The sequence below is a fragment of the Schistocerca piceifrons genome, chromosome 2, assembly GCF_021461385.2.
Source record: "Schistocerca piceifrons isolate TAMUIC-IGC-003096 chromosome 2, iqSchPice1.1, whole genome shotgun sequence".
NCBI lineage: Eukaryota > Metazoa > Arthropoda > Insecta > Orthoptera > Acrididae > Schistocerca > Schistocerca piceifrons.
Genome location: NC_060139.1, coordinates 370,252,717 through 370,324,805, shown reverse-complemented (window position 1 = coordinate 370,324,805; position 72,089 = coordinate 370,252,717). Strand labels below are relative to the sequence as shown.

General features: G+C 43.4%; 1 protein-coding gene across 1 annotated transcript; it reads left to right on the top strand.

Moving 5' to 3' along the window:
- Window positions 1-44,087: 44,087 nt before the first annotated feature.
- LOC124777741 (cuticle protein 21-like) lies at window positions 44,088-52,818 on the top strand. The gene is made up of 2 exons (XM_047253241.1): window positions 44,088-44,099; window positions 52,276-52,818. The coding sequence occupies exons 1-2, from the start codon at window positions 44,088-44,090 to the stop codon at window positions 52,789-52,791; spliced, it is 528 nt and encodes a 175-aa protein (XP_047109197.1). The 3' UTR covers window positions 52,792-52,818.
- The last annotated feature ends 19,271 nt before the right edge of the window (window positions 52,819-72,089 follow it).

Here is a 72,089-nt window from a genome sequence, read left to right as displayed (position 1 = left end):
ATACATCGTGCTAATGTTTCACGAAAGGAATGCCGACAATAGATTTGAGTTTTCCGGTAACGTTGAAAATATGACTGCGCTTCCTTTAAAACTGATACGACTGACTTTTTCACATCTTTATCATGTATCAGAAGGATGTAGGCTGTAGTAGGTACTGGGAGATGAAGAGGCATGCACAGGATAGAGTAGCATGGAGAGCTGCATCAAACCAGTCTCAGGACTGAAGACCACAACGACAACAACATCATGTATCAGCTTCTTCTCTGCCCCTGATGCCGTTTTCGTTCACAGAATAGCAATAATTAATTTTCCTTCCTTGACAAACAAAAACGTCTCCCACTCTATGTCCTCGTTCACGAAAAGAACAGAGAGAATACAACTGGAGCTAACAGCAGACACTTAAACTGCACGCTCTTAATAGGCGTCGCAAATTATTAATGTTACAGTTAATGTGTGTGTTACAAAAATACAAAAAAGCGTGAAGGAACCGTTGGTTTCACGTCTCGTCGACAGCGAGGTGCTTAGGAGCAGACATTAGATGAGTTGGAGACGAGCAGGGAAAGAAACTGGATGGGGCTTACTATAGGAAACATCCCAGTATTCGTTATCAGTAGTTTAAAATGCTCTAAACCAACATGGTCAAACGAGTGCAGCACGGCCAGACAAGTTCAGTGCTTTAATCGTTGAAAATTATACACTCTGTCAGAATGTAAGCAGTTTAGTCCGATCTTGCACTAGTTGCGATACTTTTCAGGAGAATTTACAATCTATAGTCTCGAATTCCTTTATGAAACAGAATTTTCGCCTCCACAGGGTTTTGAAGTTAACAAATAAGTACGTTTAAACGTCTCTAGTTATTTACAAGCTTTTCATAATATTGCTGTCAGCAGCGGGGCTGGTTATGAGTACTGCTATAAAAATGTATGTTATAATTAAATAACACTTATCAGTCTTGCATGGGGGAGAACGTAGTTTAAGAGCTCTGAACACGGAATGACGAGGACACTATTTGGAGACTCACCATAGCACGCCACTATCCATGCATGGATTTGCTGCGCCAAGCCAGTAAATTCTACATATTCCTAGCGAATGCTAGTTTTTGCAATAGTGTAAAGATATTAAGAAGCTTCACAAGACATAGCTATTTGTGACAGTTTAAACGTAGTAGTTACCATTCGAAACCAAGACCATGGAAAAACGATCAAACACTTTAAGAGAGTAGTTGGGATGGTATTAGTCTATTTCTGATCCACCCGAGTAATATTACTTCACGTTAGATTAAGAGATATAAGTTCGGTAATGACGTCAGTCAAAAACCTTAAGATATTATGCAACGCCACAAAGAAATTGTAATAATTAATTTACGCTACCAAACACCCAGGCAGATAAACCAGCGGGAACATCGTCAGCTCATTCAACAGAGTCTAATTAGATCAGTAGCGAGTGGATAAGTATATCGAGTGGGGGAGAAGGAATTATTGTGATCCCTTTCCCCGCGATATTGTGCTACCAGAAGGGTTACAAAACGCCTGCGACGTGGTTCTTCACTAAGTAATTGAAAGGGGTCATTTGAGATTTTGGTGAATGATTATTTTCTGATCCACTTTGGCGCTTGCAACAAAGGCAAGTTTTAGCGGTATAAAATGTTATCAAACGCTGGCAGTTTGTAAAATGTCCTACTACTGAAGTGTCGTAAATGCTTACACTGTTATTCAAACGCTTTCGGGCGTGGAGATGAAACGAGAACACTTTTGTTAGTCGAAATATTATGACTTTGGGGGTTTGAGTGCTAATCAGATCTTTGAGCGAATTCATTTTGCATTTGGAGATTTCTCTGCTTTTGTATCTATCATTCTTCGCTGGTTTAACGAAATGACAACAATCAGAAATTTTCTTTAAAATTAATGTCGGTCTCAGAACTTGCCGAGTACAGAAGAAAACCTGATTACAGCACCCACTGCCATAGTTACGTTCCAAACCGCCATGTTTGTTTTTATTTAAAAGAGTTTCGGAGGCATTACTTTCAGCACGCCCTTGTAGTAATATACAAAATTAGAAAGCCACCATAAAAGCAAATCCTCATCATTTGGTTCTAACGATGTCGAAATCTTATTAAAAAAACAAAAACAAAATAAACGTTAGGACACTTACACGAGAAACGTTCATCAATGCGAACATAATGTTTATATAAATTTGTGGAACGAATCTAACATCAGTTTATTGCATGTCTCAGGAGTTACGGGAAGTCCAGTGTGGCTGAAAAAGTGCACAGGTTGTTCCAGTTTTCAACAAGAGTCAGATCCTAGAAGAAGAGAACTATAGACCAATAATATTATCAGACTGTTGTAATATTATGTAACATGTAATGGGATTATGTATGATGACATTTTGTCGACTATACAATATTTCTGTAAGAAACAACACAAATTCAACAAGCAGCTACTGTCTGAACCTCAGGTTTCATCCTTTATTTACCTATCCCAGAAGGTTGTTCGTAACAGGACCTAAATTTGTGTAGTTTCTCTTGACTTCTAGTAAACCTTTCAAGATGTATTTGTCGCCTAGTAGACAAAATACTTGTTTACGGCATGTTGCACAAAGAATGTGGCGGCTGAGACTGAAACGTGGACGTGCTGTATTATTTGGCTCTTCAAGCTCGATTCAGAAAGTACTTTTACATAACCTAGTTTCTAGAGGAAGACACTAATTTATGGTGAAACATATCCTAAATATAGTGTTTGTTTATTTTGCAGTTGTTGGTGCAGATCGCATCAATATCCGTGAAATGGATCATGAGTTTTTTGAATTTTAATTGATTATAGCATCGGGAACGCAAGTTAGGGCGGCATGGCCGCCGAAGACGTAAGACCTCCAGCTGGGGCGGAAGCGGGGGCGTCGGGAATGTTCTCGAAGCTTGGCACGGGAATGCTTCGGTCAGAAACTAAGAGTAACCTCACAGTAACAGTAGTTGGATTCGTCCCCTGTCCTGAAGGCTAAGAGAAGAAAAAGAAATCTGTCCAGAAAAATAGTTTTACCACAGAGCGACCGAAAAATTATTGTAAGAAGCTTTTGCAGTGAGTTTACACGGGAGGAACAAGTGTGGAGCATCATAATATCAAAATGGTGTACAGTCGGAAAATTGACATGTCTGACGTCACAGTTGGCTAAAAACTTATAAATAGGCATCAGACACTTTGTACGAGGAAGATCATGACAATTGACTGAGGATGAACCTGTAGCTAATGTTCACTTAAACCTCAGTGACGCAATAATCTTTTTCGTAGTTCACCTGATCTTTGCAGAGTTGAAATATGAACAGTCACTTGGGAAGTGACTTTAACTGGTGTTTTAATATTATAGTTTTTGACTGAGACAGTAACTGCAGATTTAGCAGTTATTAGATCAGGTGAATAAAGCTTGTGTCGCTATTCCATCATCTCTCACATTGACGCTGGTACGTAGGGCAATGCCTCCTATCTTTAACTTTTTCAGTGTTATGTTAAATAATCGCAGGTGACCTCCTGCTCACCATTATTGATGTCAGCTGTTGTCGTTTGTGAGAACAGTGCGTGATTTGGCACCAAGCAGTTTCAGACCTACCCTGGCATTTCATTTATAAGGTCCCGCGAGGCAGCGGTGTCACGTGTTTCATATCAGACTGTGGTTGCTGGATAGGCAAATTTGCTAGAGAATTGTACAGTATTACTGTGAAATAGCGGCTATAGGCAGCCTCCATGAATTCTAGCCGGCCAGAGTGGCCGAGCGGTTCTAGGCGCCACAGCCTGGAACCGCGCGACCGCTACTGTCGCAGGTTCGAATCCTGCCTCGGCCGTGGATGTGTGTGAGGTCCTTAGGTTCGTTAGGTTTAAGTAGTTCTAAGTTCTAGACGACTGATGATCTCAGAAGTTAAGTCCCATAGTGCTCAGAGCCGTTTGAACCATTTTTTTTAAATTCTGGCGCATGGCGCTTTTATCTGTGCGTTTGTATTGTTGTTAACGTACAGCAACCTAATAAGAGGGCATAGGGCTTCGACAATATCGTGTGTTACTTATTTTAATGCTGTACAAACCTCACAACGAGTGGTGTTTGGTAATTAAGAATAGGCATACCACCACATTTGGAAAGCATCGACGAAAGGAGATGAGGTAGATTTTAACAGGTGGAACCAATGCTGATAGTCAACGGGCGACGGGCGAGGAGTAGGTCTCCGACACCACAAGATATAGACCTATCTAACAGCTTTCAGGCGCAACAAAAAATTTTATTTTCAATATTTCTAGTGATTATTGACCGAAATTAAAAAGTTAAAATGATGTTACATTTTATTCATTAACAGATATACTCTTATGTTAGAAGTTTAACACAGTAAAAGGAAGAATTACATACTGTTTTGTACATAGATCAGTCACAGCTAAGAAAGTACATTGTTAATAGTTACGAATTTTCAAAACCGTTTTTACTAATAAAGATCTTATGAAGTGATGGGATTCGCAGTGAATGAATGCTCTTCAAGCCGCTTTGGCTCATTTGTAGTCATTAATTGGGAACACAGAGTTTTCACTCACTGTGAATCCCATTTTTTAAGTGAAAAACGGTTTTCAAGGTTCTTAAATACGAACAAGTATTACAGATAGAAACTGTGTATTTGTCTTGAGGGAGTATAATTGACGGTCTGCAAATATCCGGAGTTTATTCGTTCAGTATTTGAGAATGAGAGCACCTAGCGACTTCCAATAAACTTTACACATAGTTTCAAACCTTTATGAAACTTTTCCTTGCTGCCATCTTCCCTCCTAATCCTCCCCCCTCCCCCGCCACCTCCCATCCACTCTCGATCCGCCCCCCCCCCCCCCCCACCACCACCACACACACAAAATGATGAATGAAAAAAGTTCATTTACTGCGTTTTCACAGTTCTTGCAGCAAGACTTCAACATCAGGCACGACGTTTTTATTTATTATTTGGTACCTACAGACTTCACTCGCAACGCAGTTTTCGAACAGTATCTATATGTATCACTGGGTATACCTCCAAAATTACACCATTGCACAGGAGGTAGTTCAGAAGATATGACGTTATGAACATTGAGATTGTGCGTCACATAGTTAAGGAGACTATCTTTTGTTCAGAATCGGGTGCACATTACCTAGACTACATTCATGCAGTGTTTCATAACGACAACGCCAAGCGAACCCCACCAAACTTTAAGCATAATTTCAAACCATTTCGAAACTTTTTCTCTTTTACACGCTTAACTTCAAGTATTTACCGCATTACATTGTAAAGTAATCACACGTTTGAAGCCGTTTTATACATGGAAGTTCGATTCTTTGAAGAATCGGGAGTTTACTGGTCGTTCTAAATCGATGGCCTAATTATTAATGGATGTGAAGGATTGACGTTACAAGACGACGTATCGAACGCAGGTAGGACGTCGCTGGTAACAGAAGCAATAATAGATAATTAATTTACGCACTTATTTATTATTAAATAGAATATCGATTAATCCTATCTAAAAGGCATCTGTTTGAATCCATTTCAGTTAGCAAATGAGATTGTTATTTTAGATTTGACACGAATGCTTGACAATGTTTGAATGAAATAAGTCGCCTGCCTGAACTCCACATACGGTTCGGTTAACGGACTTACTCAACTTGTACTGTGCTGGCCCAAAAGCACTGTGCTCAAGAATCAACAGACTGTGCGCATTGGGTCTCGTGTGAGATGCTTCATTGTCTGCTGCAAAAGTCGCTCAAGAGGCTGGTGCTGAGCACAATAAACAATAACTATCGGTGACAGTCACTGCCAGTGGGGGCTTGACTCAATTTGACGCAGCTACAACAGTACTTGTGAGATGCCGCCTTAGGAGACACTTGACTCCGCACACTGCTCTCGTACCACCTGATAATGAAATGTGCTTCACTACACCTCCAGAAGTCCGCCTGTCAGTGTTCCGACAGTGTAAAAGTAATAATTAACAAGCAGAAAATGGCTCAGAGATAATTATTAATATTCAGATGTTGACGATTTTCTCGGGTTTCCTGCGGGATCCTAAAATCAACAAGACTCTGTATTTCGGCGATGCATCTGTCCATCATCTTCGTGAGGATTCCGCAGCTGCTGAGTCCCGCTGAAAATTGATGCCCAAGACTACTGATCGTAGTCGTATACAGGCCTCTGCACCATACGCGGCGCAAGCGCCTCCTTTCACAGCTGCTGCCCCCCAGTCTGGGCGGGTAGCGCCGCCCTTAGTAGGACACCAGGGCCAACGATTTCCAATTTGACGAAATTCCAATAGCTGTCAGTACGTCAGGTTTTTATTACAGTGTTTTCAAAGAGCCAATTGAAATTAGGTTGGCGGACTATGTGATCAGCAAAGACGAGGATCTTCCTCTTAACAGAACGTGGAGCCCTGTACTATCTGAAATCAGAACATAACGTTCTTTCGTGCGGCCTTGTCGATTGATTATAAACGGTCTCTGAATATGATATATCGGTGGCGCCACTTTTCTACGAGGGACGTTCAATAAGCAAAGCAACACATTTTTACAGGCCGATTTCGGTTGAAAAAAATGCATAATTTGTTGTGGAACACCATGGAGTATTCCTGCTTGTGCCCCTATAGTTCCAAGAAGTTCAGATAAGATGCAGCGCTATCCGTATATTTCAAAATGGCGTCTGTAACGAAGGTACGTTCCAAGCAGAGAGTTGTCATTGTGTTAGTGTTGACTGAAAATCAGAGCATCGCTGATATTCATATGCGCTTGCACAAAGTATACGGAGACCTGACAGTGAACGAAAGCACAATGAGTCGTTGGGAGAGGCGTCTGTCATCATCGCAACAAGGTCGCGCAAACCTGTCCGATCTACCGCGAGGCGGCCGACCGCGCATAGCTGTGACCCCTGCAATGTCGGAACGTGCGGACACTCTCATTCGAGATCATCAAAAGATCAAAATGTAACACCACGCTGCACAACTGTGCTTCTCTGTTAGTAGTGTTGACACGCTCATCCTCGAGCTGGGGTACTCGAAAATGTGTGCCTGATGGGTTCCTCTCCGGCTTTTGTGGCCGAGCGGTTCTAGGCGCTTAAGTCCGGAACTGTGCTGCTGCTACGGTCGTAAGTTCGAATCCTGCCTCGGGCATGGATGTGTGTGATGTCCTTGGGTTAGCTGGGTTTAAGTAGTTCTAAGTCTAGGGGTCTGATGACCTCAGATGTTAAATCCTATAGTGCTCAGAGCCATTTCAACCATATTGATGGTTTCCTCGCCCCCTAACAGAAGACCAATAACGGCAATGAAGGACTATCTGTGCATAATTGCTTGCTCTTTACGAGACTGGTCTTGACAGTTTTTAGTCGAATATCGTCACAGGCGATGAAACATAGGTTCATCACTTCGGACGTGAGACAAAACGGCAATCCACGGCGTGGCCGCGGCCTCACCCAGTAATGTCATGGTGACAGTCTTCCTGGACTCTGGAGGTGTTATTCTGTCTGATGACCTCATTCATAAAGCAACAATCAACTCTAAAGCGTACCGTGATACACTCAAGAAATTGAAGCAAGGACTTCAGCATATTCGTTGCCACAAAAATGTAAACGAATTTTCCTTGTCAATGACAATCCAAAGCCTCACACAAGTCTGCGCAGCTGAGAGGAGCTCAAAAACTTCATTGGACTGTTCCTCCTTATCCACCATACGGTTCGGACCTCGCACCTTCCGAAATCCGCCTTTTTGGCACAATGACGGACGCACTCAGCCGGAAGCAGAACCTGGATGATGGGAGATTGAAACTTCCTGGAAGATTAACACTGTGTGCCGGACCGAGACTCGAACTCGGGACCTTTTCCTTTCGCGAGCAAGTGCTCTACCATCTGTGCTACCCAAGCACGACTCACGGCCCGTCCTCACAGCTTTACTTCTGCCAGTACCTCGTCTCCTACGTTCCAAACTTTACAGGAGCTCTCCTGCGAACCTTGCAGAACTAGCACTGCTGAAAGAAAGGATATTGCGGAGACATGGCTTAGCCACAGCCTAGGGGATGTTTCCAGAATGAGATTTTCACTCTGCAGCGGAGTGTGCGCTGATATGAAACTTCCTGGCAGATTAAACCTGTGTGCCGGACCGAAACTCGAACTTGGGCCCTTGGCTTTTCTCGGGCAAGTGCTCTTCCCTTGGGAGAAGTAAAGCTGTGAGGACGGGTCGTGAGTCGTGCTTGGGTAGCTCAGATGGTAGAGCACTTGCCCGCGAATGGCAAAGGTCCCGAGTTCGAGTTTCGGTCCGGCACACAGTTTTAATCTGCCAGGAAGTTTCATATCAGCGCACACTCCGCTACAGAGTGAAAATCTCATTCTGGAGATGGGGAGATTGTTTATGCAGCAATATGTTGGCTCTGACATCGACCAGTAGAGTGGTATCATGCGGGCATACAGTGCCTCCCAGTAAGGTGGCGTAAGGCTGTCCCACTGAACGGAGATTATGTAAAAAAATAGGGTTTTGTAGCCAAAAGAATGCGGAGTAATACGGTGTATTGGAATTCTGGATAAAACCGACTGGCTTGCACAGTAATTTTTTGCATTACTTATTGATCGTCCCTCATACTACGGCGGCGCAATCAGTCCAGTCTTGCTGGCAGCAACCGTGATGACCGGCGTATGTGACGCGTTCGGTATGGAGGCCTTTATACGACGACGATGTGCAACCATAGCATCAGTTTCCAGAGAGACTCAGCAACAGCAGCAGCAGCAGCAGCATTCTCCTGAAGATCGCGGACAGATGTAACGCTGAAACACCTATCCATGTTGATTTTAGGATCCGGCAGCAAAACCATAGAAACTACCAAGAGTTATTATAACGGAAAAGCCTACGAAGTCACAATAGGCAGTTTTTTTGTTTTTAGAAACTTCAGTCCAAAGACTGTTTTGGTGCAGTGATCTCTAAATGGCTCCACAAGCTATAAAAGGAAGAAACACACCATAAAACACTTGATGTCGCGTTGTGCTGAAAATTATTTTGTGGCAGCATGTGTTATTACTCCCGTATCTCCCCCCTACAGCTCAAACACGCGAACACAGCAAAAGTGGATATATCGGGTTTTGTTCCGGCGCTTTTCTTGTCTTCACACTCCTCTTGATTAGCGATTCCTGTATGCCTCAGAGTATGCCCAATCAACCGACCCCTTCTTTTACACAAAGGTTGCCACAAATTTCTTTGTTTACCAATTCGATTAAGTACCTCCACCTTAGTTATTCAATTTACCCACCTAATCTTCAACATTCTTCTGCAGCACCAAATTTCAAAGCTTTTATTACCCTCTTGTCAGATATCGAACACCTTTCATTTCCGTACAAAGCTATATTGCAGGCAATTGCTTTCAGAAAAGAGTTCCTAGCACTTTATATTCGACTAGCGACTCGCTACAACTTCACACGTGTGTCACTAAACATCCATGGCCGGACGACTTGCCTGTCGTAGCGCTAATAGATTATATACATAAGCCTTCCTCGTGAATAAGTGTATTTATTACTGAAAATCTTATCAAAACCCCTGCAGCAGTTTCTGAGATTAACCTTCACGTAGAGACGAAAAACGCGGCAGGAGACTTTAATTTACGCTGAAGAGCCAAAGAAACTGGTACATGTGCCTAATATCGAGTAGGGCCCCCGTGCGCAAGCAGAAGTGCCACTAAACGACGTGGCATGGACTCAACTAATGTCTGAAGTGATGCTGGAGGGAACTGACACCATGAATCCTATGGGTCTGCCCGTAATTCCATAAGAGTACGAGGGGATGGAGATCTCTTCCGAACACCACGTTACAAGACATCACAGATATTTTCAATAATGTTCGTGTCTGGAGAGTTTTGTGGCCAGAGGATATGTTTAAACTCAGAAGAGTGTTCCTGGATGTGTGGGGTGTCGCATTGTCCTGCTGGAATTTCCCAAGTCCGTCGGAATGCACAATGAACATGAATGGATGCAGGTGATCAAACAGCATGATTACGTAAGTGTCACCTGTCAGAGTCATATCTAGACGTATCAGGAATTCCATATCACTCCAACTGCACACGCCCCACACCATTACAGGGCCTTGTTGTCTTAAATAGGCGTTGCCAGCCGCAGTGCCGTATTCTGCCTGTTTACATATTGTATCTCTGTATTTGAATACGCACGCCTACACCAGTGTACAGCAGATATGCCTACAGGGTGGTCCATTGATCGTGACAGGTCCAAATATCTCACGAAATAAGCATCAAACAAGAAAACTACGAAGAACGAAACTCATCTAGCTTGAAGGGGGGAACCAGATGGCTCAATGGCTGGCCCGCTAGATGGCGCTGCCATAGGTCAAACGGATATCAACTGCGTTTTTTTAAAATAGGAACCCCTATTTTTTATTACATATTCGTGTAGTACGTAAAGAAATATGAATATTTTAGTTGGACCACTTTTTTCGCTTTGTGATAGATGGCGCTGTAACAGTCACAAACGTAAAGTACGTGGTATCACGTAACATTCCGCCAGTGCAGGCGGTATTCACTTTGTGATACATTACCCGTGTTAAAATGGACCGTTTACCAATTGCGGAAAAGGTCGGTGTCGTGTTGATGTATGGCTATTGTGATCAAAATGCCCCACGGGCGTGTGCTATGTATGCTGCTCGGTATCCTGGACGACTTCATCCAAGTGTCCGAACCGTTCGCCGGACAGTTACGTTCTTTAAGGAAACAGGAAGTGTTCAGCCACATGTGAAACGTCAGCCACGACCTGCAACAAATTATGATTCCAAAGTAGGTGTTTTAGCTGCTGTCGCGGCCAATCCGCACATCAGTAGCAGACAAATTGCGCGAGAATCGGGAATCTCGAAAACGTCAGTGTTGAAAATGTTACGTGAACATCGATTGCACCCGTACCATATTTCAATGCGCCAGGAATTGTAAGGCGACGACTTTGAACTTCGTGTACAGTTCTGCCACTGGGTACAAGAGAAATTACGGGACGATGACAGATTTTTTGCACGCGTTCTGTTTAGTGACGAAGTGCCATTCACCAACAGCGGTAACGCAAACCGGCATAATATGCACTATTGGGCAACGGATCCTCGATGGCTGCGACAAGTGGAACATCAGCGACCTTGGCGGGTTAATGTATGGTGCGGCATTATAGTAGGAAGGATAATTGGCCGCCATTTTATTGATAGCAATCTAAATGGTGCAATGCATGCTTATCCTACGTAATATTCTACCGATGTTACTACGAGATGTTTCACTGCATGACAGAATGGCGTTGTACTTCCAACATGATGGATGTCCGGCACATAGCTCGCGTTCGGTTGAAGCGGTATTGAATAGCATATTCCATGACAGGTGGATTGGTCGTCGAAGCACCATACCATGGTCCGCACGTTCACCGGATCTGATGTCCCCGGATTTCTTTCTGTGGGGAAAGTTGAAGGATATTTGCTATCGTGAGCCACCGACAACACTTGACAACATGCGTCAGCGCTTTGTCATTGCATGTGCGAACATTACGGAAGGCGAACTACTCGCCGTTGAGAGGAATGTCGTTACACGTATTGCCAAATGCATTGAGGTTGACGGACATCATTTTGAGCATTTATTGCATTAATGTGGTATTTACAGGTAATCACGGAGTAACAGCATGCGTTCTCAGAAATGATAAGTTCACAAAGGTACATGTATCACATTGTTGGAACCGAAATAAAATGTTCAAACTTACCTACGTTCTGTATTTTAATTTTAAAAAACCTATCTGTTACCAAGTGTTCCCCCCCCCCATGAACCATGGACCTTGCCGTTGGTGGGGAGGCTTGCGTGCCTCAGCGATACAGATAGCCGTACCGTAGGTGCAACCACAACGGAGGGGTATCTGTTGAGAGGCCAGACAAACGTGTGGTTCCTGAAGAGGGGCAGCAGCCTTTTCAGTAGTTGCAAGGGCAACAGTCTGGATGATTGACTGATCTGGCCTTGTAACAATAACCAAAACGGCCTTGCTGTGCTGGTACTGCGAACGGCTGAAAGCAAGGGGAAACTACAGCCGTAATTTTTCCCGAGGGCATGCAGCTTTACTGTATGATTACATGATGATGGCGTCCTCTTGGGTAAAATATTCCGGAGGTAAAATAGTCCCCCATTCGGATCTCCGGGCGGGGACTACTCAAGAGGATGTCGTTATCAGGAGAAAGAAAACTGGCGTTCAACGGATCGGAGCGTGGAATGTCAGATCCCTTAATCGGGCAGGTAGGTTAGAAAATTTAAAAAGGGAAATGGATAGGTTGAAGTTAGATATAGTGGGAATTAGTGAAGTTCGGTGGCAGGAGGAACAAGACTTCTGGTCAGGTGACTACAGGGTTATAAACACAAAATCAAATAGGGGTAATGCAGGAGTAGGTTTAATAATGAATAGGAAAATAGGAATGCGGGTAAGCTTCTACAAACAGCATAGTGAACGCATTATTGTGGCCAAGATAGATACGAAGAATCATGAAAGAAGGTTGTATACATGGAAGAACCCTGGCGATACTAAAAGGTATCAGATAGATTATATAATGGTAAGACAGAGATTTAGGAACCAGGTTTTAAATTGTAAGACATTTCCAGGGGCAGATGTGGACTCTGACCACAATCTATTGGTTATGACCTGTAGATTAAAACTGAAGAAACTGCAAAAAGGTGGGAATTTAAGGAGATGGGACCTGGATAAACTAAAAGAACCAGAGGTTGTACAGAGATTCAGGGAGAGCATAAGGGAGCAATTGACAGGAATGGGGGAAATAAATACAGTAGAAGAAGAATGGGTAGCTTTGAGGGATGAAGTAGTGAAGGCAGCAGAGGATCAAGTAGGTAAAAAGACGAGGGCTAATAGGAATCCTTGGGTAACAGAAGAAATATTGAATTTAATTGATGAAAGGAGAAAATATAAAAATGCAGTAAGTGAAACAGGCAAAAAGGAATACAAACGTCTCAAAAATGAGATCGACAGGAAGTGCAAAATGGCTAAGCAGGGATGGCTAGAGGACAAATGTAAGGATGTAGAGGCCTATCTCACTAGGGGTAAGATAGATACCGCCTACAGGAAAATTAAAGAGACCTTTGGAGATAAGAGAACGACTTGTATGAATATCAAGAGCTCAGATGGAAACCCAGTTCTAAGCAAAGAAGGGAAAGCAGAAAGGTGGAAGGAGGATATAGAGGGTCTATACAAGGGCGATGTACTTGAGGACAATATTATGGAAATGGAAGAGGATGTAGATGAAGATGAAATGGGAGATATGATACTGCGTGAAGAGTTTGACAGAGCACTGAAAGACCTGAGTCGAAACAAGGCCCCCGGAGTAGACAATATTCCATTGGAACTACTGACGGCCGTGGGAGAGCCAGTCCTGACAAAACTCTACCATCTGGTGAGCAAGATGTATGAGACAGGCGAAATACCCTCAGACTTCAAGAAGAATATAATAATTCCAATCCCAAAGAAAGCAGGTGTTGACAGATGTGAAAATTACCGAACTATCAGCTTAATAAGTCACAGCTGCAAAATACTAACACGAATTCTTTACAGACGAATGGAAAAACTAGTAGAAGCCAACCTCGGGGAAGATCAGTTTGGATTCCGTAGAAACACTGGAACACGTGAGGCAATACTGACCTTACGACTTATCTTAGAAGAAAGATTAAGGAAAGGCAAACCTACGTTTCTAGCATTTGTAGACTTAGAGAAAGCTTTTGACAATGTTGACTGGAATACTCTCTTTCAAATTCTAAAGGTGGCAGGGGTAAAATACAGGGAGCGAAAGGCTATTTACAATTTGTACAGAAACCAGATGGCAGTTATAAGAGTCGAGGGACATGAAAGGGAAGCAGTGGTTGGGAAGGGAGTAAGACAGGGTTGTAGCCTCTCCCCGATGTTGTTCAATCTGTATATTGAGCAAGCAGTAAAGGAAACAAAAGAAAAATTCGGAGTAGGTATTAAAATTCATGGAGAAGAAATAAAAACTTTGAGGTTCGCCGATGACATTGTAATTCTGTCAGAGACAGCAAAGGACTTGGAAGAGCAGTTGAATGGAATGGACAGTGTCTTGAAAGGAGGATATAAGATGAACATCAACAAAAGCAAAACAAGGATAATGGAATGTAGTCTAATTAAGTCGGGTGATGCTGAGGGAATTAGATGAGGAAATGAGGCACTTAAAGTAGTAAAGGAGTTTTGCTATTTGGGGAGCAAAATAACTGATGATGGTCGAAGTAGAGAGGATATAAAATGTAGGCTGGCAATGGCAAGGAAAGCGTTTCTGAAGAAGAGAAATTTGTTAACATCCAGTATAGATTTAAGTGTCAGGAAGTCATTTCTTAAAGTATTCGTATGGAGTGTAGCCATGTATGGAAGTGAAACATGGACGATAAATAGTTTGGACAAGAAGAGAATAGAAGCTTTCGAAATGTGGTGCTACAGAAGAATGCTGAAGATTAGATGGGTAGATCACATAACTAATGAGGAAGTATTGAATAGGATTGGGGAGAAGAGAAGTTTGTGGCACAACTTGACCAGAAGAAGGGATCGGTTGGTAGGACACGTTCTGAGGCATCAAGGGATCACCAATTTAGTATTGGAGGGCAACGTGGAGGGTAAAAATCGTAGAGGGAGACCAAGAGATGAATACACTAAGCAGATTCAGAAGGATGTAGGTTGCAGTAGGTACTGGGAGATGAAAAAGCTTGCACAGGATAGAGTAGCATGGAAAGCTGCATCAAACCAGTCTCAGGACTGAAGACCACAACAACAACAACAACAACAACCAAGTGTTCGTCCAAAATTCTGAGCTATGTTTGTGACTATTACAGCGCCATCTATCACAAAGCGTAAAAAGTGGTCCAACTAAATCATTCATATTTCTTACGTACTATACGAATATGTAATAAAAAATGGGGGTTCCTATTTGAAAAAACGCAGTTATCCGTTTGACCTACGGCAGCGCCATCTAGCGGGCCAACCATAGCGCCATCTGGTTTCCCCCTTCAAGCTAGACAAGTTTCGTTCTTTGCAGTTTTTTCGTTTGACGCTTATTTCGTGAGATATTTGGCCCGGTCACGATCAATGGACCACTCTTTATGTGTATAGATGCCGGTGAAACTTCTGTACTCTCTGAGTGTCGGAGTCTGTTTACTGCTTTTCCCACGAGATACCGCCTTTTCTACAGCTGATCAACTCGTAGCTCCCATCGTTGCCACGAAATGTCACGCGAAATGCCAATTAAATATGAGGCAGATGACAACGCAAACCTGACACGCTTTCCATTACTATAATTATAAATTGTATATACAAACCTTCTTGGTTTTATTTGCGAAAATCGTATTAAAACAGCTATAGTTTTCCTGAGATTAGCCTACACATACTGACAGAAAAAGGCAGTGGGGAACTCTAAATCATAAATGTTAGCAAGCTTCTCCTCCTGAGAAATTCTTTTCTTGCTATTGCCAGTTTACATTTTTTATCATCTCTACTTCTGCCAACATTATTTATTTTGCTACCTAAATAGCATAACGCAGTGTCTTACTTCTTAATGTAGTTCTCTCGGCATCGGCTAATCTAATTTGACTACATTACACTGCCGTGGTTTTACTTTCGATGTTCATCTTATAACCTTTGTTTAGACACTGTATATTCCGTTCAGCTGCTCTTCCATGTCATTTTCCGTCTGTGACACAATTCCAATATCATTATGAAACCTTGAAGTTTTTACTTCTTCTCTCTTAAGTTTAATTCGCTTTCCGAGTTTCTCGGTATGTGGGTTATTGGATCAAAATAAGCTCACAGAAAAAATATTCCCCTACATATTATAAAAATGTATGTATTTATGTTCCATATATCCTTCGAAACCATTGGACCGATTCCAACCAAACTTGGTGTCTGGGAAGAATCGCAGTTGGGATAAGAACCATCTTCCTATAAAAGGTTTGTGGGTGAAAAATAAGTGTAGCCGACGACACGGGATGCCCAAATTTTATTCGTCCGGTATTTGAGAACGAGAGTACTTAGTGATTTGCAATAAACTTTATTCGTAATTTCAAATACCTACGAAGCTTTTCTCACTTACAACTCCCACAAAATGATGACAGGAAAAAAATTGTTGTTTTCGCTGTTGAAACAGTAAAACTGTTGCATCTGGCATGACGTCATGACGTTTAAATTCATTACTTCTTTGCCACTAACTCTATTCGCAACACATTTAGCACACAATATCCACATATACCGCTGAATATATTTACAAAATTATATCGTTGCACGATACAGAGAGAGGGTGAGCAGGACATGGACAGGAAAAGGGCAGAGGAAGAGATGGATAGGGAGAGGGGGAAGAGGAGATGGACATAGAAAGGAAAGAGGAGGAGATAGGTAGAGAGTGGAGAGGAGGAGGTGGATGAAGAGTGAGGAGAGTAGGAGTTAGGCAGAGAGAGGGGAGATGAACGGAGAGGGGGGGGGCGGAAGGCATGGTCAGAAAAAAGTGGGAGAAGATGAAAAGAGGGGGGCCAGATGAGATGGAGAGAGGGGGAGGGGGAAGGAGGAGATCGACTGATTGAATTGAAATATATATACATATACGGGAAATTCAGATGTTATAAAGAATTTTCCCAATGTGAGGATTAATAAATTGAACATTATACTCCACGCTCATACGGTGGTTAACTATAGAGGATGCTAATTGGCTTACACCAACAAATGCTGCTGTTCTGCCATCAAGTTTATCATTCTAAAAGTCACTGTAATTTTGGAACATCACAAATGGAAACATGAATCTACTCAGTGGTATAAAGACGGCAACATGTTAGCGTCTGAGTCAAGATCCAGTTAAATTTTACTACAATGGAAACAGAACACTAATTAGGTGATAGGTATTTGTCTTATTTAGGTATGTTATGTAGTGCCACACGAGTAGAATGGGAGACATGATAGTACACGGTGCAATGGATATAATCGTCGATCTTGGTTTATGTGAGTTACAGTTCTTCCCAAAATTATTATTACGTCTGCAGTGCTACAGAATTAAAAGGGAAAACCTTCTGTCAACTGATGAATCCCTATAACTTCGTGCACAGGTTACCGAAAACATCATTATGCAGGGTCGATACGCAAGTATCCTCGTTAGTCTCCACTCCTAACAACTTGTCGAGCGGAAATAAGTGACCTTTATCTTTTCCGATGTAAGAGAGGGCCTGAAGAACCTAGTACGTAAATAGATAAAAGAAAAGTGTCATGCACAGGGAGGAAAATGACGGAGTGCTGGAATTTAACTTTCCATCGACATCAAGAAACTCTGCTCAAGTTGCGTTGAAGATTGGCAATGGAGAAACTCGATTGTGGTCTTAGTAAAAGATCCATCAAGGTTATCGTTACAAATGGTTTACGAAAACCATGGAACAGCAAAATCACTTTGGTAGTCTCCCCATTAATACGGCTGGAGCCTCTTATTTACAGCCTCTCATCGCTTTTAGGCCTGATATACACTGAGGTTATTAAAGTCGCGGGACTGCGATATACACATTATAGATGGCGGTAGTATCGCGTACACGACATACAAAAGGGCATTGCTTTGGCGAACGTGTCATTTTCACTCAGGTGATTCATATGAAGTGATCATGGCTGCACGATGGGAACTAACAAATTTTGAATACGGTATTGTCGTCGAAGCTAGACGCATTGATATTCCATTTCGTAAATTGTTAGGAAATTCAATATTCCCAGATCCACAGTGTCAAAAGTGTGCTGAGAATACAAAATTTCAAGTACTACCCCTCACCACGGACAACGCAGTGGTAGGAGGCCTTCACTTAACGACCCAGAGCAGAACTGTTTGCATAGAGTTGTCAGTGCTAACAGACAAGCAAGACTGCGTGAAATAACTGCAGAAAACAATGTGGAACATGACGCGAACCTATCTTTTAGGACAATATGGCGAAATTTGGCTTTAATGGGCTGTGGCAGCAGACGACTGACAGGTATGCCTTTGCTAATAGCACAACATTCTGTGCAGCGCCTTTCTTGGGCTCGTGATCATATCGGTTGGAGCCTAGACAACTGAAAAATCGTTGCCTGGTCAGATGAGTCTCGATTTTAGTTGGTAACAGCTGACGGTCGGGTTCGAGTGAGTTGCAGACCCAATGAAGCCAGGACCCAACTTGCCGACAACGCACTGTGTAAGCCGGTGATTGCTTCATAACGGTAGTAGTAGAGCAAAGTATGTACCACCCCACTCTCCACTGTTGCCAGAGTTATTGAAGATGGCGAATCCAAGATGGTGGCCATAGATATGGCAACATTGCAATGATGTCATGGGGAGAAGTTCAAATTTTGGTGGGAAAATAGGTCAATCGGCCTACCTCCACTAAACAACCCCCCCCTCCACCTTCCCTCAGAAAATGGTGAGAAGTTCAAATTCCACCACATACCACCACCTCCACTAATCTAAGGAAATGGCGGAGAAAATAGGTCACTTGGGCTACCTCCACTAACCTAAGCCATCTGACCGCCACCTCTTCCTAGGAATAATACAGTTCACTGATGTGCAGACACTAAAACAACTAGTAAATTGTCTAAATAATGCATGTAAAACGCTCTGCAGACGAAATTGCTACTTATAAACTGTCAAAATAATGCATTGCACAGCATACAGACCTGCAAACTACTTGTTAATCACCGAAATAATGTAGTACACTGATGTACATGCACAAAAACAACTCGTAAACTGTCGAAATAATGCACTGCACAGCCTGCATACCTGCTCACAAAATAATGCAACAGATACGAAAACAACTTGTAAGTTGTCAAAAAATAATGTACATGTAACGCTATGCAAATGCTCACAATGCTCACAACACTTAAACAACCGAAAATAATGCAGTGCACAAACGCTCATTGCCCCTAAAATCAGTTTAGAACTTTTGTCAACTGGAACGTATCAGTGAACTGGCCCTGTACAGAAGTCTAAGGCACGCACGCCAAACAGCTCACTCACGCTGGTCCCATATGCGAGATGCATCTGGCCCGTGCATGCCTGTTTACTGTTGCTAGCACAATACCACTCTACCTGTGAGTACTGATGTCTCAGGTACCGATATAGAAATCTGTTCCATTGCTTCCTAGAGTAGCCCAGGATGCATTGTTCCTAGCGATCCAAAAAGGGTCATTCGATCTGCGTCTAGCTGTGCACACGTGCTTACCTGCACAGAATAACACTGATTGCATTCTTTCAAATGGTCCTAACTAGACATCACGAGTTCCCTTCCTGGAAATCGTATGTCCTGCTGTCAGTGCTAAAAGCCTTCATTATGTCTGTGCATGCTCGCGAAAATACCGTTAATCTTAACACCTTTATTGTTGTTTGGAAAGAGAGCACTGTCTAAGCACAGACAGGGACATGGGGGGTGGGGATCAGAACAATTTATGCAAACAGAATTCTAAGCTCTGTCCTACAGAAGAGAATCTTTTATGTTTGGTATCCTACAGCTACTGGTCTGGAGATGCCCTAATGCCACAATGGCAGATGGGTGATGGCATCCCTGCCAGAGATTGCTTTCTCAGAACTTCCATAGATACCTTGCCTCCATCTTGTTCGAATCAGTTTGTAGATGCTCCTATGCCCCAGCACGGAGGACGTCTTGTGAATGAATGGAGCATTCCATGACACATGCACATACACAGACACACAGAAAACAGAGCACACACACTGCAGATGTGGAATATGTGGGGTGGAGGCGACTGCATACAGTCGAGTACAGTGCTCTACTACGCCTCCTGATCAGTGCATTTGAGCTAGGTGTTGTCAGCTGTACTACATTTACAAGCAATTTTAGAACACGGAACGAGATGTTTTGTCATGATCGCATGAGTAGAACTGACACAAAATCGATAGAATTGCGGAAAATATGTATAAATTGAGGGAAAATACACCGAAATGTGGGGAAAACATTTGGAAATTTGTGGTATGTTCCCATGGGACCAAACTGCTGAGGTCATCGGTCCCTAGGCTTACACACTACTTAATCTAACTGAAACTAACTTACGCTAAGGACAACACACACACCCATGCCCGAGGGAGGATTCGAACCTGTGACGGGGGCAGCCATGCAGACCATGGCAAGGTGCCTTATACTGTGCGGCTACCAAGCGAGGCGAAATGTGGGGAAATGAGGAAGTACTTGCATATGTTCTGGCTGGTGCAGAACAAATTGTCCATGGGAATAAGTATGTGATAGCAAGAGGAATCTGTGAAAAAGTCGACATGGGAGCAAAGGGAACCAGGGAAACAGTCACTTTTTTTCAGTCGAGGCAGCACTCTACTGTACTCTATTGAGGTAACAGTGATATACGTGAGTTGATTACTGTATTTGACGCTTTTCAGGAAGACTGAGAACCATCTGCCTCTAAACTTACTTGCATCTGCATTAAAGGATGACATAGAGTGGATTGAGTGGTCGGTTGAGATGGAGTTGTAACGAAGTGCAATTTAATGGTAGACTGATGATTCATTCTAGAGAGAGAGAGAGGGAGAAGTTGCTGCAGGTCATTTGACCATTTTTTCCTGATGTTCTGTCATGATGCATCAGTTGCGTGACATAGCCTGCGTTTGACTCGTATACAACTGTGTGTTCTGTTTGGGTCTTGGAGCAGTGTCTATTTGCGATCGTTAACAGTAAACCTCTTGGTCATCAGAGGACTTCCATCTCATATTAGATGAAACGAGACACATTCTTCTAAATGAACGAAGATTTATGTGATGTACTTCATTCCCCTGTTGCATCTTGGGTGTAAAATCTATACTTCAGTTTCATAACTAAATTAGCGATAGGTGTTTGTGAGACACAGCAATCCCCGTGTATACATATGCTTGACAGATGTGCTGTTTACAGAGTTAGTGGCGGCATGACTTGTAATTTCACATGTCGGACGCTGCTGCTATGCATTTATCTGTTTCCTTGTAAGAGGTATTCTCTGTAACTAACAATAATTTTATATAGGACTGATGTGTTCATAGTGTAATTTCTGAATCGTAATCGGATGTGAACAGTGGCCAATACATCTCTGGAAAGTTATATTGCGCATGTAGCACACACAGCCGCTGTTTTAAGGAAGTAGTTTGTTCGATTTAGAGTTTCTTACATTGGAATATTAACAGTGCTGCATTCCACACTACTGATAAGTCAGAAACTCAAGGAATCTAACATTACAGCCTGTTTTAAGCGCAGAACTCTGAAGCCTTAGGAGTGTGTGTTTTTATGTTCTCTCTTACCAACACCCTCTTGGCACTGATCCCAGACACTAGAACAATACTTTAAAATTGATAGCGTAGTTGATTCACATAAAATGTGCGAACTCCATCCATCTGGAACTCCATCATGCATAAAAATCAACCATTTCTTGTTCTTCTTAACCGTCTGCTATTACAACACAACACTTTCAAATCTGTTACTATACATCGATAAGGAGTGCTAATCTCCGTCACATGGGCGCATCTGGCAAAATCATGTGCACTTGGATAGGTGAGGACTCAGCAAGCTATATTCATTCACAAAACGTAGAATGTAGCGGTCTACTTCTGGTCAGCTGCAGATTAAATTGGTAACAGTGCTGCAGGGCGGGTTGGTCAAAGACAGTGCAAGGGAGTCTTTCAGTCTCTAATTTTATCCTAAGACTGTGAGAATGCTCTGTGACTCCGTTACACATAGAGATAGATTGTAAATTAAACATTATGCTCGAGGTGCTAGAAATATGTAGAGCACTCTCTGGTACACTTTGTGGATGTAAGTGTTCGAGAATTAACAATGAATGGACGTACTACACAGTCACCTATCTACATTCGCAATGATACTCGCAAAGTAGAGAAGGGGCGGTTGAGCTATGATAATGAAATTGGAAAAAATGCTGTCACATCATTGGTCAGTGTTGAAATTACTGTAAAATTGCTCAAATTGTTCACACTATTAACTGTGATGCTTATTATTACAGTACATCGATGGTATCTTTTCCATCCTATCCGTCCACTGGTATGCTGTTGGTTATCACATAATGATTGACTGACATCGCTTGTGTGAATTTGAGAAAGAGTTTTGGTGGAGGGGCAAACCTTCTGGGGATGGCTAGCACCAAAACAGTGATTGTGTACATGATTGCAGTATGAGGAATCAGTCGAAATGGAATGCAGAGCCATCAGCTATTCTGTCACTGTGACGGATGAGTTTAAATGTAGAGGTCGTCAGTCACCTATGGACAGCAGTTTGGAAAATCTCCACAGCGCCGCCAAACCCTTCCAGTTTCCTTATGTTGTAACTGTCTTTTATTTAAAATCATCCAATGTGTGTGGTGTGTTATGGTATCAGCAGTAACAACATGACTTATACCATCTGACATATAGTTTTCTGTGAGAAGCAATGGATCAGAATGTGTTAATGTCAGTTTAGATCCTGACATGGATCTCGAAGTCGCGGTGGAAAAAACAAAATGTATGGCAGTCTACAAAGTGTCTCTTCGACTTATAGTATAGTTTGTGCGATACAGACATCCTCCTACAGTACAGGCGATGCAACTGTACAATGATCTGTGCAATGGATCAATAGTTGTATATTTAATAGGATCGTCAAATGTGCTCGGGTCCGGCATGCAGGCGGTATTTGTTTTTTATGTATGGGAGGAGAGAGATGCAGTAAAAATCTTATTGAGTTCTCTATTGGATGAAGTTAGTGTAACTTTTATAGTTCGTAAGTTTTCTCTGCTGGATGGTACAGAATAACGAAGATAGCTTGTTGGGCTGATAGACATGAATTGGCCCCGAGGGACGCGGATCTGCTTCATACAGCAGTAGTGGTATGTAGTTTGGGGGCATACCACAATGCAGTAGGAAAATCCTCGTCCTTCCTCCAATTCCCATAGTGTCTTTTATACTACCTCGTGCTGCAGGAGCAGACTTCGTTTGGCGCTGACCTTACACATTGAACACTGTTGGCAGAGCTATGACAACATGCTCCCATATCCACCGAATGGTGGAAACATGGCCCTGTCACACTAACTCAGGTCACTTTGTTTTTACACGGGTTGCAGAAAGTGGTGGATATAGCTCTCTCTGAGTTCTGCTCAGCAAAGCTGCAGAAACGGTAGCAATTGTAGGAGGCATAGGGACTATCTAAAATTTTACTGTAGCTGATAGGTTCGAAAAACGTTATTCGTTTCATGATACATGAGTGCCAGATTCGCTAGTGTCAGTAATCATTAAAGGACTTCTCCACTGGATCCAATGCAGGTATGTGGTTGAATGGAAAGACTTGATTCCTAATCCCAGACAGCATTTCTACCGGAGAGTGTAACACTAGAGATCTCAAAAGCCTGTGTACATTTCTTACGACCTCAATCAGCAGACCATCTACAGTTTGTGATTCTTTTCAAGCAGCCTTCGCCTGTAACCCACTGGATATATCGCAGAACCTCTGACATGGCATCGAGAGAGAATACAGTACAAATACTGGAGAAATATCTACTGGCTGCATGAGGGAGTTGCACTGGTTTCATACCACTTTCCTTAGTTGTATCACTTTCAAAATTTCCTGATTTGATCATGAGGTTGCATCGTGGGCTACGTGTAACTGCACTGTTGGTCTGGTAATATACACTCCAGCGATCATCGTCTATATTCAGTGTTGAGGTATTTGTTTGGAAAAACCAATTAATTTGGAGGTAATGCCATAAGTCGATTTATAAAGCTGGTACAGATTTTAACACGGATACTTGTATGTACCTGTAGAATCAAGACTGCTCGTGATAGTTATATGGTCGTTGGGATCTTTTTTTTTTTGTTTTTTTTTTTTTGAGGTTTGTCGGTTTGTAAGGCGGTTACGTCTCTCTTTCTAAGACACAGTGGTCACACTCGCAGAAAAAACTTACGAGAGATGTCCACCCATCGCTGATTTTCTCTCAGTATTATTTCGTATCGCCAGCAATCAGTTATTGGCAGTGTATTATATTTGATAGGTTCGCCTTGAGCATCAGGCTTATAAAGTATGTGTTTGTGTTCTGACAAGTGCAAAGGAAATGACTATGTCCAGTCGTAAGGAAGGTATGGATTTGACATGGAATACTGTGACATCAAAGGAAAGAGTATGTCAAGTTACAAGAATGGTAGTGATATTTCTGTTTCCAGAGGCATAGCCATCAGCAGGGTGTATTTCCAATACTTCGCTCATTGTCGAATGTCAGCCAATTGAGACCGCGATCGTAATATTTAATTGTAAGTACAGGGATAAAATATACAGGGTGTTACAAAAAGGTACGGCCAAACTTTCAGGAAACATTCCTCACACACAAATAAAGAAAAGATGTTATGTTGACGTATGTCCGGAAACACTTAATTTCCATGTTAGAGCTCATTTTAATTTCTTCCACCTACGCTCAATGGAGCACGTTATGATTTCATACGGGATACTCTACCTGTGGTGCTAGAACATGTGCCTTTACAAGTATGACACAACATGTGGTTCATGCACGATGGAGCTCCTGCACATTTCAGTCGAAGTGTTCGTACGCTTCTCAACAACAGATTCGGTGACCGATGGATTGGTAGAGGCGGACCAATTCCATGGCCTCCACGCTCTCCTGACCTCAACCCTCTTGACTTTCATTTATGGGGGCATTTGAAAGCTCTCGTCTACGCAACCCCGGTACCAAATGTAGAGACTCTTCGTGCTCGTATTGTGGACAGCTGTGATACAATACGCCATTCTCCAGGGCTTCATCAGCGCATCAGGGATTCCATGCGACGGAGGGTGGATGCATGTATCCTCGCTAACGGAGTACATTTTAAACATTTCCTGTAACAAAGTGTTTGAAGTCACGCTGGTACGTTCTGTTACTGTGTGTTTCCATTCCATGATTAATGTGATTTGAAGAGAAGTAATAAAATGAGCTCCAACATGCAAAGTAAGCGTTTCCAGACACATGTCCACGTAACATATTTTCTTTCTCTGTGTGTGAGGAATGTTTCCTGAAAGTTTGGCCGTACCTTTTTGTAACACCCTGTATATGTGGCCGGTTTTCCTACGACGAGACTGCTTATGCGTGCTTGGCGTGCAGCGCCGGTGACCTGTGGCCGGAATGATTCACGTTTCCGGCTAACGGTAGGAGCTGTCTGAATGGAGAGACCTGTTGGGGGTGTAGGAATGTAGCTGACTTAACCGTGTCATCCTCTAGACGGCCGAATAGCGAACTAATACTTAGTACGTGTTGGACAGCTTTTGTGATCGCGTGGAAATTTGAGAAGATTCAATATGGACGTGTGTTTGTGCTGGACCATTATTCTTTCCCACGTAAATTGTCCAGTTGACTGCTTCTGCACATTTCGCCCCTTTATTTAGTTGAGGAAACATCGATTGCGATGTGTGCATCTAGCAGGTGAAAGACAGGTGGAAGACATGTCTCCTGGTTCTCTAGACATGAAAAACACCTTAGTTGACTTTCTAAATTATTGGGATGATTTGGAATGTGTTGCATCGCCGACATCGGAATTCGCAAGTGGAAATATCAGTTACCTCTATATTTTTTTCGAGTTCTCACGTAAAGGTCTTTACAGACGGTATAAGTTTCTAGTTACTCAGTGGTTTATAGCACACTCCTCCTCGCTAAAGTTTTAGATTTCTGGAGAAATAATTTCCAGTCTATATCTTCGGAATAATGTTGCGCGAGTGGTACTGCTACGCAAGCGATATTGTTATATGCTTGATATCGAGAAGTACCGCGTAAATGGTATAATGTTCAGGCAAACCATGTGAAAATACTTGTGTTCTTGTAATCCTAAGGTCTGGAGATTGGTGTAGAAAGTAAGCAAGCAAGCAGGTTGGGACTAAAAACGGTGATGTCTTTGTGCCGAGAGGAACCGATCCAGCACAGTTCTGAGGGTGACTTCCGTCTGCTAGTGTAGTGAGGAGTGTGCCTACAGTGAATGTGCTTATGCTGTCTGTCTTTGTGGTGTATGTACGTGTGTCTGGCAGTCGATAGCTTTATGCATGATGAAAAAGGGGCGATATTGTATGGCGTAGGATACCAATTGTGTGTTTACAACATCAACACGGTACATGGTGATATATTGTTGGGTTAGAGATCGGTTTCACACTCTGAGGTTCAGGTTTCCGTCCTCAGTGGCAGAGCGGTGTAACTGAGTAAGGGTCTTCCTGTATTTCACAATCTTTAGGCCACTTTTCAGTGTTTAATTGTCAGTACAATATGGTGATCTGTACAAAATAGTTATGCTACTGAAAGTCTCATCAGAAGAAAGAAAAAAAAAAGGCAGACAGTGCTTCCACACCGACAGCATCTGTAATTTGGAGGGTAAATTCAGTAACATAAAATCAGAATACTCCATTCATTCACAAGACACCCTTCGTGCTGGGGCATAGGAGCGTCTACAAACTGATTTGAGCAAGATGGAGGTAAGGTATCTATGGAAAGTTCTGAGAGAGCAAGTGTTCAAAGAAAGTTGAAGCAGACCATCCATCTGTTTCGGGGATCCCTCCACTCATCTGCCACAGTGCATTAGGACATCTCTAGACCTGTAGCTATAGGATACCGAACATTCACGCAATTTTTCTCTTCTGTAGGACAGTGCTTCGAATTATGTTTGTGTAATTGTTCTGATTCCCCTCGCTCCCACCCCTTTCTGTGCTTAGACTTTGTCGTCTTTCCAGACAGCAAGAATGCTTTTATGATTAACGGTGTTTTCGTGAGAGTGCACCGACATAATGAAGGCTTTTGGCAGTGAGAACATTTAAAGCTTCTGAGATGTATGTGAGAGCAGGACATCACTATTTCCAGTAAGGGAACATGTGATGTTCCATCGGGAAGAATGCAGTCAGTGTTATTCAGGGCTATATTCATAAACAGGTCCTGGTGGCAGCGCGAATATTTCGTGGTGGTGCATCAACCATGCAGGGCAGGTAAACAAGCATGCACGGCTAGATGCAGCATACATGCCCTGTTCGGATCTCTAGGAACAATGCACCCTGTGCTATTCTAGGAAGCAATGGAAGAGATTTTTATAGCAGCACCTGTGATGTCAATATCCACAGGTAGAGAGGTATCGCAGTGGTAGTGGTAAATATGTGCACACGGGCCAGAGGCGTATCGCGTTTGGGACAGGCGTGAGCGCGCCGTTTGGCGTGCGCGCCTTTTAAGTTCTGTACGGGGGTAGTTTGCTGATACATAGCAGCTGACTATAGCTCTAAAGTGATGTTACGTGCAATGAGTGTTTGTGCACTGCGTCATTTTCGGCTGTTTAAGCGTTGTGAGCGTTTGCATAGCGTTACATATGCATTATTTTTTGACTATTTACGAGTTGTTTTCGTATCTGTTGCATTATTTTGTGAGCTGGTGTGCAGGCTGTGCAATGCATTATTTCGACAGTTTACGAGTTGTTATTGTGTCTGTACATCAGTGTACTGCATTATTTCGGTGATTTATGGGTAGTTTGCAGGTCTGTAGGCTATGCGGTGCATTATTTCGACAGTTTACAATTAACAAGCGTGTCTGCAAAGTGTTTTACATGGAATATTTCGGCGATCTACGAGTAGTTTGCAGGTCTGTAGGGTGTTCTGTACATTATTTCGATAATTTATACCAGCTGTTTCCGTGTCTGTACATCACTGTACTTCATTATTTTGGTGATTTACGAGTAGTTTTCAGGTCTTCGGACTATTTCTACATCTACATCTACGTTGATTACTCTGCCATTCACAATAAAGTGCCTGGCAGAGGGTTCAATGAACCACCTTCAAGCTGTCTCTCTTCCATTCCGCTCTCGAATGGCACACGGGAAAAACGAGCACTTAAATTTTTCTGTAATAGCCCTGATTCCTCTTATTTTATCGCGATGATCATTTCTCCCTATGTAGGTGGGTGCCAACAAAATGTTTTCGCAATTAGAGGAGAAAACTGGTGATTGAAATTTCATAAGTATATCCCGTCACAGCGAGAAACGCCTTTGTTTTAATGATTGCCACTCCAATTCACGTATCATGTCTGTGACACTATCTCCCCCATTTTGCGATAATACAAAACGAGATCCCAAGTACACCAGGGTGTTTTGTATCAGTGTAAAAAATAAACTACGTAAAATCCATCCCTAAATAAATTGTTCCTAAATAAATAAAGTACAATCCTTTTTCTCTCCAGCTGCCCAGAACAGGCTGAGACCCTCTCCCACCACTTTTCCCACAGACCACCATCCTGGATTACGTCACAGAAGGGACAACAGTACCCTCTGGTGGTGGTACTGTGTACTAGATAAGTTGGACTCCAGACCTCACGGTGAAGACACTGACAAGACAAATTGATTAATAAACACTTCATGCAAAATAAAGACTTATGTCCATCCTATCCAGCAGCCCACCACAGGCTGAGTCATTTACTAGTCAGTTCCTAGTAAGAGGTGGCAGCCAGATGACGGGTTAGGGGAGGTAGCCCAAGTGACCTATTTTCCCGCCATTTACTTAGGTTAGTGGAGGTAACCATGGTGTGTTGCATTATCCTGCTCGAATCTGAACTTCCCACCATTTTCTGGGGGAGGGTGGAGGGGGCGGTTTGTTTAGTGGAGGTAGCCCAGTTGACCTATTTTCCCGCCAAAATTTGAACTTCCCGCTATGACGTCATTGCAATGTTGCCATATCTATCGCCGCCATCTTGGATCCGCTATCTTGCATAAATTTGGCAACAATGGAGAGTGGAATAGTACATACTTTGTTCTATTACTGGTGTGGGGTGTGTTTACACGGAATGGACTGGGTCATCTGGTCCAACTGAACCGATCATTGACTGGAAATGGCTAGATTCGGCTACATGGAGACTACTTGCAGCCAAAGATACATTTCATGTTCCCGACCAAAATGAAATTTTTATGGATGATAATTCGCCATGTCACCTGGCCCCAGTTGTTTGATTTGAAGAACATTCTGGACAATTCGAGCGAATGATTTGACCACCCAGATCGCCCAACATGAGTGCCATCTAACATTTATTGAACGTACTCGAGAGATCAGTTCGCGCGCAAAATTCTGCGCCTGCAACACTTTCGCTATTATGGACGGCTGTAGAGGCAACATGGCTATATATTTCTGCAGGGACCTCCAACGATTTTTTGAGTCCGTTCCACGTCGAGTTGCTGAACTATGGCGGGCAAAAGGAGGTCAGTCACGGTATTAGGAGTATCCCATGACTTTTGGTACCTCAACGTAACCAAATCCCATTTCTTCCCAGCGCACATACTAGGTCTTTAAAAACAATATAGTCCTTTTTCCGAAGCATTAATCACTTGGGTTCTTTTATACAAACAATGTATGACGTCAGTTTAATGCTGTCCCAACATTTCGTTCATGGTAGGCAATCACCTCTTTTTCCCATTTTGGACTGTATATGGAAGCGTAATTAATGTGTGAAGGTGAATTCTTCATAGAAACTTATACGTAATACAAAAGCTACTTGACATTTGTAGCCTGGAATATGTGGAACGTTGCGTGCTAAGGCAGCAAGATAGAGACGTACAAATGAAGTAATATTACTTACTCCTGGAGTAGTAGCGATCTGAGCTTAATAGGGTTGGTGTCGCCGTGTGCGAGCAAAGAGTATTAAGTTGCTTAGGTGACTGTGCTGCATGCATATTAATTCGCGATATTCATGAAGAGTAGATAACGTGGCACCTAGCGCTGAACGCGTGGGTAATACGAGGCCAAGACAGCGCAAAGTTAATATGTCTTAAGGTATGTACATATTCCTAGTTCTTGGGGAAACTTTCCTAACATTTTTTTCCTAATTCGCGCAGTACTTGAAGTTAAGTTGATGGTCCGCAACAACCTGACGGATTTTTATGCTACGTAACTTATCATGATCACTTCAGTAATGGTCTTTGAATACCGCTATAAGACCACTTTTACTCGTATTTGTCTACCACTAGAAGCTGCAAAATCCTAGACACATTGCAGTAGCATTAATGAATGATAGGGCGAGACAGAACGTGATCGCCCGTATGACGAATAGCGATAATAGGAAATTATTGAAATTTTGCAACAAGAGGAAATTATCATTAACTAAAAGTCACTTCCACTTAATCCATGACGGATACGAGGTCGCGGTTGTTAAAATCAGTGTTAAAATAGAGGCCCAGTCACCTTTCATTATTCAAAGTTACTAAAACTGACGCTTTTAGAAGGATGAAACTTTCATCATCAGATCTGTTTTACAAGAATCTTATAATAGTAATAAAAATATAAACTGTGACTGTTCATCTCCATCACGAATGAGAACAGATTTGAACGCCCACCCAACCGCATCGATGGAAGTGTTTACGTCGGCCACGCCTTTCAAGAGGGCTCTCCGTGGATGCTTCGGCACTGCTGCCTCCTCGTATGGACTCATTTCCTATGTGGCGGCCAGCAAGTGAACACGGCAGAAACAACTTGGACTGCACGGACACGTCTTGCTGGGTGTGTCAACCTGACGCGAGCTGGATATCGTTTAAGGATCCTTCATCCAGGGTATGATGTCGGAACTATAGCCTGCTCTGTTTCTCTCGTCGATGTGCAAGGTTTGGCTTGTTGGGAAGTTGTATAATGCCAAGCTAAGCTGTACTGGATTACTGACCCCGGAGTTTAATTACACAAAGTGAATGTGCAAATGACGAAATGTGGTCATCTATCATTAGTTGATGTTAAGAGAATTGTGTTACCTTGTGTTGCCTGTTGGATAGTCAGCACTGTGCGTTAATTTAAGAATAGTCAGCACTGTCATTTGCTTCTAAGATTCTCTGTCCTAACGGTATACTACGCCTTCCACATCGCTGGCAACGGGTTCTGCACAACGCTGGTGACTACTTTGAAGGATTGTAACAGGTGCAAACATGTAACTCTTTTGTATCAGTTGTGAATAAATAGTTGCCACTATTTAAGTTCCAATCCAGTGTCTAAGGGATGCTACTTGCATTCTTTTAAACGGTTACAGATTTTTAGGGTAATTGAATATGCTTATTGTAAAATTGAAATTCTTTGGCTCGTATCTTGTTTTTATATTCAGTTTTTGCGCCTTTAATAAAAAATAGGTTCATTGTGGAATGTTGTTATGCACACCTCTCGAACCCATCACCGTCATATAAACATAACTAGAAATAATATATTTTCATAGACACGTCCCTTGTAACCTTGTCTTCCTAAAATGTACTTCAACACCATTTGTTGAGTGGGTAAAATAAACTAAAATTAATTGGGGTATGCAGTCCTTGAATATAGGCAGTGTCACGGGAACAGCTATTCGCTTGCACGGGCCGTATACTTCCAGGAAAGAAGCACGCGGGCACAAACACATACGTAGCGCGACTTGGCCTTTGTGTCCACAATCGAGATATCAAAGATTGTTTCATTAATGACAGAAGACAGATCACACAACTATGGGAATGGTCAGGAATTCGAATCTCGACAGGTACAGAAGGTTAATAGTATTGCTGTAATTACGAGGGCAATCCCAAAAGTAAGGTCTCCTATTTTTTTTGTAGGTACATATACCTGCTTATTTGTACAATGGTTTACTTCAGTTTACAGCTTGAACATTTAGCTATTTTTCGACATAATCAACATTTCTGTCGATGCATTTTTGTAGACGCTGTGTCAGTTTTTGTATGCCCATGTCATACCAGCTCGCCGCCACGCTGTTCAGAAAGTTATGAACCTCTTCTTTCACCTCGTCGTCGGAGCTGAATCGCTTTCCGGCCACATGTTCTGTTAATCTAGGGAACTGGGTGCCGCAAAGTCAGGACAATAGGGTGGGTGGGTGATTATGTTCCACTGAAACTGTTGCAGGAGAGCAACGGTTTGCCAAGTGATGTGTGGCCGAGCGTTGTCATGGAGAATGTGTACGCCCTTGCTCAAATTCCTCTTCTCCGGTTCTGAATTGCCCGTTTGAGTATTTTCAGAGTCTCACAGTACCTGTCAGCGTTAATTTTGGTCAATCACATTAATATAGGTGTTCCTCAGAGTAGCATATTGGAACCAATACTGTTCCTATATACGTCAATGATTTTCCCAGCAGCGTTAGTCGTGGGGAAAAATTCTTTTTGCTGATGACAGCTGTGTTATATAGTCACTGAGGAAACAGGAGAACTACTTGCAAGCGTAGCAAATGAAACCCCCAAAAAAGGTGTCAGTTGGCCAATAAGCAATAAAGCGTCACTGAACATAAAGGAAAATAATTCCACGCATTTAAGTTTGAAGAGGGAACATAACGCTGTTAAATTAAATGTAGTGCGAACACACAGAGATACTTGCAAACAAAATGTCATCAGTAAATTATGCCCTTAGATCCTTGTCATACCCGTCCGGGTAGCCGTGCACGTTAATTCCACCCCTCCCAGGATGGGGTGATCCGATGGCCCCGGAGCGAATATCGGATTAATGAGGCGGATTAACGACGAGCAGTCGATGTATTTGTCAGCCTGGATGAGGATTTTAGGTAGTTTCCTACCGCCCACTGGGCGAATGCCCGGCTGGTTCACATGTTCCGTCTCAGATCTCAGATACGTGCTACACCAACATTTAGAACACTTTCTCAAACTTCAAACAGAACTTACTCTATGCACAGACAGATTGGGTACACTGCTTCCGTCGTTGAGGAGGGGGGGGGGGGGGGTGAACAGAAGACTGATGACCTTAGTTGTCTGGTCTCTCTAACCAACACGGCACAGCAGTCTCGTCATCGGTGTGTCTTTGGGGATCAAATTCCCGAAATATGAAGACAGTTTTCAGAGTACAGAAATGGGCGTTAAGTATAATAACAAAAATTGCAGTCGAGCTCATTGAGAATTGTTCAAAAAAATTGGGGATTTTAATTGTAGCGTGTGAGTGCATTTACCAATCAGAAGTACACATCAAAAATAAGTTGATAATTAATGCTCAAACAGCTCTGCCCATGACCATGGAACAAAATCTAGACTGAACTTATATTTACCAAGAGAGAATAAACATAAAACTGAAACACCATTTTCGACGAAGATATAAAACTATAGTAAACTGTCAAAGGAGCTCAAACAAATTACTAAAATAAAATTTGTTTAAAAAGACACTTAGAAAATACCTGTTGAGCAATACATCCTATACACTGAAGAACAACTTAGATAATACAAAATAGAGGTTTGTTGAAAATGTAACCCAAATATATATTAATAACAACAATAAAACATATATAATTGCACATAGCACTTTCACACTATATTTTTTCCTTCTTTTTCTAACCGAAAAAACTTACTACATATATTACATGATGTATAATACTAACACCGTACCTTCTTTCTCAGCTCAACATTTAATTCGTTATGGAAGGATAATGACTCAATGGCTAGGAAATGGGAAGTCGCGTTACAAAAAATGGTACAATGCGTGTACAGTTTGTGCAATTTATACAGTGACTGGGCGTGAGAAACGAACGAACCATTAGCATTAGCCTTTTACATTATGAAATAACTTATTTCTGTATAATTATTATATTCATACGTATGATATTCTTATGTATTAATTTATTCACTTTGTTTCCATGATTACCGTTAGCTCTGGCTAGCTGTCTTATAATATTCAGCTCAGTAATTAAACCCAGCTGACTCATAAGTCATTAAACGCTCTATATACACTCATGCTCATAAAGTAAGGATAATGCTGATACATGTTGAAACAATGCTCCGGTGGGCGGTTTGCGGGTTTAAATCACCTCGGGGTATGACCATGCGGTGGCACTGGCAGCAGTCCACATACGCAGAGGTGTGTTGGTTCATGTCAGAGTACGGTGCAGCGAGTTATTGTGCAGAAGTTTTCAGACATGCTAGTGGTGACTGTGTATTGAAAAGGGCTCAAAGAACGTATATTGATGACGTTATGAGGGTAGAAAACTAGAGCGACTGGAGGCTCGTCAAACACAGCAGGTCGTAGCATGGGCCCTCCATGTGCCACAAAGTGTGGTCACAAGATTATGGCAACGATTCCAGCAGACAGGAAACGTGTCCAGGCGCTACAGTACGGGACGTCCACAGTGTACAACACCACAAGAAGGCCGATATCTCACCATCAGTGTCCGCAGACGGCCACGGAGTACTGCAGGTAGCCTTGCTCGGGACCTTACCGCAGCCACTGGAACAGTTGTCTCCAGACACACGGTCTACAGACGACATAGTATATTCTCCCGGAGACCTGCAAGGTGCATTCCACTGACCCCTGGTCACAGGAGAGCCCGTAAAGCCTGGTGTCAAGAACACAGTACATGGTCATTGGAACAGTGGTCCCAGGTTATGTTCACGGACGAGTCCAGGTATTGTCCGAACAGTGATTCTCGCCGGGTTTTCATCTGGCGTGAACCAGGAACCGGATACCAAACCGTTAATGTCCTTGAAAGGGACCTGCACGGAGGTCGTGGTTTGATGGTGTGGGTTGGGGCTATGATTGGTGCACGTACACCCCTCTATGTCTTTGAGAGAGGAGCAGTAACAGGTCAGGTATACCGGGACGTCATTTTGCACCAGTATGTCCGCCTTTTCAGGAGTGCAGTGGGCTCCACCTTCCTCCTGATGGATGATAACGCACGGTCCCATCGAGCTGCCATCGTGGAGGAGTACATTGAAACAGAAGATACCAGGTGAATGGAGTGGCCTGCCTGTTTTCCAGACGTAAGTGCCATCGAACATGTATGGGATGCTCTCGGTCGACGTATCGCTGCACGTCTTCAAATCCCTACGACACTTCAGGAGCTCCGACAGGCTCTGGTGCAAGAATGGGAGGCTATATCCCAGCAGCTGCTCGACCACCTGATCCAGAGTAGGCTAACCCGTTATGCGGCCTGTGTACGTGTGCATGGTTATCATATCCCATACTGATGTCGGGGTACATGCGCAGGAAACAGTGGCGTTTTGTAGCACATGTGTTTCGGGACGGTTTTCTCAATTTATCACCAATGCCGTGGACTTACAGATCTGTGTCGTGTGTGTTCCCTATGTGCCTATGCTACTGGCGCCAGTTTTGTGTAGTGCCACGTTGTGTGGCACCACATTCTGCAATTATCCTTAATTTATGAGCATGAGTGTATGAATGTCAAGAGTTATTAAGTATCATCCGTTGCTGTTGGTTTCCTCTTCACTTTGAAGGCATGCCTATCATCATGTTTATGATGTTTATTGCAGTTTACCATTATTTTATTGTTTAGTTTTCTCGTGTACTAGTGTATTGATCTCGCCTCCCCTCCTCTCCCTCTTGTTCTATTTACGGACGGTACATGAGAAGAGGTACTGTTGGTAGCTTTCCACACGAGACCCTTGTTCTCTGCTTTTAGCGTCATGAAAGCTAGCGTCGGGTACGTTGCAGGACGTAGTACTTTCCTTGACTCCTTTGAAACGTGGGGTCTTGGATGTTTGAGAGTAAGGGTCTGACATTCTACGGGTCTGAGCGTGGAATGTTAGATTCCTTAATCGGGTAGGCACTTAAGAGAATTTAAAAGGAGACTGAACAGATGGAAGTGCCGTAGGAATAGGACTACTAGTCAGCTGAGTACAGGCTTATGAATACTAAAAAAATAGGGGTAATGCAGTATTAGGTCTAATAGTGAATAAAGAAATGGGAACGCGAGTAAACTACTGTGAACAACAAAGTGAACACGTTATCGGAGCGAAGGTAGATACGAAACCAACACTCACCGCGGTATATGCCAATGATAGTGGACTGAAATTCGATAGTGGGAAAAGGGAGAGAAGGGAGAATAGCAGTAGAACATGGACTGCGGGAATGGAATAAAGAAGGAAGCTGAGTGGTAGGATTTTGCACAGAACGTTGTTTTAGCTCGCTAATAAAGGGTTAAAAAATAATGAAAAAAGACTGTGTACGTGGAAGAGACCTGGGGGGATACTGGAACGTTTCAGACTGATTATTCGAGGGGCGTTCAAAAAGTAATGCAACACTTTCTTTTCTGAAAGTAGATTGGTTTTTTCCACCATATTATTCCTCAACCTATATATATATAATGCAGCAATTGCAGAGGCGAAAGAGAATACAGCAGGCGAAAGAGAATACAGACGTACAAAAATGAGGTATGTAAAAAGGGCAAAATGGTTATGTACGAAGGACCAGAGGAGAAGTGCAAGGTGGTAGAAGCTTATGTGGCTCGGAGAAACGTAGATGGGACGAGAAACAAAGAAGGGAAAGCTGAAAGTTGAAAGTAATATATAAACTGGAGTCCAAAATTATAGCAATAAACGGAAATTTTGCAAGGTTGCGTTTATTTTGCCACAAAACTGTATAAACAGGGGATAGTAAAGTAGAAACAATGTAAGGAATACAGAACGTAAACAAGTGGATTTGCACACACGGTCCGACCATTGGTTAATGTGTTCGGTGTGGGATATGACCTTCTCTGGCTGCAATGCAGGCCTTACAAGAATGGGTTCTTCCTGCAGAGCTGCTCACAAGTCTTTAAGCGTGATTGGTGGACGCTGAGGTGATGCAACCCGCCTCCCTAGTGCATCCCAGATATGCTCTACGGTATTCAAATCGGGAGAGTGAAGAAGCCACGGCATGCTTGCAATATCTTCCGTTTCCAAGAAAACATCAACCACCCGTTCTCTGTGAGGTCGAGCATTATCGTCCAATCGTCCATCAGTAAGGAGTCCGGGCCCACAGCACCTCACAACAGCCACACATTAGTTCTCAAGATCTCGTCATGATACCCAACAGCAGTTAAACTTTGCCGATTTACCAACACAATTTCATGAAGTGGTCAACATAATCCCTGCCCAACCATGAGGGATCCTCCACAATACTGGTCTCTTTCCACAGCGCTTGGGTCCCGAAATCGTGTTCCACGTTCCCTCCAGATGCGAATCCGTCAATAACCACTCTCCAAACCGAATCGGGACTCATCTGTGAAAAGAACGTTATCCCACCGTTCGACCGTCCAGGTGGCATGTTGACGACTCCTCTCTAGACGTTCCTTTCTGTGAAGACGTGTTAGAGATAAACATACAGCAGGTCTCCGTCAATAAATGCCACTCTGCTGAAGCCTTCTGTGCACCGTTTGCTTCGAAACGACACCTCCTGTGGAAGCTGCGAGGTCAGATGCCAGTTGGCGTGCAGTACTAAGGCGGTACCGTCATATCCTTACAGCAAATAACGGTCCTTTCTTTCTGACGTCACACGTGATCGGCCCTGCCCTGGTCTTCAGGATACAGTTTCGGTCTCTATCAACTATCACATCATCAGAGAAACAACAGAACGATTCACATTAAGCCATCGGGTCACATCAGTTTGCAACTGTCCTGTTTCCTTTCTTCGTATGGACCGCAGAGAGCCGTCTTTTCTGTGCCACACTGCACCGCCTATGACACAGCGACTGTGGATGTGAGACTACCCAGTTTGATGCGTGCCCTGAAGTCGCTGGCGTGGTTGTCCGTTGACCTGAATGCCATCTGGCTTGCAGAACACGACCTTGCGGACACCTAACAGTCAGTATGATTGTTGTTGTTGTTGTGGTCTTCCGTCGAGAGAACGGTTTGATGCAGCTCTCCATGCTACTCTATCCTGTGCAAGCTTCTTCATCTCCCAGTACCTACTGCAACCTACATCCTTCTGAATCTGTTTAGTGTATTCATCTCTTGGTCTCCCTCTACGATTTTTACACTCCACGATGCCCTCCAATACTAAATCGGTGATCCCTTAATGCCTCAGAATATGCCCTACCAGCCGATCCCTTCTTCTAGTCAAGTTGTGCCACTAATTTCTCTTCTCTCTGATTCTATTCAATACCTCCTCATTAGTTATGTGATTTACTCATCTAATTTCTGTGGTACCACATTTCGAGAGCTTCTATTCTCTTATTGTCCAAATTATTTATCGTCCATGTTTCACTTCCATACATGGCTACACTCCATACAAATACTTTCAGAAACGACTTCCTGGCACCTAAATCTATACTAGATGTTAACAAATTTCTCTTCTTCAGATACGCTTTCCTTGCCATTGTCAGTCTACACTTTATATCCTCTCTACTACGACCATCAACAGTTATTTTGCTCCCCAAATAGCAACACTCCTTTACTGATTTAAGTGTCTCATTTCCTAATCTAATTCCGATTTAATTCGACTACATTCCATTATCCTCGTTTTGCTTTTGTTGATGCTCATCTTATATCCTCCTTTCAAGACACTGTCCATTCTGTTCAACTGCTCTTCCAGGTCCTTTGCTGTCTCTTACAGAATTACAAAGTCATCGGCGAATCTCAAAGTTTTTATTTCTTTTCCATGGATTTTAATACCTATTCCGAATTGTTCTTTTGTTTCCTTCACTGCTGGCTCAATATACAGATTGAATAACATCGGGGAGAGGCTACAACCCTGTCTCACTCCCTTCCCAACCACTGCTTCCCGTTCATGCCCCTCGATTCTTATAACTGCCATTTGGTTTCTGTACAAATTATAAATAGCCTTTCGCTCCCTGTGTTTTACCCCTGGAAGCTTCCGGATTTGAAAGAGAGTATTCCAGTCAACATTGTTAAACGCTTCCCCAAGTCTACAAATGCTAGAAACGTAGGTTTGCCTTTCCTTAATCTAGCTTCTAAGATAAGTCGTAGGGTCAGTATTGCCTCACGTGTTCCAATATTTCTACGGAATCCAAACTGATCTTCCTCGAGGTCGGCTTCTACTAGAGTTTCCATTCGTCTCTAAAGAATTCGCGTTAGTATTTTGCAGTTGTGGTTTATTAAACTGATTGTTCGGTAATTTTCACATCTGTGAAACTAAGATAATTGTCAGTATGATTATATCGTGAATTAGACAAAGGACGAGGAAATAGTGGTTTGGAGCTTTAATTTTGGACACCGGTGTAATAGGTTGTACAAGAGAAACGAAATCGAAGACAATGTTTTACGACGGTAAGATGAATTAGATGATGAGATGGGAGATATGATACTACACCAAGAATTTGAGAGACCACTGAATGAGCTAAGTCGAAACAGAGATCTTGAAGTAGCAAACATTTCCTCAAACTTGCTGAGATCTCTTCCAGTTTCAAAGAGGGCAGATGATGACAGATGTGAATATGAGTGAACTATCAGTGTAATAAGTCATGGTTGGGAAATACTGATAAAAATGGGAAGACAGAAACTTAACTTGGGGATGATATACGGATTGCAAAGAAATGTAGGAGCACGCGATGCAGTACTGATCCTGCGCCGTATCTTAGAAGATAGCTTTTATAGATACAGGGAAAGCTCCTCACGCCGGCCGCTGTCGCGGAGCGGTTCTAGGCGTTTCCGTCCGGAACCGCACTGCTGCTACGGTCGCAGGTTCGAATCTTGCCTGGGGCATGGATGTGAGTGATGTCCTTAGGTTAGTTAGGTTTAAGTAGTCCTAAGTCTAGGGGAAAAAATGTGCGTGAAATCTTATGGGACTTAATTGCTAAGGTCATCAGTCCCTAAGCTTACATACTACTTAACCTAAATTATCCTAAGGACAAACACACACACACCCATGCCCGAGGGAGGACTCGAAACTCCGCCAGGATTAGCTGCACAGTCCATGACTGCAGCGCCTAAGACCGCTCGGCTAATCCCGCGCGGTCGTAAGTCTAGGGGACTGATGACCTCAGATGTTAAGTCCCATAGTACTTATAGCCATTTGAAAGCTCCTGACACTGCTGATTGATGTACACTATTTTAAATTCTGAAGGTAGCAAGAATAAAACACAGCGAGAAAAAGGTTATTTACAACTTGGACTGAAATCACATTGGAATTATAAGAACCGAAGGACATGGAAGGTGTGCAGTGCTGTATCCGACGTTATTCAATCCGTACATTGAGCAATTAATAACGGAAACGAAGGAATAATTTGCAATAGAATTAAAGTTCAGGAAGAAGGAATAAAAACGTTTAGGTTTTCTGATGATATAGTAATCCTGCCAGAGACAGCAAAGCACATAGAAGATCAGCTGAACGGAAGGGATGGTGTCTTGAAAAGAATTTATGAAATGAACATCACAAAAATAAAACAGTGGTAATAGAATGTAGTCGAATTAAACGAGGCGCTGCTGAAAGAATTTAGACTGTGAAATGAGACTTTAAAAGTAGTAGATGAGGTTTGCTATTTGGGGTGCAAAATGTCCCATGATGGCCGAAGCAGAGAAGATATAAAATTTAACTGGCTACAGCAAGAAAACATTCTGGAAAAGAGGAATTTGTTAACGTGTAATATAGATTTAAGCGCTAGGAAGCCTTTCCTGAAGGTACTGTCTGGAGTATATTCTTACACGGAAGTGAAACTTAGACGATAAATAGGTCAAACGGAAGGATACTAAAAACTTTCGAAATGTGGTGCTGCTGAAGCACGGTGAGTAGTAGAGAGAAAAACTAAATTTATTGCACAACTTCACTAAAAGAAGGTATCGGGTTGTAAGCGGTCCTGGGGCGGGGGGGGGGGGGGGGAGGGGAGGGGTTAATCTATGTTACAATGTCACATACAACTGTTGCACACAATGCACGATGTTATGCAACACAGTCAGGTGGACTCAAATATTTTAGGACCGTGTGGTTAGACTGACAGTACGTCTCCCCTCGGCACGTAATCTTTTGATTCTCCAAGAAGAATTGATTCTGAAGTTGTTTATTATTAGCTGTTCGCTGAGGGACTATGTGCACCACCAGGACCACAAATACCTGGTAAAGAACCAAATATACTCTGTCAGCAAAACATCGTAGTGTTGGTTGCACTGTTTTCAACTGGTTTGATCACACAACAGACATATATTATAATTAGTAAGCACCGTACTTCAGCCGCGTGGTCTACCTACAGTACACTGAAACCTGTTTTCGTGCTGGTTAGCTGCTCTGTTCGATCACTAGCACCGAGTCACACAAGATCACTATTTAGACAGTTTTGACAGTCGACACAGTTCCCTCAATTAAAATTAGTTCTTCCTAACGGTGCTTCCAGTTTTTTTTACCACTGCACGCCTAACCGTTTCGCGGAACGTCCGGCTGTTGTCATCTCAACACGATGTTCAAACGATAATCCCCACTCGCAAAGTTTAGTTACACAGATTGTAAGGCTCTCTCTATTGGCATGATCGTGGAATCACGTCCACGTTTGTTGGTTCCATAATTGTCACGAAATACATGATTCTTACCTCGACGACACGACACACGAATGAGAATGTTACACTTTACGCAATAAATCAGTGATACTGATACTTTTAAACTGATGTAAAATAAAAAAAATTACGGTTGCCTAGTAAGCGCAGGTCTTCCATGGGCCCTGATAATTTGTTCCATGCGTGAGGCCATCGACTGGTATAAGGCGCGAATTGCGTCCTGTGGCATAGCCATCCATGCTGCACTGACCTGGTTGCAAACTTCATCTGTGGTGGTTGGAATTGCGTCACAGCGCTGTGCCCGTCGTTTCACCACATCCCACACATTTTCGGTTGGTGACAAGTCTGGTGATCTGGCGCGCCAGGGCAAAAGGCTGACACCCTGTGACAACAAGAAGGCACGTGTTCGCGCAGCAAAATGTGGTCGAGCATTGTCTTTTTGAAAACTGGTGTCTGGGGTGGTGTGCAGGAAAGGTATGGCTACAGGTTGCAGGATGTCATTCAGGTAGGTCACACTGGTCACAGTATCCTGGACACGTACCATCTGTGATTTACGGTTGTACCCGATAGCACCCCACACCATGAGACCCCGAGTTAGCGCTGTATGCATCGTGCGAGAGCAGACACTGTGATGTCGCTCCCTCTGTCTCGGCTATCCAAAATGCGGCCATCATTTCAAACGGACAGCACCTGGATTCGTCCGGAAACATTGGATGATGCCATTCCTGTCCCATTTACGTCGTTCCATACACTATTGCCATCTATCATGTTCCTACACATTCTTCAACGGTGGGTGGGGAAGTGTGGACGACGCGCACGTAACCCATGCCATAATAAAACGGCGATGGACTGTCACTCCTGCTAATGTACAGTCTCCTACACTGTTTCACTGTTGCGCCAGAGCCGAAGAGGACGCAAATCTGTCCTGTAGCCAACCGGTGTGGCTGAGCGGTTCTAGGCGCTTCAGTCTGGAACCTCGCGACCGCTACGGTCGCAGGTTCGAATCCTGCCTCGGCCATGGATGTGTGTGATGTCCTTAGGTTAGTTAGGTTTAAGTAGTTCTAAGTTCAAGGGGACTAATGACCTCAGGTGTTAAGTCCCATAGTGCTCAGAGCCATTTGAACCATCTGTCCTGTAATACCATTCAGATGAGATGTCGATCTTATTGGGGGCTGATCTCGGTGGTGCGACCTGACCCATCTCGTCGTCGTGTACTACGGCCTTCCGTTAACCTTTCTGCACACACCCGTTACATTGCCGAAACACTTCGTCCCACATGAGCAGCAATTTTTCGGATGGAGGTATCGTATTCTCTCATGCCAATAATGCACCCTCTTTCAGACTCATTGATTTGACGGTACGGTTCACGCATACGTGTGCGAGGCATCTTGCACGTCTGCTCAAGTCGCACCGATCCATTACCTTCGGTTTACAGTGACAAAGAGAGAAGCAGGCACAAAAAAAATGGTTCAAATGGCTCTGAGCACTATGGGACTCAACTTCTGAGGTCATCAGTCCCCTAGAACTTAGAACTACTTAAACCTAACTAACCTAAGGACATCACACACATCCATGCCCGAGGCAGGATTCGAACCTGCGACCGTAGCGGTCACGCGGTTCCAGACTGAAGCTCCTAGAACAGCCACATTTTACCAGTAGGTGGTGTACCGTAATATCGATGTTGACTTTGAACCCGCGGGCCGACATGCTTGAAAATTGCTACAAAACATATTCATGTGCGTTTCCCGTGAATATGAATTTCCTACCTCTACTTGTTCAAGGTGTTCTGTTTTTTATAGACATAAGCGAACATTATACATTCTGAGGCAACAAGGAATCGTGAATTTGGTAATGGAGGGATGTGAAGCTTCTAAAAAATGCAGAGGGAGACCAAGAGATGGAATACAGTAACCAGGTTCAAATGGATTTAGATTGTAACAGTTAAGCAGAGATGAAGAGGCTTGCACAGGATAGAATAGCGTGATGAAATGCATCAAACCAGACTTCGGACTGAAGACCACAACAACAACAACAACAACAACGGTAAGTCTGGGCTAGAGCTGCGATAAGCGCCAAGATCTGAGGGGGAAACGTGTGAACAGCATTCCCACAAAAGAGTTTCTATTGGAGCACCACTATAATCCCTTGTTGAGTTCCTCATGCTCGTAGTAACCTAAGTGTATTATTAATCAGAATGTAACTCATGCCCTCCGTCAAGTTCTAACGAACTGTTTGAAGATGGATAAGTTTCATAGCCTAGAATAACAAAGGATTTAATTACATAACAGTTTTACGCGATAAATTTAGGACTACATTGGCTTCCAAATGGTTCAAATCGTAGCGGTCGCGAGGTTCCACACTGTAGCGCCTAGAACCACTCGGTCACCCCGGCCGGCCATTGACTTCCATTCCATAGCCAGAACAAGTACGATATACAGCTTGGCACACAGTTCTTCGTTATTATCGAAATCGCTTCAATAGCGTCTCATAAAAGCTTTGCTTTGGAATTGCTCTCTTCCACGTTCTTTACTTTTATAAGAAATTCGTTGGAAGAGTTTTAAGGACGTTTCCTTTATCCACGAAAGTCATTCACAAAATTCTTATTAGTCTTGGATTACAATGGACTGTGATGCAGCTTTTGTTTTTTCGACAGAAACTCGTCAGTGCACGTACTGACCCCGATATGTAGGTGGCGGATAAAAATACCGCTGTGCCCCGAAATCTGAGGCGGCACCACGCCCAATTAGGCGCTACTGTGCTCAGCCCGGTCCGGTCCTGTGGCAGGGCTGCAGACGGCGGACCAGCTGGCTACTAGACGCCGGCGGCCGCTATATAAGACACGCCGGCGCGCTCAGCTGCCAGAGCACTCCACGAGCCGCCTCCTCCGACGTCATGGCCTGCAAGGTGAGGAACGGGAAACACACACACAGTAGCAGCGCCTAGAGTTTCATACGGTTATTTGTAAACTCTAGAGACAATCTTTGCATCTTTTAGAGCATTATTCCTCATTAGAGCAGAAGACCGAGTTTACGAGTACCGTATGTGGCGATACAATGCTCGTTGGTAGATAGACTGGCTTGTCTTGCGTTTATACTTTTCTTGAAAATTCTTGTGTAGTTATATTTACCATAGCGACTTGGAAATACCGTGGCTGTTTCTGAAAATGAATGAAGCTGCGAGGGGCCATACTACGGTATAAGGGGGGGGGGGGGGAAGGGACCATAATCGATAGGAATGATGTACATGTACAGACAAACAAATGATTACAATTTCAGAAAAATCGGATGATTTATTCAAGAGAAAGAGCTTCATAAATTGAGCAAGTCAGTAACGTGTTGGTCCACTTCTGGCCTTTACGCAAGTAGTTATTCCGCTTGGTATTGATTGGCAGAGTTGTTGGGTGTCCTCCTACGGGATATCTTGCCACATTCTGTGTACTTGGCGCGTTATATCGTCAAAATCCCGAGCTGGTTGGAGAGCCCTGTCCAAAATGTTCCAAACGTTCTGAATTGGGGAGAGATCCGGAGACCTTGAAGGCCAAGGTAGCGTTTGGCAAGCGCGAAGACAAGCAGCAGAAACTCTCGTCGTGTGCGGGAGAGCACTATCTTGCTGAAATGTAAGCCCAGGATGGTTTGCCATGAAGGGCAACAAAAGGGGGTGTAGAATACCGTCGACTACCGCTGTGCTTTCTCCAGTCACATATTCGGCCTAGAATCTCAGTAGAACTGTCTTTTGTGGTGAGTCCAGCTTCAAAATGAGGCACAATGGCCAGTGGTGACATGCCTGGAGGTGCCCCAGACAGAATTGGATATGAATCCAACTGTCGCCCGCCATACGCCCTAACAGCCACGAGTGATGGTCTGGGATACGATTTCTTTTCAGAGCAGGACCCGTTTGGTTGTCATCCTCGGCACCCTTACAGCACAGCGGTACGTCGACGATGTTACACGCCCAGTTTTATTGCCCTTCGAGGCAAACCATATTGAGCTTATATTTCAGCAAGATAATGCCAGCTCGCACACTGCTTGACTACGTGCTTGCCAAACCCTATCTTGGTCAGCAAAGTGCGCTGGATATTCTGCCAACTGAGAGAGTTATGGATAGGGCCTTGCAACCGGCTCGGGATTTTGAAGATCTAACGCGCCAGTTGGACAGAATTTGGCACTATATCCCCAGGAGACCTACAACAACTCTATTAGTCAATGTCAAGCCGAATAACCGCAAACTTAAGGGCCGCCAGATGTGGACCAAAGCGTTGTTTATCTGCTCAGTTAGTGGAGCACTCTAACTTGGATAAATCATCCAGTGTTTACGAAACTGTAATCATTTGCTTGTCTGTACACGCACTCACATCTACTTATATCCATCCCGTTCTGATAGTTGTTTCGTGGTCCGTGTTTTTTCCTTACAGTGTATTTCTGGAGTAGTAAGTCAATTCTAAGTAACTACACTGCTCCGCATTAAAATTCCAATACCAAGGACAACAAATAACGAACTTTTACTTTATACAATACAGCAGGAAGAATACATGATTAAATCTGTAGGTGATTTGGGGGCATACTGGGCGGGAAATCCAGTATACAGGTTGTCACCTCTGTCTGCAGCAACGACTCTTAACAGGCTGGGCATCGAAATGAATTGGGCTCACCATTCCATGCTGTTCCAACTGCACGCCAGAGTTCATCAGATATAGAGGCTAGCGGATGGTGGCGTGCTAATCTCCCAGCAACGTGTGACCAGATGTTCACAGTGGGTGAGAGATCTGGAAAACGTGCAGACCACAGCAATAGTCGTCGAACACTCTCTGAATCGAGATACATCAGGGCCGCACGGACAGCATGCGGAGTTCGATTATTTTTTGAAAGGTAATGTCATGGAGACCTCCAAGAAGGGCACAGCCACCGGCTGTAACACACTAGAAATGTCAAAAATCACTAGCTATTCGGTTCGGAATGATCGTCTTGCACACCCAGCGGCACTCCGTACTGTCACGCCTCGTGCTGGGGCAGTATGACGATGAATAATGCGATCTGGCTAAGTTCGTTTTCATTCGGTCCTCTGCACAGGTATATCTCCTTTGGGACTCGTCTGAAGGCACGACGTGATGGCACTCCTGTGTCCGGTGTTGGGCGCACCACTGTGTGTGCCACCTCAATGGAAGGCGCAACAATGGTCGCTATGCTGACGGATGTTGTCCTCCAGCCGTCATCGCGTTGTCGGTAATGATACTTGTCTTGCTGCAAACAAGCACATTTATCTCCTAACTCGTTGCCTACATCAAGCGCGACCTAGAGAACAATGTGTCTGTTCTCTCAGGCGCAAGTCGTGTGGGGCCACTGAGATTCAGTACGAAGCTGAGCACGGCGCTGCTGAATCCATCAATTCCATAGTCACATGACACTCATGGTACTCGGACCAAAGTGGACAGGACGCCTATTTTGCCTTCGCAGCTTGCTGTCTTCCTGGTGTTGCAGGTGTTGCAAATTTTATGGCTAGCAGTGTAGTTTCGGAAAGAGAACCTATCATCAGACGGCAGTTGGGTTCATCCTAAAAATTCTAGATTTCGATCGCAAAGAAATAAATTTCCTTGAATAAATAATGTAAAATACGTACCATAATTTGTCACTGTCGTGTCAAATAAATTATTCATTCACTTATAATGTATGTGGTTGCAGTTTCCTCCCTCACAAACAGTTTTTGTGTAGGTTTCGCGTCATTTGTTCATCTTTTTGTGCCGCGCGGGGTAGCGGCGCGGTCTTAGACGTCTTGTCACGGTTCACGCTGCTCTCCCCGTCAGAGGTCGGAGGTTCGAGTCCTCCCTCGGGCATGGGTGTGTGTGTGTTGTCCTTATTGTATGATAGTTTAAGTTAGGTTAAATAGTGTGTAAGCTTAGGGACCGATGGCCTCAGCAGTTTGATCCCAGAAGATCTTACCACAAATTTCCATATTTTTGTTTTTAGCAATGCGTTGTTCCGTCCTATCGAAAATCATTCGTGGTGCTTGAGCAGTACAGGCAGTCGAGTGTGGTCCTTTCGGGAACGGCCACGTACCAACTAAGCGGGCGCTAGCAAACGCGTATGGCGCCGGTTTGCGAAGTATCCTTTCAACTGACGTTTTAAAATCAAGAGGCCGGTCGTAGTGGCCGTGCGGTTCTAGGCGCTTCAGTCTGGAGCCGAGTGACCGCTGCGGTCGCAGGTTCGAATCCTGCCTCGGGCATGGATGTGTGTGCTGTCCTTAGGTTAGTTAGGTTTAATTAGTTCTAAGTTCTAGGCGACTGATGACCTCAGAAGTTAAATCGCATAGTGCTCAGAGCCATTTGAACCATGTTAAAATCAAAAGTAATGCTTGCGGAGATGTAAGTGAACTGCGATTCAACTAAGAAAGAAACGTAAGCGAGCATAAACAGCTAAAATTAGGCAGTAAAGTATTATACACTGATTCTGTCAAGAGAGGGGGGACTAGAACCTCGGCTATTATTTTGTAAATTACTGCTGAATGAGGTGACTTATCCCCGAGTGTAAGGACCAATGTGGTAAAGATTAAATGGTGTGAGTGCATATCAAAATGGTTCAAATGGCTCTGAGCACTATGGGACCCAACATCTAAGGTCATCAGTCCCTTAGAACTTAGAACTACATAAACCTAACTAAGGACATCACACACACATCCATGCCCGAGGCAGGATTCGAACCTGCGACCGTAGCAGTCGCGCGGTTCCAGACTGAAGCGCCTAGAGCCGCTCGGCCACAGCGGCCGGCTGAGTGCATATCAACAACTAGGATTAACTTCGAATGTGAAGCCAGTAAGAGATAATGTCCTCTGGTCGCACCCTATTGAGTAGGCTGACTCCTAGCATCTGCAGTTACGTGGTTCTTAGTGTGTGCTGTAGTTTACGAGCACTACCCTTATTCAGGGACACAGTTTCTAGATCGTAAATCGTAACTGGTAATATGGACACTCACTTGCGTGCAGAAATTAAGGACGGAAGTAACATCCGCGTGATGCGTCACTGCAAAGAAACATAGCTCGATACATAGAATGAAATGCTACGGTACAGTATGGTGTAGTATAGTACAGAAGATGGAAATAAATATGTAATGAGAGGGAAAGAAATGACAATTATATTCAAAGATAATAATTACATTGAAATGAGTGCGTTTTATGATGGTACCCTTGACATTACCAAAGGTGGGACACGATTCTTACTAGGGTGGGTGATCACCCCGGACGCAACTGCATGCACTGCAACGTGCTCTCATGCTGGCAACAAGGCTGGTCTGGAGTTCTCTTGGTGGGGCGTTCCATTTCTCCAGCAGCGCCGTTGACAACTTCTGGATGTTCGTTGGTGCATGTGGACGTTCTGCAATATGTTCCCTATACGTCCCAGACGTGATCCATGGGATGTAAGTCGGGGAACGGACAGGCCAGTCCATTCGCGGAATATCCTCCAGTGCCACGAGCTGCTCCACCTGTGCGGTCGTGCATTGTAATCCATAAAAATTAAGCCAGGGGCGAATCCACCTTTGGAAAGACGCACTCTTGGGAGCCTTGTCACGGTCCGCGCGGCTCCCCCGTCGGAGGTTCGAGTCCTAACTCCGGCATGAGTGTGTGTGTCGTCCTTAGCGTAAGTTAGTTTAAGTTAAATTAAATAGTGTGTAAGCTTAGGAACTGATGACCTCAGCTGTTTGGTCCCATAAGACTTTACCAAAAACAAAAGACGCACGTGCGATAGAAGTACAGTGTCGCAAAAAGCTTGTCCGGTGAGTGTACCGTCTTCAAAGATTTGGCACTCAATACGCCCACGCAGGATCATACCTCGCCACTCCATAACACCTGGACCACCAAAACGAACCTCTTAGACACGGTTCTTGGGCACATTAAGTGTGGTCATACATCACTTCTTTCTGTGTATGGTCCAAGTTCCATAGAGTTACGTTATTTCGCAGCGACACATCATCGAAAAATTACATTCGTGCTAAATTTTGAAAACAAGTGTATTACTGACATTGGTTTTTAGGGTTACTATGACAGCTTAAATCAGGATTTCAACTTCTCTCCTCCAAAATGCGAGTGCGGGTCTTATACATCGCACCAGCGTAGCTTTTGTGGTGGCTGTAGGTGTTGTAGCCATGGAAATAAGTACAGAGGAAAACAGTGAATTTCTATGGAGGTAAAAGTGAGCGTACAGATGAATGACAGTAGATGTAACTGTTCTGAACTGGCAGACGTAGGACAGTAATGGTAATGTGGATGAAGCGACATTGTTCTGCATGTGACAGAACACGAAACTCGCTGGTGCTAGTGCCCTGCCAACCGGCCACTGTTTCAGGCGCTACCTCGTCGATGACAAGGATATTAGGTATGGAGCTCAGACTTAGATAGCACAACCATTGGGAAGTAATCGACGGTGTCCTTTTCAAGGAAACTATTCCAGTCGCTTTAGTGGAATCACGGGGAGACAAAATCTGAATCGCTGTAAGGGGATTTGAAAGGCTAGAGCGTGATTTCTGTGTCTTATCTACGGTGTCACTCCGCTACCTTCTCTCATTAGATAGTAGTAGTGGACGGACACGTGACCATCTCACCGCTCTCTCGATCATTACTGTCGACTTTCCAGAAGAGAACCGTTATTTCTCTATCAAGTAGCTCCTCAGTTATTCAGACCAGTCACCGTGACAATTTTTTTCCCCGATATTGGGATTTTAGCTAGCGTTCTCGATGCAACAGTGTTGTCTATTTGGTCTAACAGGAAAAGGGAAGGGAGTCCATGAGAGGTGGCCATAAACGATTCAACTGTCGTATCGAAAAAATAAATCCATGTTCTTATTTTTGTTTGTTTATTTACACGTGTATGCCTGCAGCTTTGGTACACATCGAAATCCGCACGTCAGGGTATCGTAGAATGCCGCAAGAAGGTTCAAGGCAATGACGCAGACCACTCGTAAGTGTAGGTGGGCTGTGTCATTTTGTCTTCTGTCTTCTATGGTGCTCTGGTAAAGCACTCTGGCATGCGGATTTCAATATGTACCAAGGCTGCAGGCATATATCTACAAACAAACAAACAAACGAAAAATACGAAATAACAGTGCCTGTCTTACTAAGAGATACGATGTGATGTTCCTTCGGACATGCATGGAATATACGCAGGTAAGAGTGTACGTTGTGACACATGGACGACGACATATGGAAGTTTGGGTCTAGCGGTAATTCGCGCTGGGATGGCCGAAGCTGTTAAGGCGACAGCACGCGTTAAGCAGGAAATCCGGGATCGAGTCACGGTCCGCCATAAATCTGCTTCGTTCCAATATACAGTCGGAAAAGGTTAATATTCTCAACTGCGAATGTATTTCCTCTATAAACAAGTAATTACGTAACTTTATTTTCTCAAGGGGGTTACCAGGCCTCTGTGATTACCCTTTGTACGTTATCAGAAGTAGGTCGCTCTTACTCCTACTGATCAAGTGCCTGGCGATTAACAGTGCAGCAACTATTGTAGAATATGTTAACAAGGAAAACTGAAGAAACATTAAAATTGGTTGCCTAATAGACAGACCCTCAATAGCTAGTATTGTTTTGCTAGAGAGGACCAGAAAACTGTCTTCCAATTATAGTCCAGAACATAATATTAATTAACCCAGTGTTCCTCTGACGTTTGTCTACAAAGGTCAGGAATAGTACGATTTCTCTTGCATTGTTACGATGGGTGTCACACTTTGCCTAACGCTCGACATTTTGGCACGTTAGTAAAATAATCAGTTGGAAGCACCCATTTGCTCTTTCGCAAAACGCGCATGTTTCCGCCGTAAGAAGATGACAAAATTCATGGGATACCTCTTAATATCGTATCGGACCTCCTTTCCCCGGACTATTGCAGCAACTCCAAATGGCATGGACTCAACAACATGTTGGAAGTCTCCTGCAGAAATATTGACCCATGCTGCCTCTTATAGCCGTCCATAATTCCGAAAGTGTTTCCGGTGCAGGATTTTGTTCACGAACTGAGCTCTCGATTACGTCCCATAAATGTTCGATGGGATTGATATTGGGCTATATGGATGGCCAAATCATTGACTCGAATTGTCCAGAATGTTTTCCAAACCAATCGCGAACAAATGTGGCCCAGTGACATGGCGCATTGTCGCCCATAAAAATTCCGTCGTTGTTTGGAAATGTTTGGGAACATGAAGTCAATGAGCCGAACATAACCATTTGCATTCAATGATAAGTTCAGTTGGACCAGAGGTCCCAGCCCATTCCATGTAAACACAGCCCCAACACTATGGAGCCACAATCAGCCTGAACGGTGCCTTGTTTACAACTTGAGTTCATGGTTTCGTGTAGTCTACGCCACATTCGAACCCTACCATCAGCTGTTACCAACTGAAATTGCCGGCCGTTGTGGCCGAGCGGTTCTAGGCGCTTCAGTCTGGAACCCCACGACCGCTACGGTCGCAGGTTCGAATCCTGCCTCAGGTATGGATGTGTGTGATGTCCTTAGGCTAGTTAGGTTTAAGTAGTTATAAGTTTTAGGGGACTGATGACCTCCGATGTTAAGTCCCATAGTGCTCAGAGCCATTTGAGCGAACTGAAATTGGGATTCATTTGACCAGGCCACTGTTTTCCAGTCGCCCAGGCTCTAACTGATATGGTCACGATACCATGAGAGGCGATGTAGGCTACGTTGTGCGGTTAGCAAAGACACGGACGCATCAGTCGTCTGTAGCCATAGCCTGTCAACACCAAATTTCGCCGCACTGTCCTAACGGATACGTTCGACCTTCATCCCACATGGATTTCTGCAGTTATTTCACGCAATGTTGTTTGTATATTAGCACTGAGAACATTACGCAAACGCCGCTGCTTTGTCCGTGGTGAGAGGTAATGCCTGAAATTATGTATTCTCGGCACACTCTTGACACCGTAGATCTCGGGATATTGACTGCCCTAACGATTTACGAAATGGAATGTCTCATGCTTCTAACTGCAACTACCATTCCGCTTTCAAAGTCTGTTAAGTCACTTCAGTGTATTTCACCTGTAGGGTATGTATTTAAGTGCAGTATTTTCTTTACTCCTGCAGTTGATCGTCCTCGCCGCCCTCGTGGCCGTGGCCCGCGCCGGCTACCTGGGCGCCCCCGCCGTCGTCGCCCCCGGCCCTGCCATCGCCGGCGCCTACGCCGCCCCCGTGGCCTACGCCGCCCCCGCCCTTCGTGCCGCTCCCTTGGCCGTTGCCGCCCCCGCTGTGAGAGCCGTCGCGGCGCCCGCCGCCGTGGCCGCCGAGTACGACCCCAACCCCCAGTACAGCTACGGCTACAGCGTGTCAGACGCCATCACCGGAGACTCCAAGGCCCAGCAGGAGAGCCGCAGCGGTGACGTCGTCCAGGGCAGCTACAGCGTCGCCGAGCCTGACGGCTCCATCCGCGTCGTCGACTACACCGCCGACCCCGTCAACGGCTTCAACGCCGTCGTGCACAAGGAGGCTGGTGTACACGCCGCCCCCGCCATCGCCGCTGCCCCCGCCATCGCTGCCGCCCCCATCGCTAGGGCTGCGTACGCTGCCCCCGCCCTGGCCTACGGCAAAGCTTACCTTGGTTAAACACATCCAGCATGTATATTGACTAGAAAATACACCTTGTACAAATGTTTTCATTTCATCTTCTAGTTCAATGTGCTAAAATAAACGTTGAACGTACACCTTAATTTGGTTTACAACCTTGATTTATAGTTTATTTACCAAGTCCACAGAAATCTTTCATTGATCCATTATCTGCTGCAGGAAAAACGCGTGAAATATTTAAATGCTTGGTGTAAACACAGAAACAATACTTGGTGTCAAAGGTCTCATACCAGGCTACGTGAACAGTCCTTAGAAACTGAAGAATCTCAAGTAGAGAAGACATTACTAATCCATGACAGTGTTATCAGTAACGCTTTTATTCCTTTGTGTGTGTCTGAAATCTTATGGGTCTTAACTGCTAAGGTCATCAGTCCCTAAGCTTACACACTGCTTAACCTAAATTATCCTAAGGGCAAACACACACACCCATGCCCGAGGGAGGACTCGAACTTCCGCCGGGACCAGCCACACAGTCTATGACTGCAGCGCATAGACCGCTCGGCTTTTACTGCTTTCTTGTGACTGGTTACTTATTTCTTTGGTCTATGGGAGCGCATCAAGGAGATACTGAAAATGTGGCAGGTGTTTGAAGGTATCTGATGAATACGTACTTAGAAAGTTTTAAGAAACACGAGGGCTATTCGTTTATTAATGTCCGATCGGTCGCGAAATGGAAACTACAGTGATACAGTGACAAACAAAAATGTTTTATCTGCAACAGCCTCTTCTCTACGTAGTCACCGCTCCGACTTACGACACCTGTAGTAGTGTTGTACTAGTTTTCCAGTGACCTCGTCATAGGAGGCAGTCATCCATCTGTACTTTTCACTATTTCCTACACTGGTCTGTAGCCGTTTCCAGTGCCAAAATGTTGCGTTAATAGACAGTTGTTCATGTGGGCAGAGATCAAACTCTGAGGGAACCAAGTTCGGGCTGTATGGTGGATGGTCAAACACTACCCATCGAAAACGCTGGAGGAGCTTCGTTGCCCCTGCACGGTGCGGCTGAGAATTTTCATGAAGAAGGAAACGCATCACAGGTACGTTATGTGGGCTCCATTAAATCAGGCTAAATCTCTTAGCAGACAATCGTACTTGGCGGGAGACACTTTTTTTTTTTTGGCAGCTTTGCGTACTTACCGTGTGCTCATAACTCAACCTTCATCGAATTTTCGATATGGTTTCCATTTCATGACCGAGCGGACGTTGATAAACGAGTAGTCCTCGTGTATTATAACCTCCCTATGTATCACTCATGTAGTGATGGCAAAGACAAGATAAGACTCGTTACAAGAGGCACAGAGGCGTCTAAGTAATCGTTGTTGCTGCACACCATCCGTGAATGCAACGGAAGGGAACCGTAACACTGGAACCGGGGGAAGTAACCTCTGCCCCGTACTTCCTAATGGTTTAGTGGTTTCCAGAATGTAGGTGTAGGTGTAGATGAAGACAAATGTGTATTCCTCACAACGTACTAGGCTTTTAAAGTGCAGAGCACTGACGTCGCAATACGAAGTACATATAGCAGACAATTGTAGGTCTCGCCTAGGAATGCATCTCCTCTACTAGGACTTTCCTAGATGCCTGTTTCACACTGAACATTCATGCAACTACTTAGACACTGATGGTGACTCAAGTACCAACAAAATGGGTGCAGAGGTTAAAGCACTAGACTAAAGTTCGTGAAAAGAAGAGTTGAAATCTTCATACGACAATCCCCGCCTACACTTCCTGCGGTTTCGGTTAATCTCTATAGGACACAATGGTCCCTTTAATAACGACATGGCCGATTCCTTCCTCATTTTTGCTTATTCCAAGCTTGAGCTCTGTTGCTAACGAACTCGTCCCCGACGGGTAGTTAAACTCAAATCTTCTTGCAGAGGTTGAAAATACCGCTTCAGTTGTTTATTTAAAACACGACCGGTTTCGGGCTGTTATATGCCCATCAGGTGTGAACAAGAGACCGGAGCTAATAATACTTTTTACACGCAGTAGTACACGTAGAAAAACAAACAAACAATTTCCATATAACATTTTAGGAACCAGCGGTCGGTCTAGGTGCGGTAAAACCTAAGTCAATGACAAAGTGTCACCAGACAACGCTAAGGACGACTACCTGGGTAAAGAATTATACAATGAAGACCAGGTCACTTGCTCTTTGTGCTGTGGCCGCGAGCGCTGTCGTTGACGAGCACAGGACGCGGTGTGTCACCAGCGAGCGCAGAGCACGGAGCAGCGAACACGAAGGGGGAAACAAACTCGGAAACCAGAGTATCAAAAGTACTGCATCTGTTGACGGGAAGAACAACGCCGAGCCACTTGCCCAGCGTTCGCAATTTGAATTAGTGATTTACATCCAAAATGAAACAAAAAATCACGTAGGAATTTACATGAAAAAAAAAGACTACATGAGGGGTAAAGAAAAATATTGAATAGGGGCAGTACAGAACTGTAGTAAAACTAACTGGACGCTGGCGACATAAGATTTATGTATAAAACGTAAAACACAATGAAGATTTTTTCCCTTTCCATGAGTGGCAAGCAAATTTTTAATTTGGAACAAATGCTGTATTCGGACACTATGAAGTACCTCGAAGAAAACGATTTACTGACACATAGTCAGCACGGATTCAGAAAATATCGTTCTTGACAAGAACAACTAGCTCTTTATACTCATGAAGTAATGAGTGCTATCGATAGGGAATTTCAAATTGACTACGTATTTTTGGATTTTCAGAAGGCTTTCGACACCATTCCTCACAAGCGTCTTGTAACCAAACTGTGTGTCTATGGAATATCTCCTCAGTTGTGCGACTCGATTCGTGATTTACTGTCAGAAAGGTCACAGTTCGTAGCAATAGACGGAAAGTCATCGAGTAAAACAGAAGTAATATTCGGCGTCCCCCAAGGAAGTGTTATAGGCCCTCTATTGTTCCTGATTTATATTAACGACATAGGAGACAATCGGAGTAGCCCTGTTAGATTATTTGCAGATGATGCTGACATTTACCATCTTGTAAAGTCATCAGATGACCCAAATGAATTGCAAAATGATTAAGATAAGGTACCTGTGTGTGGAGAAAAGTGGCAATTGACCCTGAATAAAGAAAAGTGTGAAGTTATTCACATGAGTACTAAAAGAAATCCGCTAAATTTCAGTTACGCGATAAGTCACACAAATCTGAAGGCTGCAAATTCAACTACATAATTAGGGATTGAAATTACAAATAACCTAAATTGGAATGATCACATAGATAATGTTGTGGGTAGAGGAAACCAAAGACTGCGATTCATTGACAGAACACTTAGAATGTGCAAGAGATCTACTAAAGAGACTGCTTACACTACACTTGTCAGCCCTATTCTGGAGTATTGCTGTGCGGTATGGGATCCGTATCAGGTGGGATTGAAGGATGATACTGAAAAAGTATAAAGAAGGGCGGCTCGTTTTGTATTATCGCGAAATAACAGAGATAATGCCACAGACATGATACGTGGAGTGGCAATCATTAAAACAGAGGCGTTTCTCGTTGCGACGGGATCTTCTCATGAAATTTCAATCACCGGTTTTCTCCTTCGATTACGAAAACGTTCTGATGGCACCCACCTACAGAGGAAGAAATAATCATCACGATAAAATAACAGAAATCAGGGCTCGCACACAAAAATTTAAGTGCTCATTTTTCCCGCGCGACGTTCGAGGGTGGAACGGTAGAGAAACTTGAAGGTATTTCATTGAACTCTCTGCCAGGCACTTTCTTATGAATAGCAGAGTAATTACGTAGATGTAGAGGTAGATTATATATATGGCAACGTGGAACAACGCGCCACAGTCCTGAGTTAAAAGAACACGCACACGTGCCATTCCTATTAAAAAGCATCTCGCTACTAAACAAAATGAAAGGTAGCAAAATTGTACAGTCTACACTGTCAAAAAGTGCTACACCAGTTAACAGTACTAATGGGACAGCAATAGCACTGAAGGGACACATTAAAAGTGGGATCAATTTAAAAGCTACTAACTAAAAGCTGACGACTAAACGAGACATACATACTTAGTGGCTCGGCGTTATTTTTCCCGTCAACAGATGGCAGTACTTTTGCCACTCTGGTTTACAAGTTTGGTTCTCCCTTGGTGTACGCTATTCCGTGCTCTGCGCTCGCTGGTGATACATCGCGTCCTGTACTCGTCCTCGACAGCGCTCGGGATCAGAGCACAAAGAGTAAGTGTCCTGGTGTTCATTCTATATTTCTTTACCCAGGCAGTCGTCCGTAGTATTGTCTGGTGACACTGTACAATTGACTTAAGTTTTACCGCCGGCCGAAGTGGCCGTGCGGTTAAAGGCGCTGCAGTCTGGAACCGCAAGACCGCTACGGTCGCAGGTTCGAATCCTGCCTCGGGCATGGATGTTTGTGATGTTCTTAGGTTAGTTAGGTTTAACTAGTTCTAAGTTCTAGGGGACTAATGACATCAGCAGTTGAGTCCCATAGTGCTCAGAGCCATTTGAACCATTTGAACTTAAGTTTTACCGCACCTAGCCCGACCGCTGGTTTCTAAAATGTTATGTGGAACTTCTTCTTTTTGATTTTTTGTGTGTACTACTGCGTCTACAAACTATTATTAACTTAGATCTCGTGTTTTTTTAGTATAACATCTGATGATGGGCACATAAGAGCCCGAAACTGGTCGTAATAAATAAATAAAAAGAACCTTACAGCTGAAGCGGTATTTTCAATCTCTGCTATTATGCTCAGTTGCGGATGTCCTTCCGACATTCTTGTTTATAGTCTAATCTCATTGCTGTACTTACTTTTTTTGGCACATTGATACTACAGTCGGAAAGCAAACCGAATAAACTCTGCCACTGAACTCTTTAATTTGAGTAAAAAAATGGAAAATATCATATTCTGTTGCAATCATTTACAATTACTATGTCTGTATGAATTACCCTTTTAATATATCAGATGAATTTAGAACTGAACAGAACTGCACTAAAATCGTTGAACTTCGAGATACCTACAGGGATTCTTTGGGTACCTAAGTACCTCGAATGAAGCGGATCCTGAATTGTGAGAAAAAACTATTTTATTTTTCTCGTCAGATATCCCATAATAAACATATGTTAACACGCCATTGAGCGACAAGGACACTTGCGTATTGATTGCCGCACAACACAGTATACTGTACATCATTGTAAGGACGATACTTCATTGCAAGTCACTACTAAACTCAAATACGCTGCCCCAGTACGCTTCGTATACCCGAGAAAGTATCATCAATTCTTGGATATGAGATCGATTTACTTTAAAAAAAAAACACAAAAAGGCGATAAAAACTGTTTGGGAATGTTTAGTGACACACTACTGCCTCTCATATGGATTGTGTTTAGACCATTAAGGAGATACACATACACTGTCGGTCCTAAAAGTTTGCAGACTGATTTTATTCTTGGTGTATAAGCGACTTCAGTGAAATAAGTACGATGGTAGCTTGAACTAACAATCGTAATCAACAGATGTGCACCCTTCCAATCGGCTGTGAATAGGCAGTGTTAAATACACTCCTGGAAATTGAAATAAGAACACCGTGAATTCATTGTCCCAGGAAGGGGAAACTTTATTGACACATTCCTGGGGTCAGATACATCACATGATCACACTGACAGAACCACAGGCACATAGACACAGGCAACAGAGCATGCACAATGTCGGCACTAGTACAGTGTATATCCACCTTTCGCAGCAATGCAGGCTGCTATTCTCCCATGGAGACGATCGTAGAGATGCTGGATGTAGTCCTGTGGAACGGCTTGCCATGCCATTTCCACCTGGCGCCTCAGTTGGACCAGCGTTCGTGCTGGACGTGCAGACCGCGTGAGACGACGCTTCATCCAGTCCCAAACATGCTCAATGGGGGACAGATCCGGAGATCTTGCTGGCCAGGGTAGTTGACTTACACCTTCTAGAGCACGTTAGGTGGCACGGGATACATGCGGACGTGCATTGTCCTGTTGGAACAGCAAGTTCCCTTGCCGGTCTAGGAATGGTAGAACGATGGGTTCGATGACGGTTTGGATGTACCGTGCACTATTCAGTGTCCCCTCGACGATCACCAGTGGTGTACGGCCAGTGTAGGAGATCGCTCCCCACACCATGATGCCGGGTGTTGGCCCTGTGTGCCTCGGTCGTATGCAGTCCTGATTGTGGCGCTCACCTGCACGGCGCCAAACACGCATACGACCATCATTGGCATCAAGGCAGAAGCGACTCTCATCGCTGAAGACGACACGTCTCCATTCGTCCCTCCATTCACGCCTGTCGCGACACCACTGGAGGCGGGCTGCACGATGTTGGGGCGTGAGCGGAAGACGGCCTTAACGGTGTGCGGGACCGTAGCCCAGCTTCATGGAGACGGTTGCGAATGGTCCTCGCCGATACCCCAGGAGCAACAGTGTCCCTAATTTGCTGGGAAGTGGCGGTGCGGTCCCCTACGGCACTGCGTAGGATCCTACGGTCTTGGCGTGCATCCGTGCGTCGCTGCGGTCCGGTCCCAGGTCGACGGGCACGTGCACCTTCCGCCGACCACTGGCGACAACATCGATGTACTGTGGAGACCTCACGCCCCACGTGTTGAGCAATTCGGCGGTACATCCACCCGGCCTCCCGCATGCCCACTATACGCCCTCGCTCAAAGTCCGTCAACTGCACATACGGTTCACGTCCACGCTGTCGCGGTATGCTACCAGTGTTAAAGACTGCGATGGAGCTCCGTATGCCACGGCAAACTGGCTGACACTGACGGCAGCGGTGCACAAATGCTGCGCAGCTAGCGCCATTCGACGGCCAAACCGCGGTTCCTGGTGTGTCCGCTGTGCCGTGCGTGTGATCATTGCTTGTACAGCCCTCTCGCAGTGTCCGGAGCAAGTATGGTGGGTCTGACACACCGGTGTCAATGTGTTCTTTTTTCCATTTCCAGGAGTGTAGTAGACGTGCGGCTGCAGTGTCTCACAAATCACTGTGGAGCAATATCTATAAACCAAGTGTTGAGCATATTCTCCAGAATGTTTTGAAGAAGAAAAAACTGTTTGCGTAGTTTGGACTGCTCGCCTTGACTCTCGAACAAAGACAGCGCAGTGTAACGCCTGCTGCGACCTGATTGAAATGCAAAACATGGACGATTCTTTTCTGGAAAAAAATCATCACAGGTGACGAAGCTTGGTGTTATCAATACGAACCTGCCACACAAAGACAACGTGCAGAATTTCATATTATGGGTCCACGTTTAGATAACACAACCGCTATTCAGTCCAGTGCGATACGGGAGATGGACAACATCGGAAAGAAGGAATTTTCTGACAGTTCCACATGATTTTACAGCAACATTCCCCAAGTCACCTGACTGTGTGTGGCGGAGGGTACTTCTGATAGCACTATCTGATGTACCCTTCCCTCTTCCATTCGCGAATGGTGCGTGAGAAGAATGAGTGTCGGTAAACCTCTGTACTGACTGTAATTTCTCGATATGAGCTCATTTCGCGAGACGTACTGCGGTGAGATAATATGCTGTCCGACTCATCCCTGAACGTATTTTCTCGGAACTTCAATGGTAAACTACTCCGTGACGCTCAACGCCTCTCTTGTAGCGCCTGCCACTGGAGTTTGTTCAGAATCTCTGTAACGCCGTCACGCCAACTAAACAACCGTGTGAAGAAACGTACTGCTTTTCACTGGATCTTCTCTATCTCTCCTACTGGTTCTACCTGGTAAGGCAGGACAATTAAGTGCCTGGTAGAGGGTTCATCGGACCACTTTCAGCCTAAATCTCTACCGTTTCATACTCGAACAGCGAGTGGGGAATACGAACGCTTAAATCATTCCATGCGTGCTCTGATTTTTATAATTTCATTTTGATGATAATTTCTCCTTGCGTTGGTGGGTGCCAACAAAATGCCAGAGTGACGAGCGAAACCGGTTGTATGAATGTTCTGTGCGCTGGACTCAAGTGTGGAAAGGCCATGTTGAACACCTGAAAAATTAAAACCAGTGTCTTTGCTTTATTTTTTATTAATATAGTCTCGAAACGTTTTGGATTGACGGAGCAAATGGGTAAATGACAGTACTGCGAACGATAGAATGCTTTAAATTACTGGAAAGAAAGTCCATATATTATGAAAACGCTAATGGGGGAAATTACGCTACTATTTGCAACAGTTCGAATACTATATATGTAACACAGAGACTTTAGACATTCGATATCTTTCTCATTTTGAGACCTTTGACTTTTCTTTCACTTAATTTACTGGATAACAAACACGTCATTAAATTCTGCAAAATGAGAATAGTATTAGCTGCTTCAGTGAACATATAGCTTTCGAACTTAGTCGTATGTTGCCTAAGATGTGATGTAAGCGTTAGTACATTGCGTTACGGAATTATACTTCGGGTAATCGAAGTATTAATTGGCAATAAATCGAAATACTGGATTACAAGCATGCTGATATTATTGCAGGAACGTGATGCGGTTAGGTGATTGTGGGAATAAGTTGATCCACTAGTACTCTAATTTAGGAGAGCTCCAAGATTCGGAAAATGGCTTGAGACATGGTGAAAGTATATGCACTAAAAGATACCGTAGCAATGTTGTGACACGTGACACAACACACCTGAAAATTCGTCACTGACAGTGGTTAGCCTTCACCGTGTGAAATGCCAATAAAATGTCACCACGGAGCTTACAATTCTGTACAGTACAATACCGTCCCGAGTGGCTATTTGTTTACCATTATATATTACGTTTACCGTCTGGTGGCTATAGCAAACTGTGGTAACTACTAAGGAAAAAAGTTTGTTGTTAAGGGTGATTTTGTCGAAGTAGGGATATAGAGCACTTAACAGCCGAATTTCCTGGCGCCATCCCTGTATTAGTTAAAACTAAAAATTACATAAAATACAGTTTTATTGAAAATTACTGTCACTCCATTCGAAGTTCGCTCGCATTTGCTTCAGTCGTATGCAATCACAAAGAATGAAACACTCTTTCAGTGTTGAGATGCAGTACCAAATTCGTAACTAAACTGCAGAATAAACGCTAAAATATATAACTTATGAAAGTGTGGATGGCTAATCACTTATTAATACCTTCTCCATAATACGCACATCAAAAAAACTTTTACATTACCTCGGTTCCGAGAGTTCCGGACCCTGTACATTACATTGGAAAAAGAAATCGACATAAACAACATTTCCGCCCTTTTTATTGCTCATGAAAACCACGCACTACATGTTGTCTCACCACACAGGGAGACCTTCAGAGGTGGTGGTCCAGATTGCAGTACACGCCGGTACCTCTAATACTCAGTAGCATGTCCTCTTGCATTGATGCATGCCTGTATTCGTCGTCGCATACTATCCACAAGTTCATCAAGGCACTGTTGGTCCAGATTGTCCCACTCCTCAACGACGATTCGGCGTAGATCCCTCAGAGTGGTTGATGGGTCACGTCGTCAACAAACAGCCCTTTTCAGTCTATCGCAGGCATGTGCGATAGGGTTCATGTCTGGGGAACATGCTTGCACTCTAGTCGAGCGATGTCGTAATCGTGAAAGAAGTCATGCACAAGATGTGCACGATGGGGGCGCGAATTGTCGTCCATGAAGACGAATGCCTTGCCAATGTGCTGCCGATATGGATGCACTATTGGTCGGAGGATGGCATTCACGTATCGTACAGCAGTTAAGGCGCCTTCCATGACCACCAGCTGCGTACGTCGGCCCCACATAATGCCACGCCAAAACAGCCGGGAACCTCCACCTTGTTGCACTGGACAGTGCTGGAGAGTGTGTCTAAGGCGTTCAGCCTGATCAGCTTGCCTCCAAACACGTCTCCGACGATTGTTTGGTTGAAGGCATATGCAACACTCATCGGTGAAGAGAACGTGATGCCAATCCTGAGCGGTCCATTCGGCATGTTGTTGGGCCCATCTGCACTGCGCTGCTGGTGTCGTAGTTACAAAGATGGACCTCGCCCTGGACGTCGGGAGTAAAGTTGCGCATCATGGAGCCTACTGCGCACAGTTTGAGTCGTAACACGACGTCCTGTGGCTACAGGAAAAGCATTATTCAACATGGTAGCGTTGTGCTGTCAGAGTTCCTCCGAGCCAAAATCCGTAAGTAGCGGTTATCCACTGTAGTAGTGCAACGTCCCCTTAGAAAAATTAATGAATTACTGTGCTGATAAACATCTTACGTTATTTGATTTTCAAACAGCTGAGCAAAACTGAACGTACTCAGACATTTGTCACTTTACTTATTCTGATCATCACTAAATTGACATACAATATTTTTAGCGCAACGCAATCTGACTTTTAATAATCCCTGCAAAAGAATGGCCCTGACTGACAATAACCTATACCTTTCGTCAATCACTTACCTCACAAAAATCTTCGTTACTCAAACTACTACAATACAGCGAGCGCCAATACTGCCAGCTAAATAAAAGATTCTAACTACTGAAGTCACTAACTACTGATAGGTATAGTTAGCAAATGAAAGATTTTGATAAAGAACAAACAATGTATTTACCTTAATAGTGTTCAAAAGTCATTATATATATATATATATATATATATATATATATATATATATATATATATCAATATATCAATATATATATCAATTCATGATATCCAGTCTTACAAATTTACTGTCTCTGTCCAGATCATCCGCTCTCAAAACGGAGGAAACCCACCGCAGAGTCAGTCGAAGTTTTGAAGAAGATTGGTAGGTAGGTCATCACAGAGTAGACCCACTGTAGTCTGGTAGAGATTACGGTATTGGTGGGCCATCAAAGGCGCGGACCCACTGTAGTCCTTGTAGAGATTGCCAGCAGCCATCTGTTGCGATTGTGCGGGTGCACAGTCACCATTAAAGAGTCTTGCAGACTATACTGTATAGAAAGTCCATAAACCACCACTTGTGCACTCACAAACTGTTTGGTATGTCCTTAGAATCAGCAATGCTGTTAACCATTCCCTTGCTGAATTATTAACACACGTGCAAGCACTAACAGTCCCAACTTCTCACATACTGTGCGTATATTATGACCAACAGAAACGTGTGCAGTGAAATGAAACTTAATTTGAAGAACTGGTGTCTGTACAATTATAAATTTACGACATGAGAATACAATAACAAAGGTACAAAATACATCATTAAAGAACATAACAGTACAGATAGCATATGTACTAACACAGGCTTTACAAAGGAAGAGAAACAACATATACATCAGTGTTACAGGAATTATGACATAAGTACATACATAAAAGATCAGAATAACTTTTGAAACATCAACTTCACACATGAGCAACAAAACAGAACAGATAAATAATGTCTAAACATCTTTACAAAGTAAATAACATAGTATTAGAAAAATTCTACAACATAACTCTCATCAGCTAAACACATAAAGACAGGAAAAATACAAATACACAAAGGTACACAAACATATAGCAGAATAACACAAGAGGAAAGGGCAGGGTTTGTTTTCAGTGTAACATTTGGTGCTGCAGTCCAACCCAAAACTTCATTCCATAGATCTTTCGTATTATTTCAACATTTGTTTCCACCAAAAAAATCCAATCCAAGCATGCTTTCTGTATTTATATGTTCACATATTTCTTACCTCATTATTTATTTTCCATTATCTTACCTCATCATTTAGTTCCAAGAAAATCCTACCTAAACCTGTTGTCCCTAAACCCTACTTTTTTGTTCATATCCTCTTCAAAATACTTTTTTTGGCCAAGCCAAATTCTTATAGCTTCTCAATGCATTTCTTCCAATTCATCACAACTCGCTCTCTCATATAGCCTACCCCATCTTAAGCTAACTTTAATCTACTAAACTCAGATGCTAAACTAGGGGAAGAGACAATGCAGCAGCACAAAACAGTTAACACAAACAGCAATGACAAAAAATTCAAATTAGCAAAGCAAGCAGCAATACATATAAGTTAGCAAAGCAAATGCAACATCATCACTAATATGAGCCAATGTGCAGCAAAAAGAAAAATAAATCAATAGTAAAACTGGCTTAACAGAGTAATACAAAGTGAAATAGCACTATGCCTGGCAAGTAGCAGCAGCAAATTCTATAACTTATACCTAAACATGACAAAGCTCAAGCAGATAAAATATTACAGTAAAAATGGCCATGTTTAATACCTATGTCACACTTAACACTAGAGTGATGCATCACAATAACTTACTCTAGCAGACAAGTTACCAAATCGTAAAAAAAATTATTTATGCAATTCCTGTGAAGGGAAATGTCTATTTTTGTTTTCTCCTTTTCTTGGAAGTAGATCATAAAATTATTATTTACTGGATCTGTAGGCATAAAATACCTATATTAGTACATCTATTAAATTTTATTTTAACCAATGCTGCCATGCAGCTAGAAACTAGATATTAAACAAAATGAGCAAATATGTACAAAGGAAGGCATGAATCATGATTCACTAGCCATATGGCATTTCATAAGGCAGTAAAAAAATCTCTCAACTAGAAAGACAGTAGTCATAATCAGGTGTATAGACATAAAATATTTCTCGTCATTTCATTAGGCATTTCAGTAAATATCATAAATTGAGAGCTCCACAGTGTAATCATATGTTTTCAAGTCTGAGCATGTCGTATTTACGATGCTTTCAACAAAGAAATGTCAATAGCGAGGATAATGGCCTCTTTTGTTTCTCCACCTGTGCCTCTGTAAGGCACACACTAATGGCTTTTTTCCAGGTGACTGTCGCGCAGCTGGGTGCTTACAGCGCATTACATCAAGGTGACCTACCTTCCTTACCGAAATATTCCGCCCTGGCAGCTCAGTGGTCAGCGTGACAGACTGTCAATCCTAAGGGCCCGGGTTCGATTCCAGGCTGGGTCGGAAATTTTCTCCGCTCAGGGACTGGGTGTTGTGTTGTCCTAATCATCATCATTTCATCCCCATCGACGCGCAGGTCGCCGAAGTGGCGTCAAATCGAAAGACCTGCACCAGGCGAACGGTCTACCCGACGGGAGGCCCTAGCCACACGACATTTCCATTTTATACCGAAATATTTACGACATCAGTTTCCGTTACAGTGACAGTTTGATACAAATAAAATTTCACAGGTCGAAATATTTGCGTTACAAATCTGTAGAAACAAAATCTTATAAATATAACAGTGTCCAAAAAATGTTCGCCGGCATTGTGATACATTCACGCATTTACACATATTTCATAACTCTTAAAGTACGGTTCTTGGTTTCCAACATCCTTTTTCACAAGTCGGAGTCCCTAACCACTACTCATCATTCCTTACCTTATTACACATATACGTATTCGTCGACACTTCTTCAATATTTCATCATAATAAATACATAGCATAATCAAATTCCTCATATAGCATCAGCTTATTGATCATAAAGATCCCTCAACAGCATAATACACATCGTCATCGTAATAATAACATCATAAAACCTCACCCAAATCTCAAAATCGTCGTAGTTTCCTCAAATAATTTCAAAACCTAAAAAAATTCTCTGCTCATTAAAATAGTGTCATCTACCTCAAATGTACTTTAAAAATCATGATCCCATACCAAATACATCATTCAAAGCTCTCATAGTATCACAATGGTTCCGAAAAAATATGAACAGTTCACAAAGTACAGACGAAATGCAATTTCATAAGTATGAAGTTATCTAACTGTGTAATTGCGTAAACATCTGTCACTGATGTAGTAAAATAAATGTTTGTCTCTCTCAATTAAATGATCAGATAGCTGTGTAATTATGTGTTAGAGAAATATGATACCGATGAGTAAAGTTGTATAAGCAAATACCATATTAGCTACAGCTCCTTGTGCTTGCCAAACACATGGTACACAAAGTAAGCGTGTACCCCCCTGAGGATTAATGTAATTATACCGTCAGGTCTTACAGATTACAGCAATGGAATAAAATGTAGCACAGAAAACCTTTGTATTTTTGTGTTTCAAAAATCTTTAAAAATAAAATTAATCAGTCAGATACGTGTCCTTTAGCGCTAAACTGTGTGTCTTGTTGTAAGATAATCTCTGTCATTACTTAATGGTAAAAATGTGCTAAGTGTAGTAATTATTGTCGTCCATAAGCAAAGTTCTGTAGAAGTCAATGTACTTACCTCGTAATAAACAAAGTGAATTGCTATGCATATAGATATCGTAGTTGTTACGCTTATTGCCGTGATGAAGTAAGTACTGTACTGTAACGTATTGCTGTGCTGCAGGAAAGGCTGTCTCATTGTAGCTATACCACAAAGGTTACTACTAAAACATGTATTCCTTACCAGAAGAGTTCAGAAAAACTGTGCAGATATAAATCAGATACAGCACAAAAGCAAAAATGTAAATTGTGTTATGGCGTCGTGATATAATCGTGTAGCTGTCAAAGAAACCAAATGCTAAGTCATCTTTAATCTCACAGAAAGTACTTTAAATCCAGAATGTATTCTCAAGTAAACCAAAATGTTGCATTAAAATCTCGTTAGCAGTACCGGTATATGTTCTAAGTATGTGAGCCTTATAGTCGTTACGTAATCGTACAACTAACAAGCAAGAATGTACACACAAAATAACACTGTGTCATCTGTTCACTATAACAATGCATTCGTAATTACTGTCTAAATATGTTCCCTAGATTCTAGATTGGATAGTTAATTTTAAAACATAGTTCCATGTTAACAGTTTCTAAGTGTGACAAAGAGTACTAGTAACGTGATGTGAAAAATTTTATAGCAAAGACTAACAGATTATCTCTCAAGAAACGGTTTTACATGTGAAATGTGGTGAAATGCTTTACTCTTCCTAGTACGCAGCGTTTCAACTTTCAACGCAATTATCATGTGGTATACGTTGGCGAAGAATGCTAAAATTTTTCTCAAGGTTAGCGTCTATCTTATTTTTCTCCGAGCCAGCCGGCGCACGTGGCTGCCTGCGGTGTGAGTCATTGTCTGTCTCTTTGTTGGCGCGCATCATTATTGGGATTAGGAGACCGAACTTCTACAAATTTACCTAGTTGAGAGGGCCCTACCCTGTTTGAATCTCGCCATGTCTGACGAAATTCAGGTCAATCGTTATATTTATACCGTCTGTCATGTCCGTAATTTCCGTAATTTGTTTCTTGTCGGTCACGTGGTGGAGAACTTCTCCCTGAGTCGTAACTGCGTGGTGAACGGTTGTGTCTGAAGTTATTCTGTCTTCCTTGATAATAAGTGTTTTGGTTCCCACAAAATCTGTTTCTCTGGTTGTCTCTGTCATATTCATTACTATGGAAATGCGAACTTTCTCTGTAATTATTATTACTCTGCCAACGGTTGTCATACGTGTGGTGTCTGTTTTGGTCACGATTTGCGTTGTAAGAATAGCCTTGTCGTGTCCAGTTATTATATCTGTCATTGCGGAATTGTGACGGATGTGACCTGTAATTGTTGTGTTCCTGTTTTCGCGTTCCGCGATTGTCAGTGTCAGTTTCCAATTCTTGTAAGAGTCCCTGAAAAGGTTCAATGTCGTCTTTACAACGTCCTGCCAAAATAACATGTCGTAAATGTTCAGGGAATTTGATTAAGCAAATGCGGATGAGTTCAGAGGGACTGTATGGGTTTGAAAGATACTGATTCTTATGTAACATGTTTTCGAAATATTTGACAAGATTGGAAAATTCAGACTGTTCGAAATGTTTCATCATTATGATGGTATGTTTTACTCGGTCTTGAGTAGCTTGAGACCAATATGCTGGGAGGAAGGCATGATAAAATTCTCCTACATTGTGACAATCGTGAACGACCGATCGCATTCTTACAACAGGTTCATTCTCTAAGCAGCCACACATAAATTCTAACCTGTGCTCCAATGACGAGTTGGGAGGAAAACAATGAGAGAATTGATGGAGCCATGCTTGTGGATGAATGTCGTTGCCAGAATTCTTAAATGTTTTGAATTTACGTGTAGTAATGAACAACTTATAGTCAAAATCACTACGTCGGCGAGTCGCATATCGGTCATTGTTACTCCGTTTCGGCGGTCCAATCTCAAAATTCAGTGCGCCTTGACAACTTCTTTCATAATTTTCGAAATGCCCTGTGTTACTATTTTGTGACTTTTCCGTATTTCTAAGTCCCTCTTCCCGTGTTGGAGCGCGAGTCTCCTCTGAAATATGTAATTCTTGTAATGCCTGTGTCAACTGATCTTGTACTTCCCGGATTTCTCTTTTGTACTGCGTATTGATTTGATTTTGATGTTGTTTGAATTTTCTAATTTGTTTATACTCTTCTGTGTCAGTGAAGGCTACGGGTCTTGTGTCATTCAGATCATCATCTACCTTTGTGGATAAGTTAGTGAACTGATCCGAAAGTTCGGCTACTTTTTCTGATAGTGAACTGATTTCCTCAGTGTGTTTTTCTGAACCAAGTTTCAGAGTGTCCATTTGTATTGAAATCGTATCTACTGCATCCTTTAAGTTTTCCTGAGTTTTTGCAAGTTGCGTAACCGAATCGGTAGATGCAACTGAGTCAATTTTAGCTTGCAAGGTGTCGTGATTTTCATGAACAATAGTTAGCAGTTCTTTTATGGCTGCTTCGTGATTCTGTAATGCATTTTCATGACGCGAAAGAATAGGTTGGAAATGCTCACAAATTTGTGTTTTTACGTCATTACGGACTTTTTGACATTTCGATTCAATGTTATGTAACTCAGCAGTTAAACCTTCACGTGTTTGTTCAAGCGTGGTGTCTAACTTTTGAAGCTGTTGCTGTGTTTGTCTCTGATTTTGTTTCATTCGTTGCATTAATTGCAATAATAATGCATTAGAGTCTGAAATCTGTTCCTCTATGCTTTTCGGCAGTGCACTTGCACCAGCAAGATTCACATTTTGACGAGCAGAAAATGTGTCTTGACTTATTTGAGAAAACGGTAAGGACGCAAAACCTGAATCTACAGTATTTGCAAGATTGTGTCCTGTCATTTCGGATTCCTGAGGCGAACTGTTGCCGACAGATCGATCGATAATGCTTCCCTGTTTACTAATTGTTTATCTGTCTACACCATTATTTGCCACCCGCTCCATTTCCCTATGCACAATTACTAGATTACTACTTTGAACATTAGTTAATTCATTACTCGGTGGCGCTAACACACTGCTTTCGTCTTCACTGTCATTTCTCAGTTTACTTTGGAGCCTAGTATTACGTTTTTCACACGCCATTATTGTCACAATACACTCCTGGAAATTGAAATAAGAACACCGTGAATTCATTGTCCCAGGAAGGGAAAACTTTATTGACACATTCCTGGGGTCAGATACATCACATGATCACACTGACAGAACCACAAGCATATAGACACAGGCAACAGAGCATGCACAATGTCGGCACTAGTACAGTGTATATCCACCTTTCGCAGCAATGCAGGCTGCTATTCTCCCATGGAGACGATCGTAGAGATGCTGGATGTAGTCCTGTGGAACGGCTTGCCATGCCATTTCCACCTGGCGCCTCAGTTGGACCAGCGTTCGTGCTGGACGTGCAGACCGCGTGAGACGACGCTTCATCCAGTCCCAAACATGCTCAATGGGGGACAGATCCGGAGATCTTGCTGGCCAGGGTAGTTGACTTACACCTTCTAGAGCACGTTGGGTGGCACGGGATACATGCGGACGTGCATTGTCCTGTTGGAACAGCAAGTTCCCTTGCCGGTCTAGGAATGGTAGAACGATGGGTTCGATGACGGTTTGGATGTACCGTGCACTATTCAGTGTCCCCTCGACGATCACCAGTGGTGTACGGCCAGTGTAGGAGATCGCTCCCCACACCATGATGCCGGGTGTTGGCCCTGTGTGCCTGGGTCGTATGCAGTCCTGATTGTGGCGCTCACCTGCACGGCGCCAAACACGCATACGACCATCATTGGCACCAAGGCAGAAGCGACTCTCATCGCTGAAGACGACACGTCTCCATTCGTCCCTCCATTCACGCCTGTCGCGACACCACTGGAGGCGGGCTGCACGATGTTGGGGCGTGAGCGGAAGACGGCCTAACGGTGTGCGGGACCGTAGCCCAGCTTCATGGAGACGGTTGCGAATGGTCCTCGCCGATACCCCAGGAGCAACAGTGTCCCTAATTTGCTGGGAAGTGGCGGTGCGGTCCCCTACGGCACTGCGTAGGATCCTACGGTCTTGGCGTGCATCCGTGCGTCGCTGCGGTCCGGTCCCAGGTCGACGGGCACGTGCACCTTCCGCCGACCACTGGCGACAACATCGATGTACTGTGGAGACCTCACGCCCCACGTGTTGAGCAATTCGGCGGTACGTCCACCCGGCCTCCCGCATGCCCACTATACGCCCTCGCTCAAAGTCCGTCAACTGCACATACGGTTCACGTCCACGCTGTCGCGGCATGCTACCAGTGTTAAAGACTACGATGGAGCTCCGTATGCCACGGCAAACTGGCTGACACTGACGGCGGCGGTGCACAAATGCTGCGCAGCTAGCGCCATTCGACGGCCAAACCGCGGTTCCTGGTGTGTCCGCTGTGCCGTGCGTGTGATCATTGCTTGTACAGCCGTCTCGCAGTGTCCGGAGCAAGTATGGTGGGTCTGACACACCGGTGTCAATGTGTTCTTTTTTCCATTTCCAGGAGTGTATTTCACACGATAACACAGAAAAGCTGAATTTGAAGAGCAAAAATAAGAGAACACATTAACGTAGCACTGAAAATAATACCTCGTTAATTGCAAGCGCAGCTGCGAAATACTTGCTGCAAATCTACATGCATGCCACAATTGTTTTACTGTACAACAACGAAAAATTACAACTATAAAGGAAATTCTCTCTATAATTACGCGCTAGCAATAAACAATAGCTACACTAATTACACAAACTACAAGAAAAAATCAGAGGATTCCAGTGAGGTATCCTCGGCTAAGGGTCGACATATCTAACGTCCCCTTAGAAAAATTAATGAATTACTGTGCTGATAAACATCTTACATTATTTGATTTTCAAACAGCTGAGCAAAACTGAACGTACTCATACATTTCTCACTTTACTTATTCTGATCATCACTAAATTGACATACAATATTTTTAGCGCAGCGCAATCTGACTTTTAATAATCCCTACAAAGGAATGGCCCTGACTGACAATAACCTATACCTTTCGTCAATCACTTACCTCACAAAAATCTTCGTTACTCAAACTACTGCAATA